The sequence below is a fragment of the Schistocerca piceifrons genome, chromosome 1, assembly GCF_021461385.2.
Source record: "Schistocerca piceifrons isolate TAMUIC-IGC-003096 chromosome 1, iqSchPice1.1, whole genome shotgun sequence".
Lineage (NCBI taxonomy): Eukaryota > Metazoa > Arthropoda > Insecta > Orthoptera > Acrididae > Schistocerca > Schistocerca piceifrons.
In genome coordinates this window covers 323950620-324022708 of record NC_060138.1, presented here as the reverse complement: position 1 = coordinate 324022708, position 72089 = coordinate 323950620, and the positions used below count along the sequence as shown (strand labels likewise).

General features: G+C 42.6%; 1 protein-coding gene across 1 annotated transcript; it reads left to right on the top strand.

The window, feature by feature from the left end:
* Positions 1 to 27046: 27046 nt before the first annotated feature.
* LOC124717602 lies at positions 27047 to 53126 on the top strand. Its single transcript, XM_047244251.1, has 2 exons — positions 27047 to 27122; positions 51982 to 53126. The coding sequence occupies exons 1-2, from the start codon at positions 27047 to 27049 to the stop codon at positions 53124 to 53126; spliced, it is 1221 nt and encodes a 406-aa protein (XP_047100207.1).
* The last annotated feature ends 18963 nt before the right edge of the window (positions 53127 to 72089 follow it).

Below are 72089 nucleotides of genomic sequence, written 5' to 3'. Positions count from 1 at the left end.
CACGTCGCCTCCCCAAAACTGGCGTTTCTTCGGCGGTTGGTTACAGAGAACCTCCTGCACTGATTCCTGCCATATTGCCCAGTAAATTGGTGCCTTGGGCACGCTCTTCGCACAGGGACAATAGAAGGCAGTGTTGCTATTAAGTTTCCTGATAACGTCGATTTTGCTTGAGATCTGAGACTGATAATACATGTAATCTGTCTTCAGGACTGAATATGAACTTAATGTCCTCGCTCTCAATTCCTACCCCAAGAAGCCGTCGTCGTGCAATTTTTCTCCTCCCCCCCACTCCCGACCACAACCAACAGCCAAATGTCGCCAAATGTGCACCATGCTGCTCCTGTATCATCTTCTCACTTACCTCACTGGCAATACGTATTCAGGGTGTGACAGGTATAAGTGCAGATATTTCTATTGGTAAGTGAGGACGGTGTACTAAACAATATTACATCGGTATTTACGTCATCTGTAGGCTAAGAGTTACTGCTATTACAAGTCGTACTTACCTAGGTTGGATACTACCTCCAAGTGCATGTGGCAAGGGCAAGCCATTAATGCTTATTCTCGCTGGGGCAGCAGGTCAGAGTTGTATGTGTGGACGCAAAACCGTTAGTCTATACTCACAGGCGTCGTCGACTTACTATGCAGTAACGAACTTTCAGGGAACATAAGGTCGTAGACTTAGCGACATGTCTCCGGGACGGGTGTTTGGTGTAGAGAAAAAGCACCCAATACAAAGGTATTACATATAAAAAATATTTGCACTTACATCGTTAGACCCTGTATATAAAGAGTAAGAGTATAAGTGCAGACATTGTAATCATTGCTACCTTAACATGTACCCACTGCAGTTTCCTCTATGTCTAAACGATCTTCCTGCACACACTTCACATAATTTACTACCTGACATTTTCTGCATGGTCGTAACTGTACAACTAAGTGGGCTACACCTGTCAGTATAGACCATTTTGCGTCGATGCATCCACACTTTAACACCTGACTTGCTGCCCAGGGGAATAAGCATTAAGGGCTTGCTCTTGCCACATGTACTTGAAGATACTAACCAACCTAAAAACATATGACTCCTAATAGCTGTAATTATTACACTACAAATGAAGGAAATACTGAGATGATGTTGTTCAGTACACTGTCCTCCATCACCAATTACAATATCTGCACTTATATACCTCATTGCCTCAATATTGCACATCCAGCTTCTTGGGGACGCATCAGAATATTCTTATCACTGGAGTCACTAGTTCATTTTGCAGAATATGGCGGAACAAGCCAACATGACATATATCAGAAATCATAGAAGCATTCGACTTATTTGATTTAGTAAAATCACGGCACGCTGCATGTTGACTGACTGTTTGAAATCGCCACAAAGGCTCACGGTCCCGTCGGCCTTCTGAATCACCACCAAAGGAGTGGCAGCCCACTAAATGGAAGAAACAGGAGAAACAATCCTGCCAATGCTCAAACTCAGCCCTTAACCTTTTGTACATGGCGAAGGGGACAGGGCATGACGGTAATATTTAGGTACCGTCGACGGCTTAAGAGAAACAGAGGCATCGAAATTTTCTGCTCAGCCCAAGGCATTTTCAAACAGCAGGCTGTGGGACCACAGTAACGAATCCGGATTGTGAAAACGGATTGAGACACTAAATGCACTTCGTCAAGGATCTGAAACCAAAAATAGAAACCGTTCCGAGCTCAAAGACACTTTGTGCCAACGGTGTAGTGACTACTAACAAGGTAAGTTGCCGTTCCACGTTCTTACAGACATGGAGAATTGCATCCGGAAAGGAATGCGCTCTTTTCTATGACAAACAACCTGATGAAGCGGCAATTGCAGCTCCAGCCACCACAAGAGCGTAATGTGTCTAAGTAACTAGGCTGACCATCACTCCTGAGTCTGCATGAAAGTCGACGGGCTGCCCATCCACAACCAACGTCAGCAAAATACGCTGGGGCGATAAGTGCGGGGCGCTGGAGACAGCCCCAGAGTGCAGTGAAAATTCTGGGGTGTCTAATGACTAGGGCCCGCATTTTAATGACCAGTCATATTTTTTCTGAACTATAGGGTGAATTTTAGAACAATTTATACACAAATCTAGGCATTTTAGTGTCGAAAAATGTATTTTGATTGTGCTATAAAGTCATATTTCAACAAATTTTAGTAATAGGTCATACTGCGGCTAACTTTTAATGTAATAGGTCACATGTCCGCCAACTTTTACCAAAAATGCATATACCGTTTTTCTCGTATTTTACGGGACACACGAATAAGAAAATGAATATGTTGCTCACGAGACAATATTTAAAGTGTTATTATGAAAGATAAACAGATAAATTAGTACACAGCTTTATTTCTCAGGACTGTAGCAGAAAATCGGTACCACAGGAGTCGTTTCGCGAATAGAGTCGACAATACGCTCTCAGAGTCAATAAAGGCGGCTTCTGCCGTAATAATCATAGCAGTCGCACAGGTGCTCCCAGTAACCAGTTTGAATACAGCCTTTGCCTTGTTCAACACGCCTAAAGTAAAGTGCTCCGACAGCGCGAAATTGCGAGAATATGTTCGAGAATTTGGAGAGAAGTTCTTTAGTACTGATGGGAAAATATTATTTTGTAAACTGTGTGAAGTTAGTGCAGAAAAGCGCTTTAATGTGCAACAACACTGTAATACCGCTAAACACAGCAGCTGTGTGAAACGAAGTGCTGAAAATAACAGCAGGCAAACGTTGTTATTTGAACAGACAGGGCCGGCCGGAGTAGCCGTACGGTTCTAGGCGCTACAGTGTGGAGCCGAGCGGCCGCTACGGTCGCAGGTTCGAATCCTGCCTCGGGCATGGATGTGAGTGATGTCTTTAGGTAAGTTAGGTTTAATTAGTTCTAAGTTCTAGGCGACTGATGATCTCAGAAATTAAGTCGCATAGTGCTCAGAGCCATTTGAACCATTTTTTCAACAGACAGGTCAATTGTCAACCGTGCAATCATTCTGCAAAGATCTGTGTGAGATGACGGTGTCCTGCAACATCCCATTGGAAAAGCAGAAGAATCCACGCTTCAGACGGTACTTGGAGAAGTACACAACACATCCAGTTCCAGATGAATCTACACTGAGAAAGAATTATTTATCCGTATGCTACAATGATGTGCTCAACAAAATACGAATTACTACTGCTGAGCAAATGATCTGGTTGTCGATAGATGAAACTACGGATATTAGTGGGCAATATACTGCAAATGTTGTTGTTGTTGTTCTAAAAGTTGATAGCCCTGGAGATATGTTCCTATTAACGTGTGAAGCTCTCGATAGAGTAAACAATTCGACGATTGCTATTTTATTTGACAACTCTCTGAAGCTACCATGGCCGGGTGGTGTGGAAAGACACAACGTTTTGCTGCTTGTAACAGACGGTGCTTCATATATGGCTAAAGCAGCCAAAGGGCTTCAGATTCTCTACCTCAGTGTGATGTACGCCACTTGCCTTGCACATGCGTTGCACAGAGTTGCCGAAGAGGTGCAATCAAATTACCCTGACGTGGACAAATTAATTTCCTGTGGCAAGAAAATCTATGTGAAGGCTCCGTTACGGGTGCAGAAATTCAAGGAACAAGCACCTTCAACGCCCCTCCCACCTAAACTTGTTCTTACACGATGGGGTTCTTGGCTTAATGCTGCTGAATATTACTGCACCAACTACACCCAAATAAAGACAATCTTCTTTGAGCTTGATAGCGATGAATCAAGTGTTATCAAAATTGTGAAAGACGTTTTTACAGATACATTGTCTCGAAACTTGGCATACATCAACGCCAGTTTTTCAGTGATATCAAAAGCCACCAAACGACAGGAAGCTGTTGGCACTCAGCTACGTGAGGCCCTGAGCATTGTGCAACATGTGCAGAGTGAGTTGGGTCGAGTTCGAGATCATGTGGCTGACAAAGTGAAAACCAAATTGCAAAGTGTTCTCCAACGGAATCCTGGATATTCTACACTGTGCAAAATTAGTGACAGTCTTTCAGGGAATGCCGCAACATTTGAAGATACTGAAACAAAGCTGAACTCCAGTGACCTGGCTGGCTTCAAATACGCTCCAGTGACGTCTTGTGAAGTGGAGAGGAGATTTTCCAGGTACAAAACTATCCTCAGCGAGAACCGTAGATCTTTGACGATGGAAAACCTGAAAATGCACCTTTTAATCCAGTATAACTTTGCAGATACTGAAGATTGACATGAGGTATTGAATAATGTGAAACGCTTTAAATGCTATGTAGAAATAAATACATTGTTTTACTGTTTAGATAGATGATCTTTTCACTGTACTTTGTGTTTAGAAAATAAAACATCCAGACATTCAAAAAATAGATGCAAATTAGCCACAAACCCTACAGAAAGAAAGAACTATATTTACAATAATTTGAGAAGTGAATTTTGTATTACTTTATGGTGAATAAAAAATTAAATTAAAAGAACAAGAATGCTTTAAGTAAACTTCTATTAAGTCATGTTTTATTTTTTAAGGTCATATTTATGTAAGTTTTAGGTCATAAATGCTTGCATATTTCACTGCTTTTTAGGTAATTAAAATCCAGGCCCTACTAATGACTGACTAATAGCTCGTCGACTGCCACGAAAAGTTGGCAAATTCCGTTATCGCTGGCATACCCCACACATGGAGTCCACATGTAGGCAGTCACCGCAAACAAATGACAGTGGGGGCAGGACCGCTGGTTCGCCCAAAGAACGGAAGCAGATCGACGCCAAGTACCCGAAAAACGCCACTGGTTGGAATTACGACAGCGCGAGACTGCCGAGCTTGTCACAGGCGAGGATGTACAGCACTGCGGCGCTACTGCACCAGAGTCGACAACAGCGGCAATACATGGCGATTCTGCGGAGGCGAAGCCGTCTTGGGTATCCACCACCAGGGGCTGTTTACCACGCACATCCATCATTTAAAGGATTCCCTTGCCACAGCCCTGAGCTCATGCGATTTTGGCAAGGTTAAAAAAGGGTTGGACAAGATCAACGCCTATCCTGAATCTCGTGATCAGGAACTAACCTGATAATCACGTTCCAAATTAGCAAGTCTGTGTAAGAGGTTGCACATTTGGGACATTCAAAACGACACTTTCACGAGAGGCCCTACAAATAAGCTATCCAGGCCACATACGACTGCCTAGGGCCGCTGTGGTATTGGTTAAACAGCACCTGCATCAACACCACATGGATTTGGTATGCAAGGTACTGTGTAAGCAACTGACAAAGCTCATCAAATGGGAGTTTCTTGGCCTCAATGGATGGATTCAAATTTTGGACAACTTTCTATAACCCTTCGCTGCTGGACAACAACAAGGCAGCTTTATCAATGGATCATGATACGCTTTACTTTGCAGTGCATCAAGAATCGGCGCATGTAATTCTTCCACTTTTCTGTCGACTAACCTAACCAGCAATTGGCGTCCGGGGTAGGGCTGGGGGTAGGAAAACGGACCAGCAGATGCCTGCGAAGCAAGTCCCCATTCTGGATTATCAGCACTTGCATCTACTCAGTTGCTACTCCTGCAGCTGTTGCTGATCCTTCTGGGCCCAACTGCTCCTGCCATCACTACAGATATGCCAGATCCATAGTGGCCTAAGTGAACACTAGGAAAAGATCAAAGAAAAAGAGTGTAAGCCATTTCAGTATCTGCACAGGAGTGACAATGTCGCTTCACTACACGGTCGGCGCGAATACTTTAGGGACCGACGACGGCTCGATGATAATTGGGGAGCAGAGGCCCTTGAGAGTCATCCAAACTCCCCACATGAGTCAATCTAGGCAGGCAGATAGTCTAAACCCACGTAACGACGAGTACGGAATGAGCTCAGCACATGGTTGGCATGGACAGCTAACGGCCAAATACTCGGCACGACACAGGCCAGGATTAACCAGGTGAGGTTCGCGTTCTTGCCCAAACAACCTGCATTTCTGTGAAATTGAGGAAAGTAGAGTTTGAATCCTGAGAAGGAGACAATAGGTAATCAACCCAAAAAGGCTGACAGAGTATTGTGGTGTAAACCAAAACTGATGGTTGTCCTGATAGTAGACGAGTCGTCAGCGTGAAAGCTTGACTGTACTCGAGAGGCACAAGATGATCCCTGACAGCTTGCAGAGCACTTGCCAGCATTCAACTGTAAAGCCCTTAAAGCTGCAGACAAAAATAGTGCCGTCTACATAGCTGTGACAACACTGACGCTTTACTATTCAGACTTTTACAAAATGGCGTTACGTCATTGGTTGATGTCCACCAAACTGCTGTGCCCAACTCACTGCATTTGTCAGGGATCAATTTCGTTGACACAGCTATGGGTATAAGATTTCTTACATAAGATAGAAATTACAATGGGAGTACGTGAGCCCCCAACACCGCAAGGGGTTGCAAACTGTTATGGGTTGTGTTGTTAATATTTCCTGGTGATTATTACTACTCCACTGATACGGTTTGTTGTCGCTGGTGGCTATGTAATACGTTTATTGAGAATATTGTTCTGTCAGTAGACAGATCTTCGGAAGTGATTCTGTATCTGCTGCAGTTCAGCAGTATTAATTTAACACATATAATTCAATATTTAAATAAGGTACTTAACAGTAAATGTGGATCAATTTTTACATCAAAGTGCATGAAAATATCTATATAGTATTGTTTCTAGTTTTTCCATATCCCCACTGGAAATGAAGTTACTGTTGGTTCCTTACTAGCGTTATATATTGCTGTTTAGACAGTTCGTTTGCTGTAAAGTTAACTTTAGTGAGAGTTTTTTGGCGCTTGGGAAACAGCTGCACTAACTGGGAACTTCTTGAGTGGGAAAACCTTTTTGGTTTGCCAGTATGCCGTATCCATCGTTGCCATGAATACAACGCTTTTGCACAGCATGTTGCGTCACAGCGGGCTTTGCTAAGCTCTTCCACTAAAGCTTCTGTGCAAAAGCTTGAGGTCGGTCACTTGCGATATTTCAATATTACAGTGATGTTTAAAAATTTATACTAAAGCGTTGACATATAGATAATTGAAATACTAGTTCGCTGAATTCACACAACATTCTTTTTTTTTTTTAATTTTGCACAGTTCTGTACCGAATTAGGAAAGACCATGTTTAATTTACAGCTTCAGAAACTTTTAAGATTAAAATAACCAGAGTAGCTTATTTATTACCCCTGTCAGTGGATAACTTAAGGAAGAAACCAAATATTTTGCTGTTACTGATAAATACACTTCTGGAAATGGAAAAAAGAACACATTGACTCCGGTGTGTCAGACCCACCATACTTGCTCCGGACACTGCGAGAGGGCTGTACAAGCAATGATCACACGCACGGCACAGCGGACACACCAGGAACCGCGGTGTTGGCCGTCGAATGGCGCTAGCTGCGCAGCATTTGTGCACCGCCGCCGTCAGTGTCAGCCAGTTTGCCGTGGCATACGGAGCTCCATCGCAGTCTTTAACACTGGTAGCATGCCGCGACAGCGTGGACGTGAACCGTATGTGCAGTTGACGGACTTTGAGCGAGGGCGTATAGTGGGCATGCGGGAGGCCGGGTGGACGTACCGCCGAATTGCTCAACACGTGGGGCGTGCGGTCTCCACAGTACATCGATGTTGTCGCCAGTGGTCGGCGGAAGGTGCACGTGCCCGTCGACCTGGGACCGGACCGCAGCGACGCACGGATGCACGCCAAGACCGTAGGATCCTACGCAGTGCCGTAGGGGACCGCACTGCCACTTCCCAGCAAATTAGGGACACTGTTGCTCCTGGGGTATCGGCGAGGACCATTCGCAACTGTCTCCATGAAGCTGGGCTACGGTCCCGCACACCGTTAGGCCGTCTTCCGCTCACGCCCCAACATCGTGCAGCCCGCCTCCAGTGGTGTCGCGACAGGCGTGAATGGAGGGACGAATGGAGACGTGTCGTCTTCAGCGATGAGAGTCGCTTCTGCCTTGGTGCCAATGATGGTCGTATGCGTGTTTGGCGCCGTGCAGGTGAGCGCCACAATCAGGACTGCATACGGCCGAGGCACACAGGGCCAACACCCGGCATCATGGTGTGGGGAGCGATCTCCTACACTGGCCGTACACCACTGGTGATCGTCGAGGGGACACTGAATAGTGCACGGTACATCCAAACCGTCATCGAACCCATCGTTCTACCATTCCTAGACCGGCAAGGGAACTTGCTGTTCCAACAGGACAATGCACGTCCGCATGTATCCCGTGCCACCCAACGTGCTCTAGAAGGTGTAAGTCAACTACCCTGGCCAGCAAGATCTCCGGATCTGTCCCCCATTGAGCATGTTTGGGACTGGATGAAGCGTCGTCTCACGCGGTCTGCACGTCCAGCACGAACGCTGGTCCAACTGAGGCGCCAGGTGGAAATGGCATGGCAAGCCGTTCCACAGGACTACATCCAGCATCTCTACGATCGTCTCCATGGGAGAATAGCAGCCAGCATTGCTGGGAAAGGTGGATATACACTGTACTAGTGCCGACATTGTGCATGCTCTGTTGCCTGTGTCTATGTGCCTGTGGTTCTGTCAGTGTGATCATGTGATGTATCTGACCCCAGGAATGTGTCAATAAAGTTTCCCCTTCCTGGGACAATGAATTCACGGTGTTCTTATTTCAATTTCCAGGAGTGTAGTAGTGACTTAAATGTGGGTTTTGTTGAAAAATTCTTGTCAGCGTGGACGTAGTAAAGTGCAATACTGCAGATAAAGTATTCCATTCTTCTAGCAACAAGTAGCTCATAAAAAATTACTATACTTAGACCGTCTTTTGATAACTGAGTTCCCTCTCACTAAAGAGTGCTGTGTAAGGCCTTCGTACCCGCAACCACCTTAGTCTCGTCCATTAACGATGGGCCACAGTTTGAATGTTGGAGGGCTTAACGCCCCGTTGAAGAGGACAGATGCAGCAGCAGACGCACACACACACACACACACACACACACACACACACACACACACACACACAGGCACACACACACGTACTCTTTATACTCTCTAGGAATGTATCGAATAGAGCGACAATTGAAAGTTTCCACCTACATTTAGCACAAATAAACTTTTCATCTAAACGACTAGATACGTCGATTTTCTCTTGGACCACAGCATAGGCCATATGTCTGTTGGCTAAATATACAATTCGAAAGAAATACAGATCTGCCAGCCGACCGAAGTAGCCGAGCGGTTAAAGGCGCTACAGACTGGAACCGCACGACCGCTACGGTCGCAGGTTCGAATCCTGCCTCGGGCATGGATGTGTGTGATGTCCTTAGGTTAGTTAGGTTTAAGTAGTTCTAAGTTCTAGGGGACTTATGACCACAGCAGTTGAGTCCCATAGTGCTCAGAGCCATTTGAACCATTTGAACATATCTGCCTAATACAAACTCAGGTTGTTTGGAAGTGATGCTTAAATGACTAAACGAGCATAAGTGCCGCAACTTAATGCTTTTGCAAACTATAGTTTCGAAAAAAAAGTGACAGCTGAATGTGCTTACCGGAAGGGCACTAACCAGTGAGTTGCTTACGTCTACATTTAGTAAGTCTTCAGTTATCAGATACACGTCATACGCATTAGTTTGTGGGAAAATATAGATATATGGAACGGTAGCTATAAGAATGTAAGCAGTGAGACACCTTGAACTTTGGAAAGTTCTGATTGCTCAAAAGTGTGACACGCGACATTATTTGTAAACTCTAGTTCGTTCTGCTGTGTCGTCTCCAGCATTCAGTTTAACGCAAAGGAGGGAGAGGTCAGAGGCAACGACTAGACGCTAATCTACCATTTATACGAGGATAAGCGAACAGCAAGGAACACTCACCCATCCTGTTACAACGCAAAGAACCGCTGCTGTCCATGCGTTACATAGTAATAGAATAACGAGCAGTAAATTACGCATATGTAGTTGAATCTTACACAAAGCAAAACATCACCGATGTGTTGTATACGAACTATATGTGGCAGTGATTCCTTCTGGATTTCATTTCGAATGAGATGTCGGATTATCCGGTAGCAGTACATCGCTTCAGTGTTATCTCAGACAAGTATCCACTTGCTAACAACTAGGGTCATTAACTTCTAGAAAAGAGAAAAGGAAATATACAAACACGTAGTCTGAGTTATAAGCAACAAAGGGGACATTGAAGATATTTACAGCTATTATTTCCCTCATTATTTATTCTTATGAAGTGTTAGTTCACCGCCGCGTGGGATTAGCCGAGCGGTCTCGGGCGCTGCAGTCATAGAGAGTGCGGCTGATCCCGGCGGAGGCTCGAGTCCTCCCTCGGGCATAGGTGTGTGTGATTGTCCTTAGGATATGTTAGGTTATGTAGTGTGTAAGCTTAGGGACTGATGACCTTAGCAGTTAAGTCCCATAAGATTTCACACACATTTGAACATTTTTTTGTTAGTTCACATTCTAAACAGTCCAGCTCCTTCGTGTCATTAACATTCAGATAATGAAAACGAAAAATTTCAAGTATTTCATCATTTTTCTATCAGTATAACAGCATTTCAGAGGTAATGTCACTGTAAATATCCACTTTAAAATGGTTGTTATATGAAGTATAAAACAACGGAGATACTCTTCTAAATTTTCTCTTGAAATCAGTGGCTCAGGTGGTGTTCCAGTAATCTGCTGTAGGTTGATGTATAAGAGGCCCAGGTCCGATAAGTGTCCATGAAGACAGTGTGTTGATAAGAAATCGGTTTTCTGAATGTAGTCGATCACTTTGGAAATGAACACTGGCTTTCAGACTGAAATATTTACATTCTCTTTTGTAACTGTTGAATTACAAAAAATAACATTTGGATTTTAAACTTATTTGACAATATTCACTTCACTGGACGAAACTTACTCTCTATCTAACTTAGAGGCATGTCACAGCCACGCCGAACCACGTCTGTCCTCTGGTGCAGTGAGTCAGAAATGAATATTTACAGAAAGCTAAGCTCACATTGATCGAAAAAAGATAATATTCAAGACATAAACAATTTTTATATTAATAATTAAAGAAAATAATCTTGGGTATAATTTAGCAATGTATTTTTGGGTGTCAAACTAATGTTAAATGCTTAAATGTCTGCCAGTTACTGAAGAAAGAGGTAGATAAAATTTCATAAGCTAACCAACGTTTTCATGAGCAACACGAAAATGAAATCAACTGATTTTGCAAACATAATGGAAAAAATATAAAAAATAAGTCATATTTCAAATAATAGTCGCGAAACAACATATGATGCCAAAAACTCTCATAACGAAATATGCAATTTTCAAAGACAACGACAATGAACAGCTCCTTGGAAAGAGATGTATCGTCAACTACTATTGATCAGGTGACACAACGGTACACGATAGTTTCAACATTTAGTAGCAAGACAGAAAGTATCTTTCTACATCTTACGTTTTTTTCTTTTTAGCAGTTTTTGGGACCATGATGAACTTGTGTAACTATTGTGGAAGTAACCATTATGTCAGGTTAATATATGTATCGCATAGGATATAGATAACTTTTCAAACGATTGTTCGGTATGACGTGGAAATAATAATTATTATATTTATCTCGGAACATAGTTCAAACGAGACAGGACATGGAAATAATGACTATTACATGTGTCTTGGCGCGTAGTTCAAAGAAAGCAACGCTTTGCTTCCCTAAGGCGGATATATAAGCCTAAATTCCTCACTACGGGGAAAAAAATCTGAGGTTGTCAGTCGCACATGCGGCTGCTAGGTGCGTGTTCTGGTGCTATAGCAGGAAAACGGTAGCATTTTGATCATTCAGTTTCAACATTGTTTGCCGCGGATTATCCCAACAATAGTATCTGTAGATTATCACGTTATATCAGCGGTCATTGTATTTCATATTATACGGATAGCACACGACAGGTGACAAAGGTTTTATCTACATCAGTTTTCATCATACCGAATTACGACGGGAATCCTTTACGTGTGTTTTTGAGGATATAAAAAAGAAAAAAAAATTGACACTTAAACATGGTGCGGTAACGTGATATCATCAGACACATCTGTTTCACTTCTTGCCACTGCAATAACAGGTGACATCTTACCGACGCAGCTCTCCACATGTCAAATCATTATAGTGCGTACGTTATGCAAGAGACCTTTAGCTATGGAATGAAAGTAGGCAGTTACCACGAAGCGCTTACCCTGTAAATCGTACTCTGTTCTCGAACTGAACAAACCGCTAGAATTTTGTGCCACATGTTCTCCTAAGCGTTCTATGACTCTATTCCATCTACTAGGCTATCTACTGTGTTCTCTGCAAGCCCTGTGAAGTGCGTCGTAGAAGGTACTTCCCTTTGTACCGGTTATAAGGGCTTCTTCCCGTACCATTCACGTATGGAACGACTGAAGAATGACTGCTTAAACAGCTCTGTGCGCTGTAACTGATCTAACCTTGTCTTGTTTTCGCGATTCCTATGAAAAGGATGCATATGGGTCACGGCATATTTCTAGGTTCCTTCTGTAAACTTTCCTTCCATTAAACTTTGTGAACATTCAAGGGAGTGAGCCACCCATCATGCGTCTGTCAGCGCATTTGCATAAGCATCTCAGTGACTCTCTATAATGGGTCAAAGAAACATGTGATCCTTCCTGCTGTCCTCCTTTGTATCCGGTCAATATCTCCTTTACGCCCTACACTGAGTTGACAAAACTCATGGGACAGCGATGTGCACATAAACAATTGACGACAGTTTCGCGTACATAAGGTATAAGAGGGCGGTGCACTGGCGGGTATGTCATTTCCACTCAGGCAATTGAGGTGAAGAAAGCTTCCGACGTGATTATCAAGCACGACTGGAATTAGGAGACTTAGAACTCCGAATCATAGTTGGAGCTAGACGCATGGAACATTCCATTTCGGAATTCGTTAGGGAATTCATAATTCCGAAAGGGTCAAGAGTGTGCCGAGAATATCAAATGTCAGGCATTGCCTCTCATCACGGACAACGCAGTGGCCGACGGCAAAAGTTTACGACCGCGAGAGCAGCGGCGTTTGCGGCGTTTTCCGTGCTAACAGACAAGCAACACTGCGTGAAATAACCGCAGAAAGCAGTATGGGACGTACGGCAAACGTATTGTTACGACAGTGCGGTAAAATGTGAAGTTAATTTGCTATGGTAGCAGACGGCCGACGCGAGTGCCTTTGCGAACTGTACGACATGGCTTGCAGCGCTCCCCTGGGGACGTGACCATATCGACTGGACGCTACGAACGGTGGCTTTTAGAAATTTCGGGAAGGACTCGACCAGGAGTTTACTGGCCTTCATTCACCTTTTCATCATTCCGTTTTATGGAGCATTAAATTTAACAATTCAATCAGTGGTTAAATATCTTCTGCAAAATGGTCTCCAAACAATTTTTCAATATTAATCAATATGAAGCGAGATACTGCGTGCCGTAAGGTAAGAAACAATCAATTAACATAATAGACACTTAAATCCCAATGAAAATAAACCAAGTTAGTTAACTATCATTATAGTACTAATTTAATCTTCGGTAAGAGTCTGGAACAAAATATTATCTGAAAAAAATAGGTCTTAAGGCTACAATACAATTACAGAACAAAGCAAGATGTAAAATTACGATAGCATAAGCAGCAATACAGAACACTCTCCAGTATAGAAACACTCATCAGTACATGAATATTACATCGCCATTAATAATCAATGTGTACACCTCTCCCACAAAGTGAATTTTAACATACAGGACGACAAGATAAATAGTAGCCGCAAAATATGTATACAAAGTAATGGCCAAGTTGATCCCTCGAGAGGACTAGGGGACTATTTTGGGTGCTAGGACTGGTGGCTGATGCCAAAATATCTGAAAAAGATCCGGTGAGTAACTTAACTCCAACCTCGCAACTGTAGGACGATGTGGCGTGGCTTCATCCCAAGTTCTGCGACAGACACAGGAGAACAGAAGCTAGAGCGTGGGCGCAGCTCTTGCGCGCAGCAGTCAAACTCCGTTCAGTCGGCCACGAAAGATCAAACGGGAAAGGCAGTACTTACAGGGTGTTTCAAAAATGACCGGTATATTTGAAACGGCAATAAAAACTAAACGAGCAGCGATAGAAATACACCGTTTGTTGCAATATGCTTGGGACAACAGTACATTTTCAGGCGAACAAACTTTCGAAATTACAGTAGTTACAATTTTCAACAACAGATGGCGCTGCAAGTGATGTGAAAGATATAGAAGACAACGCAGTCTGTGGGTGCGCCATTCTGTACGTCGTCTTTCTGCTGTAAGCGTGTGCTGTTCACAACGTGCAAGTGTGCTGTAGACAACATGGTTTATTCCTTAGAACAGAGGATTTTTCTGGTGTTGGAATTCCACCGCCTAGAACACAGTGTTGTTGCAACAAGACGAAGTTTTCAACGGAGGTTTAATGTAACCAAAGGACCGAAAAGCGATACAATAAAGGATCTGTTTGAAAAATTTCAACGGACTGGGAACGTGACGGATGAACGTGCTGGAAAGGTAGGGCTACCGCGTACGGCAACCACAGAGGGCAACGCGCAGCTAGTGCAGCAGGTGATCCAACAGCGGCCTCGGGTTTCCGTTCGCCGTGTTGCAGCTGCGGTCCAAATGACGCCAACGACCACGTATCGTCTCATGCGCCAGAGTTTACACCTCTGTCCATACAAAATTCAAACGCGGCAACCCCTCAGCGTCGCTACCATTGCTGCACGAGAGACATTCGCTAACGATATAGTGCACAGGATTGATGACGGCGATATGCATGTGGGCAGCATTTGGTTTACTGACGAAGCTTATTTTTACCTGGACGGCTTCGTCAATAAACAGAACTGGCGCATATGGGGAACCGAAAAGCCCCATGTTGCAGTCCCATCGTCCCTGCATCCTCAAAAAGTACTGGTCTGGGCCGCCATTTCTTCCAAAGGAATCATTGGCCCATTTTTCAGATCCGAAACGATTACTGCATCACGCTATCTGGACATTCTTCGTGAATTTGTGGCGGTACAAACGGCCTTAGACAACACTGCGAACACCTCGTGGTTTATGCAAGATGGTGCCCGGCCACATCGCACGGCCGACGTCTTTAATTTCCTGAATGAATATTTCGATGATCGTGTGATTGCTTTGGGCTATCCGAAACATACAGGAGGCGGCGTGGATTGGCCTCCCTATTCGCCAGACATGAACCCCTGTGACTTCTTTCTGTGGGGACACTTGAAAGACCAGGTGTACCGCCAGAATCCAGAAACAATTGAACAGCTGAAGCAGTACATCTCATCCGCATGTGAAGCCATTCCGCCTGACACGTTGTCAAAGGTTTCGGGTAATTTCATTCAGAGACTACGCCATATTATTGCTACGCATGGTGGATATGTGGAAATTATCGTACTATAGAGTTTCCCAGACCGCAGCGCCATCTGTTGTTGAAAATTGTAACTACTGTAATTTCGACAGTTTGTCTGCCTGAAAATGTACTGTTGTCCCAAGCATATTGCAACAAACGGTGTATTTCTATCGCTGCTCGTTTAGTTTTAATTGCCGTTTCAAATATACCGGTCATTTTTGAAACACCCTGTAAGTACAACCAGTCCAGGCTAGAACTAAAGTAATCGTGTGATGGCTACATGGTATACAAACCAGACACCGGTACATTGAAGTAACAAGCTTAAAGATAGCATGCAAAGGTCAGATGTAGCAGACAAGGACCCACTAGACAATTTATCATAGGATTCAGCACTTTCGGACACCCTGACCCACTGCCTTACCACCCATCATAAATTCAAAGCGATATCTGAGAAGCAATATGTGCTTACACGTGAACACACAAGAACCGTACTATAATTAATAGCAAGGCCTACTTTCGAAGCTAAGGCGAACGGAATAAAATACTAAATATAAAGCAATGTGGGATTACTCGACCTAATACAGTACAAATTAGCAACCATTTAAAAATATAAACATAAATTTAAAACCAAACTTTAAAAGACTTAAAATACCAGATTAGGTTATGATCATAGCTCACTGTAACAATGCCAAGTTCTATGAACAAGAAGTAATTGGATGCATACCGCACTTAAACCGCCAAACTAAATGTTACATACGGTAATTGTCCTCAAGGGGAGAGAACATCGTCAAATATTTTAAGGGGGGTAGGATGTCAAACAGGCCGACTTGGAGCAGGACAGGCATCACAGTGTCTATAATTTTACAAATAAATTTATAAAACTTTGTCAGCAACACCAGGAAGGATTCAGGATTCACACTCATTGCAGTGGAAGTTCGAAAACGTAGCAAAATAAATTTTTTTACGTGCGAAATTTCATCTTTTTTCACTTACTAATGGCTGCATTTGTTGCTATAGGTACACTTTTCTTCATAAGTTAGAGAGATTCTTCGATGAATTTTGCCCAGCACACATACCATACTCACAGGTGTATGAAACTCTAGAATTTAATTAATTTATGAAAAAAAGAATGAACTGTTATATTTTAAACTTCGTCTTTAGAAAAAGACACAAATTTTATAGTTAATTACCTCAATTTTTATCACAGTTTTTAATAGATTTGGAAAATTCTAGAGTTTCATACACCTTTAAGTATGGTTTGTATGCTGTGCAAAATTCATCGAAGAATCTCTCTTACCTATGAAGAAAAGTGTACCTATAGCAACAAATATTGCCATTATTAAGTCAAAAAAATGATGAAATTTCATATGCAAAAAAAAAAAAAAAAAATCATTTCGTTATGTTTCCGAACTTCCACTCCTATGAATGTGAATTCTAAATCCTTCCTGGTCATGCTGACAAAGTTTTATGAATTTATTTGCAAAAGTATAGACAGTGGAAATTAAAATGTCCTGTGGTGCCTCTCCTGCTCCAATCCGGCCCGTTTGACGTCCTACCCCCCTTAAGCTTCTGAGCAAGAGAAAGACAATAACAAATATATCATCTGCTTCTCAGCACACAAGCCTGCAACAGCTTAAATCAAGACTTCATAAAAGAACGCTTTAACTAACAAATTCTTAAAATATAACATGTCAGTGGCAGCATACAACAAACAAATTTAGTAGCGTGACGAATCACTTGACGTCACTGGTCGGGAACAGGTTAACGGACCAATCACTTGCTTTTCCCGTCGCAAGGTTCAACTAACGGTCTATTCAATCCGTTGCGATTGTGTTAGAGAAAAGTCCAGTGCGGTTGTAAGTTCGGGGGCGAGAACATATATCACCAGAAACAGAGATGATCGCCATCACCTAAACGTGTGGCTTCGGCTCGATGTGTGGCAATTTCATTGAAATCAACAGCAGTCCTTCAGTGACGTAAGGTGCCAACCGCACAAGCTGCCATACTGGACACCCAGCAAACAAGCAGCTCCGCTTCGTCTCTCTTCTCTCTTTCAAACACGCAGTGATCCGCTTCCCTTCTGTGCCCACTACCAACTCTCGTCTTCATCGCGACGGGGCCTAACTCATAGCTTCTCCCCAATCGCCGCCAGAGCGCGCCAACACCCGTCTACGACGCCCTCGTGGACAAACCACCCACTTACGTAAAGAATCGATAACCAGAGAGCCGCAACGGCTCACCCTAGCAGACTGGAAAACCGTGGTCTGATGAGGTGAGCCCCGATTTCAAATGGTAAGAACCGTTGGTAGTATTCGAGTGTGGCGCAGACCACACGAAGCCACGGACCCAAGTTGTCAAAAAGGCACTCTTCAAGATGGTGGTGGCTCCATAATGGTGTGGGCTGTGTTTACACGGAATGGACTGGGTCACCAGGTTCAAGTGAACGATTATTGAATGGTAATGGTTATGTTCGGCTACTTGGAGAGCATTTTGAGCCATTCATTGACTTCTTATTCCCAAATAGCAATGAAATTTTTACGGATGACAATGCGCCATGTCATCGAGCCGCAGCTGTTCGCGATTGGTTCGAAGAACATTCTGGACAGTTCGAACAATTTCATTTGGCCACCTTAATCTCCTGGAAAGAGTCCTATCGAAGATTCACGAGACATAATCGAGAGGTCAGTTCGTGCACAATATCCTGCACCGGAAATACTTTCGCAATTATCGACGGCTATAGAGGCAACATGGCTCATTATTTCTGCAGGGTAATTCCAACGTCTTGTTGAGTCCATGCCACGTCGAGTTGCCGCAATACGTCGGGAAAAAGAAAGTCCGACACGATATCAGGAGGTATCCAAAGATTACCTCAGTCTATTTGGTACAGGTTCCATACACTTCAGCAACCTTCTAGAAGGCATTGCAAGAGCCTTTTGCGAGGAAACTCCTTTAAATATTGAGTTGGTTGTCCTAGTGATCTATCAATGATCTTAATATCTGAGGACTTACATTAATACCGCTTTCCGAACCGATTCTCAGCGAAATTTTGGTGTTTTTAAATCAACTGTTACTATGCAACGAAATATGTTTTTCAGTACAGTAGATCCTTAGCGTTGCTTTACAATTACAATTAAGTCTGCTGAAAACACTACTATTACGTCTACTCCGTAAGCCGCCGGTAACCAGTATCCTCCAGCAGCTGATCGAGATATTCGTTTCAGTATAACGCCGTATGTTGCCTATCTCATCTATGGTCGAAGATCAAAAACATTTCGATAATTTACCAAGTGATCCGTACATTCTGTTCGTACAGCCACTCACATAACATTAGAAACATTAGTCGGCGCATCTTCCAAGTGTAGAACGGGATTAACAACATAGGACCATCTTGTAAAGGTAAAGTTAAGCGCGGACCTACCCTAAATCGACGTTTAGGAGGGCGTTATGTATAATACGCCTTCATGATATTTCTGAACTAAGCAACTGGCAAAGTAAAGCACATTATTGCCGACTTTCTGAGGTAGTAGCTCAATGTACCGAAAACGGTTCATAATTATAGTATTACCAACAGAAATACGGGAAATCAGGAGACTAACTGCATGTAGCTATTCTGTAATACAGACTTACAGTTTTTTACAATAAATGTTTACAATATCGATCGAAAAGTAAATATAAGCTTGGCCGTAATTTACGGCCCTTCACGTGTATACGCGCTGCACATTCGATAGTGATAGACCTATCATAACTTCAGGTAAGTGAACCCAGATTTTATCTTTTTACAATTACTCTATGACGTTTGTCTTTAATTTTGGTAGGCTTGCAGTTATTTTATGCATTCAGTTATGGTGAGTAGGTACACCAACCGACATTAGCAATGGTTTCTGTCTCAGTGCCTTCTTTTAGTTTTAGTAGCACAAAACAAATAAATACTTAATTGTAATAATTTGTTTTTACTGATGACGTTTAAGAATTCTGCATTACAAAAATAGAAAAGCGACCCTCCTAGTGCATCATCATCCACCTGTCTCTCATATTTAGAGCAACTAATAATGTTATCGACTTGAAATGTAGAATAGTTTTAAGAAACAATCATAACAAAAGAATTCGAAATGGCGGTCGAAATTTTAAAGTAAGGCTGCTTGATTAAGTGAAGCATATGTAATTCCTTATATTTATGACACATGTCGTTCAGAAATACAATATCAGTTACCTAAAACAGCTGAATACTAGCTCTGTGGTACGAAGCTAGTCTCCCATGTGGAGGGCTACGGTTCGATGCACAGATGGGGTGTATTTTTTTAGAAAAGGTGCATAGTTGGTATATATTTTTAAACGTAGTCGCATGCTGTAAAAGCATTTCCGTGAAAGGGGAAAGACATAAACGTCGGAAAAAAAAGAACAACACTGCTCTCGAGACTGGTAATTGTTGGATTGCTGATTATAGTCTAGTTTCGGTCATTACTTTTTTTAGTTTTTCTCGTTCACTTGGAATACCTATGTCGCATAAATATTTAATAATTAACACACATTTAATTGCAATTTTTGTGGAAAATGAATGTCTTCTTATTCCTATTTACATATCACACACAAAAATCCAACTTTCAATACAGATATAAATACCTAGTCACCGATTCTTCATATATATGGATGTTCTAAAAAAAAAAAAAAAAGCACTTCAGATTTTTTTCCATCTTCATGTACCCCACGCTTCACGGTAGTGAACCTTTATTTAAAAATTTACCACAACTGGGAATCGAAGGCCACCTGCGTTGCAGACGACCATCCTACCACACAGACACACAGCCATCAAAACAGTCAACTTGCTTTACGGTGTCAATAACTTCAGGGAACTTTAAAGTAGATATTGAAGGGAATTTTGGAGGTAACTGATGTTTGGTTCTGAACTTAACGTACCATATATAAATAAAATTACAAAAATCAGGTTACCGTGTTGTCTCCCTTTTTAGTTTCTGACTTATGATAAAAAATGTCTGTTTCAAATAAAGACGTAAACTTGATATGGCGTCATCTAGTAAACAAATAGGACCCAAGAAGAGGAAAGTTGCAGAGAAGTTGAGAACTTTTCAAGACAAGTGGATTGCAAATTACTTTTTTGTGGAATATAAAAACAAGACCCATATGACTGATATGCAATGAATCTGTCTCGGTTTCAAAAGAATATAATACCAAACTGCATTACGAGGCTAAACATGCAGTTATATTTGGTAAGTGCAAGGGACAATGTCGAAAAGAACAGCTAAACTACTTAAAAAGTAAACTTTCTGCTCAACAGAAGATATTTAGAAGGGAGAATTCAGAGTCAACATGCTACGTGAAAGCGAACAATGCAGTAACTCTAATATTGGAAAAAAAATCAAAGCCATATTCAGATGGCGAATTGGTTAAGGAATGCTTAGAGACCGTCGTTGAAATTGTGTGTCCAAAAAAGGAAAAAGACTTCTGAAAAACAAGCCTATGTCGTCAGACTATTACCACACGTGAAGACGACATTGGAAGACAAATTAATGATAATTTTAAAAATCGTGCATCTGAGTTTATGTATTATTCCCTAACTTTGGATGAATGCACAGATATGGAGGATACCGCCCAAATCGAGATTTATGTCAGAGGTGTTGATGCCCATTTTAATAAAACAGAAGAATTAGCGACATTGTATCCACTTAAGGATACCATGAGGTCACGAGATTTATTGGAAAATGTTATATCGACATTAAGTCGCTTTACGTTAAAACTTAACAACCTACCGGGGCTAATAACAGATGGTGCTCCAGCAATGGTTGGAAAACACGAAGGTATAGTTCCGTTGATTGAAAACGAGACTCGCAAAGTTGGCAATACGTCGATGCTAAACCTTCATTGCAATATCCATCAAGGGAATTTATGTGCCAAGTCCCTCAGAACGGACCATGGTATGAAGGTAGTTGTCAAAACAGTTAACTTTATTAAGACGAATGAACTTAATCACTGTCAGTTCCAAGAATTTCTGAAATCATTGGATTCAGAGCGTGATAACATTTTGTATTATGCATAAGTAAGATGGCTAACAAGAGCGAAAATATTGGAAAGATGTTTGATTTGAAGCAAGAAATACATTCTTTGAAATCACATCAAAGAGACTTCCGGAGCTCGAAGAAAAAATGGCTTTCCAACTTTGCGTTTTTGGTCGATATAAGTAGCCACCTACATGATGTTAATCGGACGTCACACAGGCGACAGCGATTAAATATGCTTCTTTGTAATCTGATTTGAAATACGAATTCTAAAACAGATTTCGAGATTTCAGGAAACATCGACTGCTTTTTTACATATTTGCTACGCCATTCTCCATAGACATGAGCTCACTACCGAGACTTTTCAAATGGAATGCTGCAAAATGTAGTGTGATGCACCGTTAAAAGAGAAATTTACTCAAGGTCGTTTGGAAGAGTTCGGTAAAACATATTTGGACAAGAAGAAACATCCAGCCATTTACAAACAGGATCTAGAAATGATTTCACTATTTGGAAACACGTGAGTGAACAGCTTTTTTAGTAGGATGAATTACACCAAATCACCAATGAGAATACGATTTACTGACGTTCATCTGGAAAATTCTATGCGTGTAGCAACAGCGTCAATTGACATCAACACTGACTCACTCAGTTCAGTCAAACAAATCCAGACATCTCATTAACATTGTATTTCATTAAATTGTGTAATAAACGTTCTCTCCTCAGACTTTTCTTCTTGTCTTTAAAAATCAATTAATATTCCTTGCTTGTTTTGGTTCACAAAACAAAAATTGGCAATGCGGCCGGAGGGAAAATTGCCTCCCAATAGTTTGGTCATATTTAACAAAAACGGATTGGTAGGTGCATTTTATGTATATTGTTTCAAGTTCACGTACAGTATTCGATGGTTGTGTCAGTCTCTTCTCAGATGCTATATATTTACCTTTAAACTTCAAAAACTTCTGTACTGATTCAAGTTTCCGGAAGAGAAGATGTTAAGAAAGATTATATTGACTTTGAAATTTTAGAAAGAGAGATTAGTGTTACGTACACTAACAAAACATTTGATTGAGCCACTACGTGGAAAGGACCAATCCGTAGCCTTCGGCAAGGAACCATGCACATAATTGCCTCAAGTACACACAGTGCCATATCCCTTGGTCACCCTCACACAGTGTTTAAATATTTATATAAAGAAAGACGTGGAATATTGTAAATAATTTCTTTGCAGTTTACCAATATTCCATTATCGTGAAAATCCACACGAATAGTCTCAAACCCTTTCTTCGTCCAATAAGTTGTGCGAAAAGCAGAGGATGTTAGTGAAATCTCAAGGTGAAATTACAGTGTGGATTTTCAAGGTTCCAAAAGGCAAGAAGAGGTAACATATTTAAGAAAAGTGCCAGGCAAGACTCCTGTGACTATATAATCCAATGAAGCTATAGCGACCGTCGACCTTCAACAGCGACTGTTTGGGTCTGTACTGTGTTGTTATAGATGGCAAGGATCCGCAAAGTATAATGCCTATAGAATCGCAGACGGTGAAAAATTTGGTGCTTTCCACGATACCACTGACAACGTACCAAGACATATGCCGAGTGGGCGAGGCAATGGATCTGCATTCATATGGAGCAGATCCCACATCCCTATGCGACAAACCGGATTTACGTGTTCCACGCTGTCCCTAACACATTTAATGGGTATACAAGGGCGGTGGCCGTTACTACTTCCGTCCAAAAACCCCGTTCGCCTGTTCTACGATCTTAAATTACCCGGCATCTGAGGTGTAAGGTGCAAAGGTGCGAAGTTGTCGCAGGCAGCTGCCGCAGTTCCACAGCACTGAACTCTCCGCGACCCCTGTAAATCGCTTTACAGACTATCTTTTACGAAAATCATTTTAAAAAATCTGATATTCACTTATGGCACAAGTTTCTGTAGAGTTTCTACGGCTGTCGAAAAATTACTCTTGATTTTTCTTAGCTAGAGGTTTTTTTTTAGGGTGGAAACGAAACCTTGATGTGGCCACTTTGCGTCCATTTGTCAATCTGTCCGACTGTTAAGATCCCATTTTCTCAGATACAGGTATAGGTATCTAGATAAAATTTATGTCAGGTACTAAGGTCTACGTTCCCTTGGCGTTGTGAATATATCTAACCGTTTAGGTGATTGCGATCAAAAGATACGGCTATATATAGATTCTCACAGACTCCAATCAAAATCTGTAGATGAACTATCTACATAAACATCGTGCGTGGTGGATTAGCGGTAAAGCGTATGCCTGGCAGCCTAGAGCTCTTGGGATCGAATGTCGACCGGACCGCGTATTTTTCAGTGTTCTTTTCAACCTAGGCTTCAATTTTCGCCAATGTAAGGAGTCGCCAAAGTCAACACGCGGTTACGATTCCACGCTAAATTACAGGTACTCTTTTCCCGGTTGGATAACTGGTAAGTCGCGCGCACCAGGCCGTTGGGTCAGACGAAATTATTGTCTGTATACATAATCAAGTTTTTACGGAACCGTCAGGGTACGAGCCGTACTCGCACTTGTAAGGTTTTCGTTTGACAAGTGTACCTTACCCCACGCCCTATTTCAAAAATTATAGCACTCACAGAAATACACTGAAGGAAAAAAATGACGATACCAAAAAACAATTAATGCAGAATAATTAAATTTCGGGAATATATTTTCTTACGTAACATATTTAACGTTGCAAGATCACAGGTCAATGTAAACGCGAGATAAGTCATAGCAAATGTAAAATGCTGGTACATTAACAACATAACCGGTATAACTACCAGTATGTGAATGGGAGCATGAAAACGTGCATGCATAGCGCCGTACAGGTGCCAGATGTCAGTTGGTGGGGTGGAGCTGCATGCCTATTGCTCTTGGTCTGTCAGTACAGAGCGGATGACACTGGAGCTGTTGTCCGATGCTGTTCCATATGTGCTCCATTGGAGACAGACATAGTCATCCAGCACGCCAAGGCAGCATGTCGAAACTCGGTAGAGCATGTTAAGTTACAATAACGGTATGTGGGCGGGTGTTATTCTGCTGGAAAACGTCCCTTAAACTCTGTTCATGAATGGCAACACAAAAGGTCGAATCACCAGACGTACGTAAAAGTTTGCAGTCAGAGTGTGTGAGATAACCACGAAAGTGCTCCTGCTGTCATACAAAATCGCAACTCCAGGTGTAGGTCCTGTGTGTTTGGCATGCAGACATTTTGGTTGCTGTCCGTCTGCTGGTATCCTCCTAACGAACACACGGCCATCATTGGCACTGAGGCAGAACTACTGTCATCAGGAAACACAAGAGATCTTCTTCCTGACCTCGAATGAACTCTTGCTTGATACCAAAGACGTCGCAAATGGCGGTGGTTTGGGGGCAGCGGACTGCATGCTCGGAACTGTCCTTGAAGAAAGCGATTTGTATCAGTTCGCTGTGTCACTGTGGTGCCAACTGCCGCTCAAATTGGTGCTGCAAATCGTGCACGATGCGCCAAATCAATATGCAGATCAGGACGGTCTTCCTTCTCGGCACTGCCACGTGGCCGTTCGAAGCCCCGTCTTCTTGAGACCGTTGATTCTCATGGCAGCCGCCGCCAGTAATCATGTGCAATGGCTACATTCCTGACAAGTCTTTCCGCGACATCGCAGAAGGAATATCGAGCATGTAGTAGCCCTATAACACGACCTCGTTCATACTCAATGACGTGTTGATAATACCGCCTTAAAGATATTCTTGACTAACATTAACTAACAAAGTCCAATCTCAAAGCCCGCATCTCGTGGTCGTGCGGTAGCGTTCTCGCTTCCCACGCCCGGGTTCCCGGGTTCGATTCCCGGCGGGGTCAGGGATTTTCTCTGCCTCGTGATGGCTGGGTGTTGTGTGCTGTCCTTAGGTTAGTTAGGTTTAAGTAGTTCTAAGTTCTAGGGGACTGATGACCATAGATGTTAAGTCCCATAGTGCTCAGAGCCATTTGAACCATTTTTTGAACCAATCTCAAAGGTAACTACCGCTCACGACCGTTACAGCGTGTATTGAAAACAAACCCAATTTTGCCTCCTCATAGTGGCTCTAATAGCGCCACTCTTATGCCATTGGCACGAAATTTGAATAGACATGATCCTTCAGATGTAGTAACGCAGACTTTTGTTTATGTCCCACAACTAATCCTTGGCTCTGCGATTTCTTTCCTATCAGTGTGAAACATCGCCTTAGAAAAATTTATGAATTACTGTGGTGATAAACCTCCACGTTATTTGATTTTCAAACAGCTGAGCAAAACTGAACGTACTCAGACATTTCTCTGCTTACTTATTCTGATCAACCCTAAACTGGCACACAATATTTTTTAGCGCAACGCAGTCTGATTTTCAATAATCCCTACAAAAGAATGGCCCTGACTATCAATAACCTATACCTTTCATGAATCACTTACCTCACAAAAATCTTCGTTACTCGAACTACTGCAATACAGCGAGCGCCAATACTGCCAGCTAAGTGAAAGATTCTAGCTACTGAAGGCATAGTTAGCAAATGAAAGATGTTGATGGAGAACCAACAATGTATTTACCTTAATAGTGTTCAAAAGTCATATATATATATATATATATATATATATATATATATATATATATATATATATATATATATCAGTTCATGACACACAGTCTTATAAATTTCCTTTTTCTGACGGACACACGTCCAGATCGTCCGCTCTCAAAACTCCGCCATCTCTCTCCCCACATCCACCACTGCTGGCGGCTCACCTCCAACTGCGCAACGCTACGCGCTGTTCACATCCAACTTCTCAACACTACAAAAATGCCAACCAGCCACAGACTGCACACATCACAGTCAGTGATTTTCATACAGAGCGCTACGTGACGTTACCAACATAAAACCTAAACCGCCTACTTACAAGTGTACTTTTTATTCTTGATTGCAAAAATACCATATTTGGCAATGTGTCTTTTCAAAGTAGTGGATCGCATTGCATTTAATATGTATGAACGTCTACGATGGTGCTTTTGTGCAATTTTGTCAATATAACAAGTATTAAGTGCAAAGTCTGTATCTCATAGATCGCTGCAGTGTCTCTTTTTTGCCCCTCTTTCATCTATTTTTATTGTAGATTGTGAGGGACGCGAAACCAAACGTTCCACGAATATCCTTCTGCAACGGCTCCCTGAGAAGCGGCAAGCACAATGCATTACGCACGGGAATTGGCAGCTCAGTGGTGGCCGACAAGGCGCTTGAGATCCCACACAGGTGAGTTGGTGGCGAGAGCAGGCCAGCCCGTCAGTGGCAGAATGCCAGCTATCGGACTATAGAAGCCCGCCTTCAGTCAACCGAAGTCTACGTCGCTGAGACGATAAATTCTAAATCGTGTATTTGAAAACCCCACCACAGCGCCTGACGTTATGATGTAAGAGCTTTTACCTAAGTGACATACACGTTACAGGTAGTTGAACCTATCGCCCCACGTTGTCCTACCTCGGTGCTCCTCAAGACACGTGACGCTACTAACGAGCTTCCATTGGCTGGCAGATAAGAGTGACAGTATCGGCGCACGCAATATAAGCGGGCGGCGACCGCAGATCCGTCAGTGCGAACTCCACGATGGCCCCCCTGCCGACTCTGCTGTTGGTACTGCTGTTCGCCGCAGCTGGCCACGCCTCCTCGCTGCCTCGTGCAGGTACGGTGCCTCCCCTACACGTAACACAAATCACACATTTCTATTTTCTATTAGATGTCCACGTATCTTTGCCGTAAGTGCAAACTGATAGCACACGCTCATTGTACACTTGCATTTGAATGCCCGGCTTGGCTTAATCGATTTTTTTTTTCACTTGTAGCTCCACTCTTTTTCTACATCTAAATTTGCATCTGTACCCCACAAGCGAACGTATGGTTTACGGCGGATGGTACTTTATGTACCACTGTCCTTTAATCCTTTCCTACTGCAGTCGCAAATAGTAAGCGGGAAGAACAATTATTATTGGTAAGCCTCTAATTTTATCTTCCTGGCCTTTTCGTGTGATATATGTAGGAAATGCCGTGCGGCTAGGACCTCCCGTCGCGTAGACCGTTCACATGGTGCAAGTCTTTCGCGTTGACGCCACTTGAACGACTTGTGTGTCGATGGGGATGAAATGATGATGATAAGGACAACACAATACCCAGTCCCTGAGAGGAGAAAATCTCCGACCCAGCCGGGAATCGAACCAGGGCCTCTAGGTATGACATTCCGTCGCGCTAACCGCTCAGCTACCAGGAGCGGACATATGAGTAGGAAGAAGCAATACGTTTGCTGACTCTTCCAGCAAAGTGCGCTCTCCAAATTTTAACAGTAAGCCGCACTGTGTTTGGCAAGCATTTGTTGTAGCCATATCCGCTGGAGATGAATACCTCCGCTAAACTTTGGCGATTGTTATACTAACCTGTGACGAAACACACTGCTCTTCTGTGGATATCCTCTATTTCCACTATCAGTCCTCTACAATATTTAAGTGTCACCTCAGAAAGGATTTCGTAAGTTGCCTCCTACCTGGCGGGACTACACTTACTCAGATTTATCCCAATAAGGCTATAGTATCTGTCTTTCCTAGGATTAGTTTCATGTAGTTGTTCAACTTTGAATTGCTTTGTGTACACACTTTCAGATACCGACCGGATGTGACTGCTTTCACTGGGTTTCAGCAATCTTGTAACTATATAATTGCGGTCATTGTGCCTATTTGTGCACAGTAGGTTACATTTGATTATATTGAAGCTCAACTGCCAATCCTATGCAAGGCTTCTTGCATTTCGCTACAGTGTCCTAAGCTTGCCTCCATCTACATCTACATCTACATGGATACTCTGCAAATCACATTCAAGTGCCTGGCATAGAGTTCATCGAACCACCTTCACAATTCTCTATTATTCCAATCTCGTATAGCGCGTGGAAAGAATGAACACCTATACCTTTCCGTACGAGCTCTGATTTCCCTTGTTTTATCGTGGTGATCGTTCCGCCCTATGTAGGTCGGTGTCAACAAAATATTTCCGCATTCGGAGGAGAGGGTTGGTAATTGGAATTTCGTGAGAAGATGCCGTAGCCACGAAAAACGCTTTTCTTTTAATGATTTCCAGCCCAAATCCTGTATCATTTCTGTGACACTCTCTCCCAAATTTCGCGATAAGACAAAACGAGCTCCCTTTCTTTGAATTTTTTCGATGTACTGCGTCAGTCCTACCTGGTAAGGACCCCACACCGCGCAGCAGTATTCTAAAAGAGGTCGGATAAGCGTACTGTAGGCAGTCTATTTAGTAGGTCTGTTACATTTTCTAAGTGTCCTGCCAATAAATTGCAGTCTTTGGTTAGTCTTCCCCAGAACATTTTCTATGTGTTCCTTCCAATTTAAGTTGTTCGTAATTGTAATAAATGCCTCTGAGCACTATGGGACTCAACTTCTGAGGTCATTAGTCCCCTAGAACTTAGAACTAGTTAAACCCAACTATCCTAAGGACATCACACACATCCATGCCCGAGGCAGGATTCGAACCTGCGACCGTAGCGGTCTCGCCGTTCCAGACTGCAGCGCCTATAACCGCACGGCCACTACGGCCGGCCGTAATTGTAATACCCAAGTATTTAGTTGAATTTACGGCTTTTAGATTAGACTGATTTTCGTGTAACCGAAGTTTAACCACTTCCTTTTAGCACTCATGTGGATGACCTCACACTTTTCATTATTTAGGGTAAATTGCCAATTTTCGCCACATTCAGATATCCGTTCTAAATCGTTTTGCAGTTTTTTTTTATCTTCTGATGATTCTATTAGTCGATAAACGTCAGCGTCATCTGCAAACAATCGAAGACGGCTGTTCAGATTGTCTCCAAAATCGTTTATATAGATAAGATATACCTTCCTTGTATAGAACAGCACCATATAAGTCTTAATCTGAGTGATTTGATGCTGTTTAACAATTTTGTTTTAATCTTATCCCCGTCATCATCGTCATTATTATCATTAGCTATTTCGTAACCACAGATGGTAAAAGACCTCACGATCTTCTCGGATGTTGCTTCTGTAACTTTTGTGATGTCATCTTCTCACTTCACACGAGACCGCTGTCTCTCTCTCTTTTCTTGTTATCTACTGGAATATAGCAAAGAAAGTCGTAGATGCACAATTATCTCTTCCATTCAGACTTTTCGGTAGTGTGTTTGTTTGTTTCTCGTTTTTCCTGTAATTCATAACTGGTAGCTCTCCACTGGTGGGTGTGGTGGAGGGTACGTTTTTACCGCTAACTGGGCCCTCGAATCATGTTCCACTCACCAGTAGCGCATGGGAAGAATTATTGACGGTAAGGCTCCGTATCGGCTCTAATTTCTCGGATTTTCTCCCCACAGTCATCACGCGAGACGTATGTGGAGGAAAGTAATATGTTGTCCAACTCTTCCCGGACAGTGCTCTCTCGAAATAGCAATAGAAAATCTCTCCGTGGTGCATAACGCCTCTCTTGTAACGTCTGCCAATGGAGTTTGTTGAGCATCTCTGCAACGCTCTTGTACCTACTAAACAATCCCGTGACGAAACGTGCCGCTCTTCGTTGGATCTTCTCTCTCTCTCTCTCTTTCTCCTATCACTCCTGTCTGGTAGGTATTCCAAGATGCAAAATAATCAAGAATCTTTTCAACAAGCGCCTTATAAGCCACTTCCTTCGTGGATGAGTTACATTTCCTTAATATTCTTCCTATGAATCTGAGTCTGGCATCTGGTTTTCCCCCTGTTTGTTTTATGTGGTCGTTCCACTTACGGTCGCTGTGGGTAGTTACTCCTAGATATTTTACGATAGATACTGTTTCCAGCGGTTTGTCATCAATAGTGTAGCTATACAGTAGTGGATTTCTTTTCCTGTGTATGCACAATATGTAACATTTATTTGCGCTCAGGGTCAACTTATATTACAAATATAACGGTCCTAACACGCTTCCTTGGTTTACTCCGAAAATTACCTTTACATCTGTCAATTTTGTTCCGTTAACAGCGACGTGTTGAGTTCTGTCTGCAAAGAAGTCTTGAATCCACTCGCAAATCCGCTCCGATACGCGGTAAGGTCGTATTTTTTTTTTTCTTTCTTCACTAAACGCCAATGTGGTACGGCATCAACCTGAGCGCCATTGTGTACGCCACTGTGGATCTCATGGAGGAACAGACCTCTGTTTGCGGAATCCAGCTCGTTCTTATAGATGAGATTTTCCTTCTCCAAGAATGTCATAATTCTTGAGGAAAAAAATGTTCCATAATTCTACAACATTTTAGGCCTCCCGCTTAACACTTATTGGAATTTTAGTCACAAAAAAATTATTTTTTCACCGAAATTTTTCGTACATCCACTGTTTCCAACTACCGTAAATACAAAATCTTATACACTGGTTCTATGACAACATTTTCAATTTCTACTATTTTCTCTTCCATGTAGTGGTTATACATAACCTTTCCCGCTTATGTAACGGATGGCGACACCTTATTGTTATATCTTGCCTGTTTCCTGTCTTGATAGACAGAATATTGTTCTCACTGTAGCGGAATATCTACCCGCGCAGAAACTCAGTATCTATTTTTGCATGTTCTTTCTGCATCAGTTGCCTTCAGCTATGAACATTTTTGTTCAAATACTGTTATTTCTCACTGCCTTCCTTTCCTTCATAGACTGAACGCCTTTATACACATCATCTGCCGCTACTTCCGGAATGTCATTATACTCATTTATATTTAGTTATATATGTAATTCATCTCTTGGAGGAGGAGGAGGAAATTAGTGTTTAACGTCCTGTCGTCATCTCTTGGACGTCGGAAGCGTTTAAAGCACTATTGTAATACTCTTTCCATGTTATCTAAAATGATGAAACGCGGGGTCTTATTTTATTCATATCGTATTTCGCACTGTCTTCATGCTTCATATTGTTTTCAATTACACACATCAAAAAAAGTTTTGCATCACCTCCGTTCCGAGAGTTCCGGAATCTGTACAGAAAATTGGAATATAGATAAACATAAATAACATTTCCGCACTTTTTATTACTCATGAAAACCAGACATTGCATATTGTACCACCATACAGCGAGACCTCCAGAGGTCCACATTGCTGTACACACTGGTACCTCTAATACCCAGTAGCACGTCCACTTGCGTGGATGCATGCCTGTATTTGTCGTGGCATGCTATCCACAAGATTCTCAAAGCACTGTTGGTCCACATTGTCCCACTTCTCAACGGCGATTCGGCGTAGATCCCTCAGAGCGGTTGGTAGGTCACGTCGTCCATAAACAGTCCTTTTAAGTCTATCCCAGGCATTTACGATAGGGTTCATGTCTGGAGAACATGCTGGCGACTCTAGTAGAGCGATGTCGTTATCCTGAAGGAAGTCATTCACAAGTTGTGCACGATGGGGGCTGCCGATATGGTTGCACTAACGGACGGAGGATGGCATTCATGTATCGTACAGCCTCCCATGACCACCAGCGGCGTACGTCGGCCCCACATAATGCCACCCTAAAACAGCAGGAAACCTCCACCTTACTGGTCTCGTTAAACAGCGTGTCTAAGGCGGATTGACCGTGTAAGCATGGTTGAACTACAGACAATACGAGCTGTGTACGTCCTTCCTGGTGGAATGACTGGAACTGATCGGCTCTCCGTCTAATAGGCGCTGCACATGCATGCTTGTTTACATCTTTGGGTGGGTTTAGTGACATCTCTGAACAGACAAATGGACTGATACAATATCCACAGTCAACATCTATGTTCAGGAGTTCTGGGAACCGGGGTGATGCAAAACTTTCTCTGTCTGACGGAGACGTTTCTGAGAAATTCTGTTTAATTCGGTACATGGCATGGAGTTCCTATTATTGTATTCTCGCTCTATTCTCTCCTCCTCCTTTAATAGCTACTCGTCATTCCATTTAAGGATGGTAGGATCTCAAATGGTCCGACTTGAAGCAGGAGAGGCATCACAGGACATTTTAATTTCCACTGTCTATAGTTTCACAAATAAATTCATAAAACTTTGTCAGCATGACCAGGAAGATTGAGGGTTCACACTTATAGCAGTGGAAAGTAAAAAACACAGCAAAAAATTATTTGTTTTAAAGTACTTATTAACTACATAATTTGTACACTGATAACATTCGTGACTTCTGCGGTAGTCCATTATCTTTTCCCGTCGGAAAAGTTATCTTTTCTAAACGAATGTACCTACGGGAACGAAAAAAACATATTTGTCATTGCCGCCTTGAGTTGTGATTCACTTATTGCTACTAGGGCCTAATGTCTTACATAAAGAATGAAGCACAATTAAAATCCTAGGATACAGTTAGAAGTGATGGACCAAGTAAGAAGCGAGCGCGATATTATACACTATACACTTCGCGGTTACTACAGTTGTGACACTGTACTGTACGACGAAAGAACTGACAACCAGATGTATCTTGAAGAATTTGTGTAGTCATTAGGTCCGTCGGGGTTACCGTCCCATAAGGTTATTTTAAAAGAAAACACTGTTGTCATGTTGAATGCCACTGATAAACTGATCTGTGCCATCGTTTTGAATTGACAAGAAGACAGTTGCCTATTGAAATTGCATTTGCGATCACTGTAAACGAGTCGCAGGGACAAACGCTCCAAAGAGGCCTGATGTATTTACCAAATCCCATCTATACTTACAGACAACTGTACATAGTCTTTTCAAGGATACATGAATCACCTAACAATTCTATACTCCGTAAAAAAACGAAGAAGAACAGGTACACGAAGACTGCATGTCATTTAGACCATGATACTGCAAGGCTCTGTTAGGAGCTTTGTTGAAAATTATGTACATGGAAATGTATAATTATGCGAGGATGTATCATAAATTCATGATTATCACTTCACATTGTTCGGTTCATTTTTTAAAATGTTTTCTGCTCATTCCCACAGCTACCGTTACGCCAACGCCTAAACTTATTCCAAATATTGTTGTTCTTTAAAACTACAATAGTGAGAAAGTTTCACACGGGTCATCCAATTGACAGTTATCGAACATTGCCTGGCGAAAGGAATTGCTGAGCTTAGGGCTGACGGTGAACACACTCAAACACTTACCAAGCATTAAAGTTATATGTATTATTGCTAGTTACAGATCCCAACAAATTTTTGTTACTCCGTTTAAAGTGCACGATCTCCACGCGTGTCACGCTTACATACAAATTAAGACACTTGAATTCTTCCTTCCCTGCGCCTTTTGCATACTCCGTCAAGAACAGCGTGCTTTCCACGCAAAATAATCCTCACTAAATACCAAAATTTCGCACTGTGACTCCAACAAGATAGAGTTGTATCCTGTATACCGAATATTAGCTCCAAAAACTAAAAACTAATAACACAGCATTCATAGGTAACGTTCGCTACCTCATGTTGGCTTCTGTTCCCTCTAGTATAAACGATTCTATCCATATAAAAGGGAATGTTAGTGAATTTTTGGCAAAGCTCATTCGCATGTGTTCGCTTCCATTCACTCCATTGTGAACTAGGCCCTACGTGCTTAAAACTGCTGCCTGTGTGAGTGGTTCGAGTCGCGCGCTTGGCGGGCTGGTCTGTACAAACCGCTGTTACAAGCTGTTCTTCGGGCGACAAAAAATTCTAACTTAACATTTTTATAAAATACTTGCAGTGCCTCTTAGCAGCCAAAATTCTGGCAGTGAATTTCTTTCGTTGACTTCTTCCTGTGTAAAAATTTTCGGTGTGGGTTTCGATATGTCTTATAGGACCATTCCATTGTAAGTGCTCACTGATCTCACTCAATAAGATTGTATCCCAATGGCATGATTTCGTATGACATGATTTCACCGTAATTGTATTTATTCTAACAGTAAAATGAATATCGTTTATTTATTGCTTTTTAGCTTTCCTTCAGGCAAGACTGAAATTTTAGTTCGCATTAAATAAACTACCTAGATATAACAGAAATTGTGAAACTTGTCTTGCAAAGGAGGCCGATATCTTCACATAATAATTAGAGTAGATGATAGATACCTACTTCCTCACTTATTATGTACTAATATACACTCCTGGAAATGGAAAAAAGAACACATTGACACCGGTGTGTCAGACCCACCATACTTGCTCCGGACACTGCGAGAGGGCTGTACAAGCAATGATCACACGCACGGCACAGCGGACACACCAGGAACCGCGGTGTTGGCCGTCGAATGGCGCTAGCTGCGCAGCATTTGTGCACCGCCGCCGTCAGTGTCAGCCAGTTTGCCGTGGCATACAGAGCTCCATCGCAGTCTTTAACACTGGTAGCATGCCGCGACAGCGTGGACGTGAACAGTATGTGCAGTTGACGGAGTTTGAGCGAGGGCGTATAGTGGGCATGCGGGAGGCCGGGTGGACGTACCGCCGAATTGCTCAACACGTGGGGCGTGAGGTCTCCACAGTACATCGATGTTGTCGCCAGTGGTCGGCGGAAGGTGCACGTGCCCGTCGACCTGGGACCGGACCGCAGCGACGCACGGATGCATGCCAAGGCCGTAGGATCCTACGCAGTGCCGTAGGGGACCGCACCGCCACTTCCCAGCAAATTAGGGACACTGTTGCTCCTGGGGTATCGGCGAGGACCATTCGCAACCGTCTCCATGAAGCTGGGCTACGGTCCCGCACACCGTTAGGCCGTCTTCCGCTCACGCCCCAACATCGTGCAGCCCGCCTCCAGTGGTGTCGCGACAGGCGTGAATGGAGGGACGAATGGAGACGTGTCGTCCTCAGCGATGAGAGTCGCTTCTGCCTTGGTGCCAATGACGGTCGTATGCGTGTTTGGCGCCGTGCAGGTGAGCGCCACAATCAGGACTGCATACGACCGAGGCACACAGGGCCAACACCCGGCATCATGGTGTGGGGAGCGATCTCATTCACTGGCCGTACACCACTGGCGATCGTCGAGGGGACACTGAATAGTGCTCGGTACATCCAAACCGTCATCGAACCCATCGTTCTACCATTCCTAGACCGGCAAGGGAACTTGCTGTTCCAACAGGACAGTGCACGTCCGCATGTATCCCGTGCCACCCAACGTGCTCTAGAAGGTGTAAGTCAACTACCCTGGCCAGCAAGATCTCCGGATCTGTCCCCCATTGAGCATGTTTGGGACTGGATGAAGCGTCGTCTCACGCGGTCTGCACGTCCAGCACGAACGCTGGTCCAACTGAGGCGCCAGGTGGAAATGGCATGGCAAGCCGTTCCACAGGACTACATCCAGCATCTCTACGATCGTCTCCATGGGAGAATAGCAGCCTGCATTGCTGCGAAAGGAGGATATACACTGTACTAGTGCCGACATTGTGCATGCTCTGTTGCCTGTGTCTATGTGCCTGTGGTTCTGTCAGTGTGATCATGTGATGTATCTGACCCCAGGAATGTGTCAATACAGTTTCCCCTTCCTGGGACAATGAATTCACGGTGTTCTTATTTCAATTTCCAGGAGTGTAGATCAAAAGTAGTGACACACATTCGTTGTAGACTTTACATTTCAACTTATCGGAAGCTTAGTTTTGAAGACATCGTTTATTTTGACCACTACTTTCAACAATCCGAAATGGAAAATTATTATAAACTGGTTGTATGACTACCTTTTTAATTTGTACTGTTTTATCTTCTATGTAGTGACTACACATATTCTTTCCCAATTACGTAACGGATGCAGCTATCTTACTTCTTGCCTCTCTCCTCCCTTGAGAGATAGAAGAATAGTGTTCACGCTGCAAGGAAATGTCTTACTCCGTAGATATCCACCAAGTCTTGCATGTTATTTCGGTGTCAATTTTCTGCTCAGCTTTAATCATTTCTGTGCAAGCACTATGATTTCACACTATTTTCCTTCCCTTCATAGACTTCTTCTTCTTCCTCTTCCTGAAACGATTCTGCTTATGCAGGTCGTTCACAGAGCCTCTTCCGAGCTTCTCTTTTCTCCCACAGTTCATGATTCAGCATTTCCTCGCTCTGCACTGCTCTCCGATTCACCTCATTCCTCACCTTGTCTCTCCATGTTGTTCGTGGTCTTCCAATTGGGCTTCGTCCAGATTCTGTCCGTTCTAGGGCTCTCCTGGAAGTCTTTCTTGACCCACTCCTTTCTCATGGCCAAACTACAGAGGGGTCCAAAAAATGTATCCACTGTTTAAAAGTCCATAACTGGCAAACTAATTGACGGAGTTGTCTCATCTTTGGCAGTGTAATACTTTGTAGTTCCAGCAATCGCCACACAAGCGTTGTATTGCGTTGTTTTGTTTTGTCAGATGACAGTCACCACATAGTTAGTGTTTTGTTCTTAGTTGCACCTAGTTACTCGAGTAAACATGGCTGGCGCAAGGCTCACATTCGATGAAAGGTAGTCAGTTTTGAAGTGGTATTTTAAGTACGAAAACATTAATGAGGTTCAACGGCAATGGCGAAATGAGTATCAAACAGAGCCACCGACACGCTTAACGATTCGTCGCATTCGAGGAAAATCTGAAGCCGAAGGCTGCGTTAAAGATGTACACAAAAAACGATCTGGACGACCTGTAACAGTAACAAGTCCAGCTAACTCCCGTCGCCGGCCGCGGTGGTCTAGCGGTTCTAGGCGCGCAGTCCGGAACCGCGCGACTGCTACGGTCGCAGTTTCGAATCCTGCCTCGGGCATGGATGTGTGTGATGTCCTTAGGTTAGTTAGGTTTAAGTAGTTCTAAGTTCTAAGGGACTGATGACCACAGATGTTAAGTCTCATAGTGCCCAGAGCCATTTGAACCATTTTTAACTCCCGTCGTGTGTTACAACTATTCACTTGCTCACCACAGATGTCTGTTAGAAAGTGTGCCCTTGAAACTGGAGTGACTCGCTCAAGTGTTCGGCGAATTTTGAAGACAGCAAAGTGGAAGTGCTACATCCCACGATTGCTACACGTAATGAACGAGGACGACACAGATTGTAGAATGGAGTACTGGGAGTGGTTTACTAACATGGTGCGCAATGATGAAGAGTTTGCAGTGATAATTGTGTGGTCTGATGAGGCACAGTTCAAATTCAATGGTACAGTAAATCGCCACAATTGCATCTATTGGGCCGCCGAACATCCGAACGTCCATGTAGACAAAGCCGTGAATTTGCCAGGAGTAAATGTGTGGTGTGGGTTGTCTTACCGGGGCTTGATTGGGCCATTCTTCTTTGACGGCCGATGAGGTGTACCTTCAGAAGCTTCAGACATCCATTTTACCTGCCATCCGAGACTTGTATGGAGACGAGTTTACTTTCAATAAGATGGTGCCCCAGCCCACTACCAAAATCGTGTTAGGGTGCATCTCGACGAAAATCTACCAGGAAGATGGATAGGCCGTAGGGGTGCTGTGGAGTATCCACCACGTTCCCCAGACTTAACTCCTCTGGACTTTTACCTGTGGGGTACACTAAAGGACGGCGTTTATCGACAGAAGCCACACACATTGGATGAACTTCGAGCATCCATCGAATATTCATGTGCAAATATCCAACTGAACACGTTGCAGTCAGTAGTTCGTGCTGTAGTTCGGCGGCATCGTTTGTGTGAGAATATTAATGGTGACCATTTCGAACACCTACAGTGATATCTTTAGGTTGGACTTTAAGCTACACTGTCACCAAAAATGAGATACCTCCGTAAATTAGTTTGCAAATTATGGACTTTTAAACAGTGGATACATTTTTTTGGACTCCTCTGTATTTATGCCTATATATCCCCGTACTTTCTTTTAGGGGATTGATCTGAAGGATGTTTCGTATCTTCTCATTTCTTATCCTGTCCCTTCTCGTCTTATCCAGAATTCCTCGTAGAAAACGCATCTATGTTGCTTGTTTTTTGCTCAGCTATGTATTTTTCCAAGTCCAACACTGTGATCCATACGTAAAACTGGTAGATAACATGACTTGTATATCATGATCTTTGCTCTGGCAGGTATTTTCCTATTTCTAATTATGTTCCAAACACAATAACCGAATTTTTATCAATTTTCTATACTTTCCAAAATTTAGTCGTTGATGTTTCCTTTCTTGGTTAATTTACTTTGTAGATACTCGGAAGCGTCTACCTTTTTAATAATTTTTCCATTGCAACTTAGATTTTTCATTTGTCCTGCTGACTTTCAGTACCTCATTTTTTGTTATACTTAATTCCATGGCTTATTTTTCAATTACTCTCTGCCAGATATTTAACTTTCCTTCCAATTTGTGCGCAGTTTCTTCCCAAATCATCACAACATCTATATATGCTACGACTCTCACATTATCTCCTGTTGACCTTTGGCGAACTTTCCTTATGATGCTGTCCGTGACAATGTCAAAGAGCACTGGTGAGAGCACACACCCTTGCCGAACCTCTCTGCCCGTTCTAAACCATTCTGATTTTTTGCCATTCATTATAACACATTTCAGGTCTTTATTGCATATGTTTCTGATTCTGAGTTGCATTCTTTTTTACCTTTCCAACTTGGTCTCACTTAGCCATATATCATCCCTTCTAACAGTATCATAAGCATTTTTTACATCTATAAATTCAGTTACCATGCCTTTCCCAAATCCCCATTTCTTTTCTGCAACTGCCTGGCTGTAAATATAACATCTACAGTTGATTTTCCGGTAGAATTCCTTGTTATTTTTCTCCTAATTGTGGTTCTATCTTATTCCTGATTTCGTGTAAAATTATCTTTTCGTAAATCTGCGTGCAGTGGTACACTAGTACTATTAATCTGTAATTCTCACAGGATCACCTTGTTACCCTTGTTTAAAGATACGTATATCAACTGCCTTTGTCCAATCGTCAGGATTCTTTCCATATGTCCAAACTATCCTCATTATTCTGTACAGCTACTGGATACCGCTTGCTCCTATATCTTTGTACATTTCTAGCGTGATGTCTCCTAACCTAGGAGCTTTGCATTTGCCATTTCTAATAGAGCTTTCTCTACATCCAACATCTGCAGACCTTCTCTTTTTAATTCCTCTATGATGGTGGTATTTCTTTCTTATCCTTCTATCTTATCACGTGTATTTGATTCATCATGAAACAAAATGGAAGTATTCTTTCCACACTTTCAAAAAGCTTCTTCTTCTTCCCGCATGGGGTCTCCTTTTATGTTGATATCTTTAGAAGTATTTTCTTTTTGGATCTTTCTGTTACCTAACATGCAGAGTAACATCTTGTTGTCATCTTTGAAATTCTCTTCTATTTCTTTTGTGAATTTCTTCCGAGGCATCTTCTTGGCCAGTGCCATCATTTTCCTTGCTGCTCTGCTTAGTCGTTCCCATTTATCACTATTATGTTCCGTTCTGTCTTTAAACCCTCCTATCCTTGCGTTACTCTCCTTCTTGACTGCTTCTGCAGTTGTTTCATTCCATCATAGAGTTCCCTTGTGTTTGATTTTTGTTGATGTCCTTTCTTGACTAAGGCCCATTCCGACTTCCTCCATTCTTCCGCGCCACATCCATCCTCTCATTTTTAGGAACCGGTGTCTTAGTCTTCTCCTCGTATATGTCTTGTATTTGTCTATATTTCAGTTCCAAAAACTTTACTTTAGCCTTTCTGTTTCCACCATATGTATGTTTTCTAAATTTCTTCAGTGTCCCTACCGACCGTCTGTGGTCACTGTCGAGATTAATGCTTAGAATCACTTTCATTTCTCTCTTCCTTCAGTTATTATTATATAGGGTACTATGGATTCCTGTTCCAAGCTCCAACTATATCCGGTAGACATATGACTTTCACATTTCTTATACCGTCCATTACCAATAATACATTAATTTCTCAGACATGCGTTTATCAATATCCACATTTCTGAGATCTTTTCCGTGACTGTCTCATACCTTCTTCTATCTTTGCCAAATAAGTCTTCTATAACCACAGTCCAGTTATATTTTAGAGAATCTTTCAGTTTAGTGAAAAACTCACCCTTCTCGTCTGTTTAACATCCTGTCAGAGGCGGATGAACCTGGTCTACATCAAGAACAATTCCTTCTATCATTATCGTAAGTTTAATTATTCTGTGCCTTCCACTTTAAGTGCCTTTTCTCTAGTTCTGGAGCTGCTATTATTGTGACATCATTTCTTCTTTTGTCTCTTCCTAATCACTTCTTTTTCTTACTTCACTTAGTACCATTATCAGTGCGTTCCCTTCTGTAATTATCTGTGTGATTTCCAGGAGTCTTGCATCCTTTCATAAGGATACGATATTGGCAGTCCCAATATTTCCATATTTTTTTGGACAAATCTATCTTTCATGGGAACCATGTTGGCCGTCATAGCTGGAAGATCTTGTCAAAGGCTTTGTCACTTGCGGTATTGGTTTTGATCCGAGGTTCGTTTGCTTGTTCAAAGCAAATGGATTGCACACTAATGAATGGCTGAGCCTACCGTAGATTCATCGTAGTCACAATGGCTCTATCTTTCTGTGCTCCTGTAGGATCTCCACAGCTACGGTCTCGGAACAAACGCAGACCCCGCAGCACTTTGACCCCACAGGCAATCCCCTGCTTCTTGCCGTTGTGCATCTCCCACGACTTGGACGATGGGTTGGACCTCTAGAAGACCTTCCTTCGTAGATCTATCGTTTTCATACAACTCATGAGCCACTACTTCTGGAATGTTATCGATTTCATTAGTAGTTACCCGAGTGTCAAACTCGTATCTTAATTTTATGAACAATTAAGCGTTAACTGGTGAAATGTTCTATCTCTAAGAACTAGCTTAAGGTTCTGGTACATTTCTTCACACTTCATGTTGCCTTAAATTATTTCTCTTTATAACTTTTCATTTTATGTTCTCTTATTCATGGGGTCATTTAATTTTAAGCATATGATATCTTTATTAATATATTCCTTTACATTCTTAGTATCTGCTACGTATTTGATGTTATAGATTAGATAATTACCCCATTCCGCTATGTTCGTATTTCCTTCATTTTCTAATACACTCAACTTGTCGCTTAGTTTAACCTCGTACACTTCCCAGTTCTTAACAAATTGTCATATTTTATCTACTATGTCATGAGACCCCCCATGAACCATGGACCTTGCCGTTGGTGGGGAGGCTTGCGTGCCTCAGCGATACAGATGGCCGTACCGTAGGTGCAACCACAACGGAGGGGTATCTGTTGAGAGGCCAGACAAACGTGTGGTTCCTGAAGAGGGGCAGCAGCCTTTTCAGTAATTGCAGGGGCAACAGTCTGGATGATTGACTGATATAGCGTTGTAACACTAACCAAAACGGTCTTGCTGTGCTGGTACTGCGAACGGCTGAAAGCAAGGGGAAACTACAGCCGTTATTTTTCCCGGGGGCATGCAGCTTTACTGTATGGTTAAATGATGATGGCGTCCTCTTGGGTAACATATTCCGCAGGTAAAATAGTCCCCCATTCGGATCTCCGGGCGGGGACTACTCAAGAGGATGTCGTTATCAGGAGAAAGAAAACTGGCGTTCTACGGATCGGACCGTGGAATGTCAGATCTCTTAATCGGGCAGGTAGGTTAGAAAATTTAAAAAGGGAAATGGATAGCTTAAAGTTAGATATAGTGGGAATTAGTGAAGTTCGGTGGGAGGAGGAACAAGACTTCTGGTCAGGTGACTACAGGGTTATAAACACAAAACCAAATAGGGGTAATGCAGGAGTAGTTTTAATAATCAATCGGAAAATAGGAATGCGGGTAAGCTACTACAAACAGCATAGTGAACGGATTATTGTGGCCAAGATAGATACGAAGCCCACGCCTACCACAGTAGGAGGAGGAGGAGGAGATTAGTGTTTAACGTCCCGTCGACAACGAGGTCATTAGAGACGGAGCGCAAGCTCGGGTGAGGGAAGGATGGGGAAGGAAATCGGCCGTGCCCTTTCAAAGGAACCATCCCGGCATTTGCCTGACGCGATTTAGGGAAATCACGGAAAACCTAAATCAGGATGGCCGGAGACGGGATTGAACCGTCGTCCTCCCGAATGCGAGTCCAGTGTGCTAACCACTGCGCCACCTCGCTCGGTCTACGACAGTAGTACAAGTTTATATGCCAACTAGCTCTGCAAATGACGAAGAAATTGAAGAAATGTATGATGAAATAAAAGAAATTATTCAGATAGTGAAGGGAGACGAAAATTTAATAGTCATGGGCGACTGGAATTCGTCAGTAGGAAAAGGGAGAGAAGGAAACGTAGTAGGTGAATACAGATTGGGGGTAAGAAACGAAAGAGGATGCCGCCTGGTAGAATTTTGCGCAGAGCACAACTTAATCATAGCTAACACTTGGTTCAAGAATCATAAATGAAGACTGTATACATGGAAGAAGCCTGGAGATATTGACAGGTTTCAGATAGATTACATAATGGTAAGACAGAGATTTAGGAACCAGGTTTTAAATTGTAAGACATTTGCAGGGGCAGATGTGGATTCTGACCACAATCTATTGGTTATGAACTGTAGATTTAAACTGAAGAAACTGCAAAAAGATGGAAATTTAAGGAGATGGGACCTGGATATACTAAAAGAACCAGAGGTTGTAGAGAGTTTCAAGGAGAGCATAAGGGAACAATTGACAAGAATGGGGGAAAGAAATACAGTAGAAGAAGAATAGGTAGCTTTGAGGGATGAAGTAGTGAAGGCAGCAGAGGATCCAGTAGGAAAAAAGACGAGGGCTAGTAGAAATCCTTGGGTAACAGAGGGCTAGTAGAAATCCTTGGGTAACAGAATAAATATTGAATTTCATTGATGAAAGTAGAAAATATAAAATGCAGTAAATGAAGCAGGCAAAAAGGAATACAAACGTCTCAAAAATGAGATCGACAGGAAGTGCAAAATGGCTAAGCAGGGATGGCTAGAGGACAAATATAAGGATGTAGAGGCTTATCTCACTATTGGTCAGATAGATACTGCCTACAAGAAAATTAAAGAAACCATGGGAGGAAAGAGAAACACTTGTATGAATATCAAGAGCTCAGATGGAAACCCAGTTCTAAGCAAAGAAGGGAAAGCAGAAATTTGGAAGGAGTATATAGAGGATCTATATTTTGGAAATTGAAGAGGATGTAGATGAAGATGAAATGGGAGATATGATAGTGCGTGAAGAGTTCGAAAGAGCACTGGAAGACCTGAGTCGAAACAAAGCCCCGGGAGTGGACAACATTCCATTAGAACTACTGACAGCCTTGGGAGAGCTGTATGAGACTGGCGAAATACCCTCAGACTCCAAGAAGAATATAATAATTCCAATCCCAAAGAAAGCAGGTGTTGACAGATGTGAAAATTACCGAACTATCAGTTTAATAAGTCACGGCTGCAAAATACCAACGCGAATTCTTTACAGACGAATGGAAAAACTAGTAGAAGCCGACCTCGGGGAAGATCAGTTTGGATTCCGCAGAAATATCGGAACACGTGAGGCAATACTGACCCTACGATTTATCTTAGAAACTAGATTAAGGAAAGGCAAACCTACGTTTCTAGCATTTGTAGACTTAGAGAAAGCTTTTGACAATGTTGACTGGGATACTCTCTTACAAATTCTAAAGGTGGCAAAGGTAAAATACAGGGAGCGAAAGGCTATTTACAATTTGTACAGAAACCAGATGGCAGTTATAAGAGTCGAGGGGCATGAAAGGGAAGCAGTGGTTGGGAAGGGAGTGAGACAGGGTTGTAGCCTCTCCCCGATGTTATTCAATCTGCATATTGAGCAAGCAGTGAAGGAAACAAAAGAAAAATTCGGAGTAGGTATTAAAATCCATGGAGAAGAAATAAAATCTTTGAGGTTCGCCGATGACATTGTAATTCTGTCAGAGACAGCAAAGGACTTGGAAGAGCAGTTGAACGGAATGGATAGTGTCTTGAAAGGAGGATATAAGATGAACATCAACAAAAGCAAAACGAGGATAATGGAATGTAGTCGCATAAAGTCAGGTGATGCTGAGGCAATTAGATTAGGAAATGAGACACTTAAAGTAGTAAAGGAGTTTTGCTATTTGGGGAGCAAAATAACTGATGATGTCGAAGAAGAGTGGATATAAAATGTAGACTGGCAATGGCAAGGAATGCATTTCTGAAGAAGAGAAATCTGTCATCATCGAGTATAGATTTAAATGTCAGGAAGTCGTTTCTGAAAGTATTTGTATGGATTGTAGCCATTTATGGAAGTGAAACATGGACGATAACTAGTTTGGACAAGAAGAGATTAGAAGCTTTCGAAATGTGGTGCTACAGAAGAATGATGAAGATTCGATGGGTAGATCACATAACAAATGAGGAAGTGTTGAATAGGATTGGGGAGAAGAGACGTTTGTTGCACAACTTGATTAGAAGAAGGGATCGGTTGCTAGGACATGTTCTGAGGCATCAAGGGATCACCAGTTTAGTATTGGAGGGAAGTGTGGAGGGTAAAAATCATAGAGGGAGACCAAGAGACGAATACACTAAGTAGATTCAGAAGGATGTAGTTTGCAGTAGGTACTGGGAGATGAAGAAGCTTGCACGGGATAGAGTAACATGGAGAGCTGCATCAAACCAGTCTCAGGACTGAAGACCACAACAACAACATGTCATGAGTCTGTTTCTTTCCACGCTTATCTATACATACACTGTCCAATAATTGGCTATAATCAGTTTCCGTTATAAAGTGACCACAGAACGTCACATCCTACAGAATCCCTATTATTCGATTATTTTTACATGCTTTTTTATTATTTTGGAACAGAAACCATGTCTCACTTCATACATTTAATTATTGACGCTGGCCTTAAAAGTGGCAGTTTTGTAGAAATATCGACTAGGGTGTTAGACTTAACGTATATCCATGACGATTTGTCTACTAGTCTTCCAGGTGATGCTTGCTCTCTATAACTGTTCGCATCATTGAAGTTCTTACTCAGACTGATTTATAATGAATGGTAGCAGGAACGAGGGGAGTCAAAGCAACACCATAAAATCAGATGTCACATTTGAACAGACGTAAATGTTTTTGTACGACTGTTTGATGGAGTACTCGTTCAGAATTAATGTATACTCGTTCAGTATAATGTAAACAAGTCACGGGACACCTCCTAACCTCGTGTCGGACTCCCGTTTGCCCGCCTTAGTGCAGCAACTCGTTGACGTGGACTCAAGAAGTCGCCGGAAGTCCCCTGCAGAAATACTGATCCATGCTTCCTCTATAGCCGGCAAAAATTGCGAAAGTGTTACCGCTACAGAATTTTGTGCACGAACTAAACTCTCGATTATGTCCCATAAATTTTCGATGGGATTCATTTCGAGAGGTATGGGTAGCCAAATCATTCGCTCGAATTGTCCAGAATGTTATTCAAACAAGTCGCGAATAATAGTGGCACGTGATATAGGGCCTTGTCATCGATAAAAATTGCATAGTTCTTTGGGAACGTGAAGTCTATGAATGGCTGTAAATGGTCTCCAAGTAGTCTCTAGAATTTAGAGTCAATGATCAGTTCAGTTGGACCAGAGGACCCAGTGTATTCCATGCGAACGCAGCCCACACCATCATGGACCCACCACCTGCTTGTACAGTGCGTTCTTGAAAACTTGGGTCCATGGATTAGTGGGGTCTACGGTACAGTCAAACCCAACCATCAGCCTTACCAACTGAAATCTGGGCTCATCTGATCAGATCACGGTTTCCATTGGTCTAGGGTCCAACCGATATAGTCACGAACAAGGAGAGGTGATGCAGAAGATGTCGTGCTGTTAGCAAAAGCACTCGCGTCGGTCGTCTGCTGCCACAACCTATTACCGCCAAATGCTGCCACACAGTCCTAGCGGTTACGTTCTTCTGACGTTCCACATTGATCTATGCGGTTATTTCAGACAGTGTTGCTTGTCTTTTAGCACTGACAACTCTCTGCAAACGCCGCTGCTCTCGGTTACTAAGTGAAGGCCGTCGGCTATTGCGTTGTCCATGATGAGAGGTAATGCCTGAAGTCTGGTTTCTCGGCACACTCTTGACACTGTGGATCTCGTAATATTTAATTCCTTAACGATTTCCGAAATGGGACATTTCCCGTGCATCTAGCTCCAACTACCATCCGACGATCGGTGTCTGTTAATTCCCGCTGTAAAGCCATACTCACGTCGGAACCCTTTTCACGTGAATCATGTGTGTACGTGTGAAACTCGCCGAATACACTGTTCTTTTATTCCTCGTGTAAGTGATACTACAGTCTTCTGCATATGTTCGTATCGCAACTCGAGGACATTGTCCCCTCAGTGTATATGTAACAGTACTTAAATCACTGGTTTATGTGGAGGATTTTGTGAGAGTCGCGATCAGTTGTGCATGTCCTTAATTACTCTCCAAACAATGTAGTTTACTCATCCAGTTCAGTAATAAACAAGTGAATGGTGTCCGTGAAGCTTCTGCTTCCTCACGTGCTGTCCAGGATACTGTGTAAATAAGACGAGTAGCACCGGCATCCCTACTTCAAACCGATTATGGACGTGACTGGACGCTCTTTAATTCATACCATTGTCTAACTGACATTTCTTTACGAAAGTTCCTCTCGTAATTCCAGTCATTATACACAGATGTTTATCCTTCGGATGTGTCCAGTGCAATTGTAACTTGTAAAATTTTACTTCAAATATTTCTAAATTTAAAATTTATGAAGAGACAGCTCTGGCAGCAGCGGTGTCCACAGAAAATCGCTGCTAAACGGTGGGGACTGAGTGATGTACTCATCGTGGAAGTCGGTGTTGATTACAGTCTGAGTGTCCGCGAAGTACATGTTGATGTTTACCCCATCCTATGAATGCTGTGCGCAACTCTGTCCACAATACTACAACGGCCTGCCGATTGGTCCTGGTCGGCCACTGTACAACGTGGTCCTTTCCTATCGGTTACAGAATTCAGTAATCTGAACAGAATTCTGAAATATTAGTGCCAAAATTTACAATCGGGCTTGGTAATTACGAGTTCGCTATGAAAAAGGCTTGTCATTCCTGTAATGAAGATGAAATTCATTGTCAACACAACATTGCCATGGAAGCTAGAATGTGTGTAAATGATTTGCTACTCAGTTATGGTAACAATTCTGATATTCATAGTTACGAAACACGCCAAGCATAACGTATTTAGTGGATGGGTCGAAATGTTTCCTTAGTCGATTGCGATAACGTTCAAAAGTTTTTCATGTATAGTGCTTGGATTTCTGTATCTCTGGATCTATATTGCTGTTGCTTGTGGATTTGGGACCTATATGGGAGTGTTCGGTGTTTAATGATTCTGACTCTCACATACATAAAACTAAGTAAGGAAATTACTAGGTCTCTGTGTAGCACAACGCAAAATTCACATAAAATAACATGAAAACAATGCTCCCAGTAGCAATGTTTCAAGTGATGTTTACGCATGTGTAGCAACGCTACAAAGATGCGTTCACTGATCGTTGCTTTTACACGATGGCCAATAACAACAGCTGATCGCTGAAGGTTTCTTAACGATTGTGAACAAATCGTTTACAAAATAAAACAAAGTACGTTACTGATCATTTAACTATTGGAAGTGTTGAAAGTACGTGTTTATGAAATCGTAGCAGCACTTTACTTATCTATTAGGTTGAAACCGATTTTTTGGAACTTGAATGTCATAAACTGCTGAATAAATTTAATGGGTGTTCATTATACACAGAAGGATATCAAATATTAGTCACTGTTTTATAGTGCTTCTAAGTCTCGCTTATCTCTGTAGGCCACATAAACCAGGCCACTTCCAATAACGCGGTCTTGCAACTGGTATGTAAATAGTCAGAATCTCAGCTCAATTACAGAAAGTAGACATTAGGTACGCAACTACACTCTTTATAAAATTAAAATATTAGACAGTGGGTTTCTCAGTCAGAACTCGCGTTTGAATGCTGTTTACTTTAGTGAGGTCGCGTTATGCCTCACGTAAAGAGACGTATGTACTAGCAGTTATGAGAACTGCACTGTGGCACGGAAGTCACCTTTCATGTATGAGGTTTTATTGTTCTGCGATATCGCTGCTCGCACTGATCAGGATCCAGCGACTGCCATACGAGTAGGGAATCAATGTATTCAAGAGTGCCGCAGTCAATACCATGCATAATCTATGGTCCCGTGCGACTAGAGCCAGAGAGGACAGACCAATAACTTTTGCCCGGCTGTGCAGTATCGTACTGCCACGTCACGTGTCTTGTCCAGCGACGGTAATCATCACAGAAGTAGCTCAACTCATCTCCGGTTCTACGTACCGTATCACCAAGGATGTATTCGTTTGTAGGTGCTCCCAGAAGAACCAATGTTACCAGATAACATTTCTTATCATCTTACTATTTTAACTCCTGGCGTAACGGTATTGGGGTTCCATTACGAGCACATCACGGTCACCTCTGGTCCGCATAACCAGTCATATGAATAGCAGGTATTACATTTCTGACGTATTAAAGATTATGGCTCTACTCTAATTCCGAGGTCTCCGTGACATTATCTTTCAACAAGATAATGCAAGACCATAAGTTGCCTGTGCTATACTGACCTCCATAGGTACTGACGGTAATCGACCGTTCGCCTCGGCAGTACATACTTCAGATTTCATACGCGCTGAAGAAATGATACCAGGTGCTGGAACCGCATGTGCGAGACATGGATGTCAAGTGCTGTCAGCGTCAGGAAGCTAGGAGCTAAGCAGAGGAGACTCTGGCCCCCACTCCCGCCTGACGTCAGTGCCAGCCACTGGGATACAATATGCAGAGAAGCGTGGCAAAATGATTCAGCGCACTAGATTATAAAAAAAAAATATGAATACAAAGAGCATAATTGTTTATATAATGACAACAATATGTTAGTGCTGTATAAAGTACACTACTGGCCATATAAAAATTGCTACACGAAGAAGAAATGCAGATGATAACCGGGTATTCATTGGACAAATATATTATATTAGAACTGACATGTGATTACATTTACACGCAATTTGGGTGCATCGATTCTGAGAAATCAGTACCCAGTAACGGCCTTGATACGCCTGGGCATTGAGTCAAACAGAGAGAGCTTGGATGGGGTGTACAGGTACAGCTGCCTATGTAGCTTCAACACGATACCACAGTTCATCAAGAGTAGTGACTGGCGTATTGTGACGAGCCAGGTGGTCGGCCACCTTTGACCAGACGTTTTCAATTGGTGAGAGATCTGGAGAATGTGCTGACCAAGGCAGCAGTCGAACATTTTCTGTATCCAAAAGGCCCGTACAGGACCTGCAAGATGCGGTCGTGCACTATCCTGCTGAAATGTAGGGATTCGCAGGGATCGAATGAAGGGTAGAGCCACTGGTCGTAACACTTCTGAAATGTAGCGTCCACTGTTTAAAGTGCCGTCAATGCGAACAAGAGGTGACCGAGACGTGTAACCAATGGCACCCCATACCATCACGCTGAGTGATATGCAAGAATGGCGATGACGAATACACGCTTCCAATGTGCGTTCACCGCGATGTCGCCAAACACGGATGCGACCATCATGATGCTCTAAACAGAACCTGGATTCATCCGTTTTGCCATTCGTGCACCCAGATTAGTAGTTCAGTACACCATCACATGCGCTCCTGTCTCTGATGCAGCGTCAAGGGTAACCACAGCCATGGTCTCCGAGCTGATAGTCATTGCTGCTGCAGACGTCGTCGAACTTTTCGTGCAGATGGTTATTGTCTTGCAGACGTCCCCATCTGTTGACTCAGGGATCGAGACGTGGCTGCACGATGCGTTACAGCCATGCCGATAACATGCCTGTTATCTCGACTGCTAGTGATACGAGGCCGTTGGATCCAACACGGCGTTCCGTATTACCCTGCTGAACCCACCGATTCCATATTCTGCTAACATTGGATCTCGACCAACGCGAGCAGCAATGTCGCGATACGATAAACCGCAATCGCGATAGGCTACAATCCGACCTTTATCAAAGTCGGAAACGTGATGGTACGCATTTCTCCTCCGTACACGAGGCATCACAACAACGTTTCACCAGGCAACGTCGGTCAACTGCTGTTTGTGTATGAGAAATCGGTTGAAACTTTCCTCATGTCAGCACGTTGTAGGTGTCGTCACCGGCGCCAACCTTGTGTGAATGCTCTGAAAAGCTAATCATTTGCATATCAAAGCATCTTCTTCCTGTCGGTTAAATTTCGCGTCTGTAGCACGTCGTCTTCGTGGTCTAGAAATTTTAACGGCCAGTGGTGTAGTACAGGCAGACTTGTATTTTCGGCTGAACCCTTGTAGGCCAGAGAGGTCGCTCTTCGTGTGGTGACGTCGGCAGCAGATGCGGTGTGTCGTCCCGGCGCGTCGCCTCGTAGCGGCAGTGGCGTCGTCGTGTCGGCTGCCCACGCTTGGGTACGGTATCCGCGTTGTCGCTGTGTGTTGCCGTAGCCGGAGCACAGGTTCGCGGTGACGGGAGGCAGATCTAAAACAATGGGTGGGGGAGCACCACGTCATCTTGCTTCCCCGCGCTGCCACCGATATTGTCCTTTACCCTTCTCATCACTCTCTAAGCTCACCGACACCTTGAATTTTTCTTCCTCTCATTGGAAGACTAAATCTCTACTGCCTCCCAATGGCTAAACGCTGTTCCATAACCACGCTTCCAATGCAGGTTCGGAATTTTGTATCCGATGTGAAGTGATGTGTGACACAGGAATTGAAATCAATCTCACTTTTTCACTGTCAGACTGTTCCCAGCGTTGGTCACACGTTGTTCCGATGTTTGTCTCTATTCCTTAGTTGCCACACAACACTTCTTTGTAACGGCTATATCTGCATGAGGTCTGGATAGCCTCATGTTCGTGCTTCGTCTAAGAATCTGCTGTTCTTTAATTTCACACGCCTCCATCTGCGAATCCTTAGCGCTTTGTATCTGCGCTCCATCCGAGTGTCTGCAGGATCCTCTCAATTATCAGCGCGTTTTGCATTTTCTGCCAGGTTCTTCACAATGCGCCCTTTCTTAAGCGAGGCTAGGGCATCCACCGAGCTATCCCCTGCGTGTGTGCAGAAGGCGCCTCTGGCGCTTACTCTATGGGGTTCGAATTTCCCTCATACTAGACTGCTGGCGCTGTGAGTCGGTGAACGTGGCCACCAGCGTGCGTCTCACAAGTGACTGAACGTCGCTGCAATTTCGAATTACGATTACGAAACTAACAAAGCAGTTTTATCGTATAGTCGTCCTACTAAAATACAACTTCGATATTTGATATCCATACTGGTTTACAACTTTGGTGGCCAGCTGTGTCTTACATTCTTTTTGACATCTTAGTGTACTTGATTCTCTCTTGCGTAGGTTAACCTGTTTTGTGATTTTAGATGAAACAACAGCAAACACTTGCTCTGACTTTGGTACAAATCTGAAGTAAACGAATTTGAAACAGTGAATTAGAGTGTGCAAATACTTTCACAGTATTCAGTATTGTAATCTTTTTGCAGCGTGTTGTGAATCTAAGTTATCAGTGCAGTTAGAATGACATTTCTATTCAAATTTCAGGCTGCTCGGTGGACGTGAACAGATCCAAGATGCCCTCCCCACAGCCGCTGCTGCTGAAGCCCGGCGGAAGCAAAGACGTGCACGGCTTCGTCACGCCGGACGCCTCGGGGGTGATCTCGCTCAGCCAGAACCAGCAGATCATCGTCGCGTGTCCCGGCAACATCGTCCAGGCCACGAAACAGCCGCAAGCGACAGCCGCCTGTGTCTCCGGCTCCACTTTTTCCATCAATGGGAAATCGTACAACTTCGCTGATCTCGCGTGCAAGTCCAAGCCGAAGCCGTCGGAGCGGATTCCTGCCCAATCGTGCGGGAGGAGAGGACAGTACCAGGTGGTCCAGCTGGGCTTCCAGGTCGGCTCCGACTTCTACACCCTCATCGACGCCTGCTTCGACAATCGCTCCTACAGCACGGTGTACGACCACTTCACGATGGTCGCCGAAATAGGGGGCAAACAGAACTATTCCAGCAGGCCGAAAAAATGGTTACGTGGCACCTTCTTCAGCAACATTGACATGGAGTATTATTACAATAAAACCACCCAAGTCAACACGGTCGGCAGGCTGCTGGGGGACCCTAAGCTCGGGTCAAATTACATTTCTCAAAACACCGACTACTTCCTTTCCAGAGGACACCTCACTGCTAACGCTGATTTCAGTCTCATCGCGCAGAGGTACGTCACGTTCTTGTACATGAACTCTGCGCCGCAGTGGCAAACCTTCAACGGTGGCAACTGGCAAACCATGGAGAACAATATACGTTCCTATGCTGCGAGTAACGGAACCAAGCTTGAAATCTACACGGGTACACACGGCATCACAACGCTGCCCAGCAAGACGAATTACCAGACGGAGTTGTTTCTTTGTATTGACGGCGGCAACTACATCCCAGTGCCGAAGCTCTTCTGGAAGATTGTGTATAAAGCGGTTACTAAGGCAGCCGTAGTGTTCCTGGGTATAAACAACCCGCACATCGAGAAACCTGGCTCTGACTACTACATCTGCGAAAACGTATGCCCCAATATCACCTGGATAGAATGGGAGGCCAATAACCGAACGATGGGCTACTCTTACTGCTGCAAGTATGAAGACTTCACGAAATCTGTGGCCGACGCACCCAGCCTCAACGTTACTTCTCTGCTTACGTAATGGTCTCAACTGGAAGGCAGTTCGAATTATCTTCAGAAACCGCATGGAAGTCACACCATACGAAAATCACATTCAAAACGTCTACGGGATCCTACAAGGAATGTAAATACATCTGTAACTCTTTATTTCCATTAGTTCACAGCCTTTGAACTTTGGAGATATACATATTTTAACTGAAACTTCTTTGAGCCTTTTTTCAACACATAAGCCTAAAATTAAGAGATTATGGTGGCTTTTGATTTACACATTCCGCCTCTCTCTCTGAAATTTATTTCTACCAGTTTCAGTAAACCTGTCCAGGACGAATTATTTTGTTTCATTTATGACACGTTTATTTTAGAGTAAGTTTTATTTTTAGATGACAGCATGGGAATGCTAGACTTTATATGATATATGAAACACAGCAAATTCCACAGTTTTATCCGATTTTACGTCTTAGTTGCATAATTACGGGACAAGCCTAGAGTGGAAAAAACAAGATGAATGTAAATAACAGCAAAATCTATGTAACGTATTTCTTAACCTAAACGTAATCTGTATGTATGCATTTCAGAAAAATAAAAGAAAAAATCCACTGAGGATGCCACAATTGTCGTAAAACATATTTTTGTGTAAAAAACCATATTTTGTGTACTTTCAGAAAGGCGTATCCATCTTTAATTCATTATTACTTCCCGCAAGTACGGAAATTGAGCCCAAAACTACAATATGAATGAAAATATATGCATATTTTAAATTTTAATTTTACATCATCGTGTTACACAAAGTACTTTTATTAGATGTCAGTCCTTGAGATTAAGTGTTTCTCGTGCGTGTTGAAGTAATTGTAGAGCGACTGGATAAGAGAAAATTCAGTGACATTTGAGTCTGAATTTTCCATTTACTGCCTCTCTTATGGTAAACTGTTGCCAGAAGACAGATTACGCGAGGATGTGCTGTAGATGGAACAGGGAACAAATGGTGTGATTTTATCCCTGGAATTATTAAGACCTCTTGAGTAGGAGGGTTGTCACAGTATTGTGAGATGTTGCTGCATTCGTATTTCTCCGAATTTTGTGTATTTTACTCTTAAGAAGCCGAAACACGTGTACATGTTACCGGTGGAAGTCATCCGGAAAGTCAACATCGGTTACATACCGTGTATCATCCTGTATGTCGAATTTAGTCAATGGGCCGTCGACCATTTCTTTCTACTGACTTAGGTGTCATACTCCTCAATAGTCCGCTAGTACTCTCTCCCATATAGTCACGTCTATGACACGAAACGTCGACCTGGCGTATTCAATAGTATCTCTCTCTCTCTGTCTGTCTGTGTGTGTGTGTGTGTGTGTGTGTGTGTGTGTTTAAGTGGTAAAAGTATTGAAGCAGCACATCGAAAGCGAATGTTTCATTGTATTTTACAATAACATTTAGACAAAGATTTGAAAACCTGTTTAATATTCGTTCATATATTGTTCAGGAACATTTCAGGAGTTACTATAATTGAACAGTTAACGTATTCCTGGTAATATAAATGTTTTCGTTTTACTGAAGGCTATACCTTGTCACTGTCACTATTCACATCTCTTTCTGTACTTTTTTCGTAACTTCAGTTCCCCATGCCGAACATCAGTTCATGTTTCATATTCTTTTTTGGTTTTCTTCTTCCTTTCTTTCCAAGAATCTTATCATCGAAAATATTTAAATTTGCTGCTATGCCTTAGAATGTGCCCAAAAAAGGACAATTTTCTCCCTCCGGTGATTTGGAGGTGAAGTTTTGGTTATCCTCCTCCATAAACAAATTTTCTTGACTTCCAGACGTTTTACATCATCTGTTAACAGTTTTCAGCTTTGGTAGCTGCACAGTATCCTACTCTAGATTTAGGTTTCCAAAAATTCTTTCTTTGGATCAAATCTTCAATTTCTACCCCGTCTTAAGATATTATTCAAGACCAGTCTCGCTTTCTGTTATAAAAGGGGAGTTTTCTTGCGAGTTGTCTTAATAAACGGGACTATTGGGTGAATATTTTCGGGCTACTATTAAAAGTCCTTTGGCAATAGACAGATAACGATACAGGTGTGCAAGAGAGGGGGAATGTTATCAAAATACCAAATACACGGCGTCCTCCTACTATTGCGCATTCCCCACGTACCGTTTCCGCGTATTTCCTTCCTTGTTGGCGGGAAACAACGAAATTGCCAGCCTATTGCTGTCTTCTCTATTAACAATTGATTACTAAATCGCCGTAAATTTAAGCCTATCTCATCTTTATTGAAATTACATTTGTTCTGATAACTCTCTACCTGTTCTCGGACTTTCTATCTATAAATGTTGCGTTCCTTGGCCAGCATACATACGTTTTTGAAATCTATATCTTGGCAGCAATTCTCGTGAAATTCCTCAACCGCGGATTTTTTAACAGTACGTGGCGTTGGCCCTGTTAAATGTATGCTTTTACTCTCATTCCAGTTGCGCCTATGCATTCATTATATGTTTTGATGGAGCTGTTTTAAATAGAAAGGAGAGTTTGTCAGTGTTGCTATGGGTTTACCTCTGTCGCCAAGAGCAGCTGACATTTTTATAGAACATTCTGAAAAACACGCAGTTTACAGTGTGCCACCAACACCTTATTAGCTCTGCTACGTGAATAACACGTTTGCTTGTTATACGGTTACACAGTAAACAGGAGTTTCATGAATTCCACCCTTTCTTACATAACGTTAATCTGAAAATCATTTTCACCTCTGTACTATACGAAGCAAAGATGTATGGAAAGCCAACAAACGCCAACTTCCAGCTCCAGAAGCAAGTAGCGCTGAACACTCTGCCTACGCGTGCCTTTCGTAACTATGACAGTGACAGATTGGAATCAGAGGTAAATTTCTTAAGGATGCACTGTAGATTGGTTATATTTACCCTTCTTCGTGATTCAGAGGTTTGTATTGCACTTAAAATAAATGAATCTGAAAATGTACGGCGATCAAGAACAACCTTACCGTTCGCCTCTCCTGATTTTTACTTCGCTTATGCTTGCATAACTTTCAATCGTTGTTGTTTGATGCATGTATAAGTTTAATAGCACTTTCCTTTTCTTCGAATCTCAGCGTATATTCTTCACATCTTAGAAGAGTTTTTCCCACTGAATGTTATCATATGTTTTATCGAGATCAACACTTCTGTTTTATTGTATTTCACATTCTACTTCATCTCTTACGTAATCATAATTTACGTTCTTCCACGATGACTGCAAGCCAAAGCCTTCCAGGCACAGCATTTCTTTTGTCTGTGCACCAAAAGACTGCAAATGTTGTAGAGTGTTGAAACGTTTCTGTCCCTTGGCATTGCTCATGGACCGCATGTACATAGCTAGTTGATATTTACTCTCACTGATCTACCGGCACCAACATCAGCCAATTTCTCCAGGCAACGTAAACACGCTAATCAAAAATACATCAGCCATTTACACTAATTTAAAAATGTAGCTCCAAAGAAGTACACTACTGGCAATTAAAATTGCTACACCAAGAAGAAATGCAGATGAAAACGGGTTTTCATTGGACAAATATATTATGTTAGAAGTGATATGTGATTACATTTTCACGCAGTTTGGGTGCATAGATCCTGAGAAATCAGTACCAAAGGACAACCACCTCTGGCAGTAATAACGGCCTTGATACGCCTGGGCATTGACTCAAACAGAACTTGGACGGCGTGTACAGGTACAGCTGCCCATGCAGCTTCAACACGATACCACAGTTCATCAAGAGTAGTGACTGGCGTATTGTGACGAGCCAGTTGCCCGGCCACCATTGACCAGACGTATCCAATTGGTGAGAGATCTGGAGAATGTGCTGGCCAGGGCAGCAGTCGAACATTTTCTGTATCCAGAAAGGCCCGTACAGGACCTGCGACATGCTGTCGTACATTATCCTGCTGAAATGTAGGATTTCGCAGGGATCGAATGAAGGGTAGAGCCTCGGGTCGTATCACATCTGAAATGTGACGTCCACTGTTCAAAGTGCCGTCAATGCGAACAAGAGGTGACCGAGACGTGTAACCAATGGCACCCCATACCATCACGCCGGGTGATACGCCAGTATGCCGATGACGAATACACGCTTCCAATGTGCGTTCACCGCGATGTCGCTAAACACGGATGGGACTATCACGATGCTGGAAACAGAACCTAGATTCATCCGAAAAAACGACGTTTTGCCATTCGTGCACCCAGGTTCGCCGTTGAGTACACCATCGCAGGCGCTCTTGTCTGTGATGAAGCGTCAAGGGTAACCGCAGCCATGGTCTACGAGCTGATAGTACATGCTGCTGCAAACATCGTCGAACTGTTCTTGCAGACGGTTGTTGTCTTTCAGACGTCCCCATCTGTTGCCAACGGGATCGAGACGTGGTTGACACGATCCGTTACAGCCGTGCGGATAAGATGCCTGTCATCTCGACTGCTAGTGATACGAGGCCGTTGGGATCCAGCACGGCGTTCCGTATTACCCTCCTGAACCCACCGATTCCATATTCTGCTAACAGTCATTGGATCTCGACCATCTCGAGCAGCAGTGTCGCGATACTGTAAACCGCAATCGCGATAGGCTACAGTCCGACCTTTATCAAAGTTGGAAACGTGATGGGACGCATTTCTCCTCCTTACACGATGCATCACAACAACGTTTCACCAGGCAACGCCGGTCAACTGCAGTTTGTGTATGAGAAATAGGTTGGAAACTTTCCTCATGTCAGCACGTTGTAGGTGTCGCCACCGGCGCCAACCTTGTGTGAATGCTCTGAAAAGCTAATCATTTGCATATCACAACATCTTCTTCATGTCGGTTAAATTTCGCGTCTGCAGCACGTCATTTCGTGGTGTAGCAGTATTAATGGCCAGTAGTGTAGTTTGTTTGCGAGTCAACGACTGTGAGTGTCAAATCATAGTTGTGGTAATAGACTGACCTTTAGCGTGGCCTAAAGTTTACGTTCGTATCATATTTAAACTGTTGGCCCATAGGAACGGCATTTGTACTGTAATTTTGGTTGCTTGTAGCCTAGTACACAAGCAGCGTGTCTGTTGGTGAAAGATAGAAAAGTGATATATCGCATTCGAAAAACTGTCTCTAAGGCCGTTGCCAATTGCGCCACTAACTTCTTGGGGCAAGACGTGGAAACCCGTTTTACGAGGAGGCACACACCACCATTAGCGGCTTCAGGCGCACACTCTGTGGTGTTCTGTGATCTATATAAGGCTGATGTCTCAGGCGTCCCAGCAGTCGAGTGTCGCATCTGAGGATGTTGATGGTATGAAGCTGCGAAGTATTGAGTAAAATTGGTTTTGGGATGCAGCTGCAAAACCTTCAAACATATCACGAGGCGGTGTATGTAAAAAACCCGCGTTAGAAGGTCTGTCTTGCAGCAAAATATATCTTACGCTTACCATATGTCATACGGATAGGCTGCGTCGTACTGTCATGAATATTTCAGAGATTTTAAATGCAGTGGTTTCTGCGACAATTTCACTAAACTATGCCGGCCAGGGTGGCCGAGCGGTTCTAGGGGCTACAGTCTGGAACCGCGTAGGTTCGAATCCGTCCTCAGGCATGGATGAGTGTGATGTCCTTAGGTTAGTTAGGTTTAAGTAGTTCTAAGTTCTAGAGGACTGATGACCTTAGAAGTTAAGTCCCATAGTGCTCAGAGCCATTTGAACTACTAAACTATTTTCTCTCCACAAATTAAATTAATTTAGGAAATAATTTACATCGTGAATTTGGGGATACGTAAGAGATATTCTTTCAATTCTCTTCAACTTTTCGCCGTTATAAAGCTCATTCTAAATCCAGACCGACGTAATGAAATTGAAGTAACGTTCATGGAAAACGACATTCAGTGCCAAATAATAATTATAAAAGAGAATGCCGCAACAGCTATAGCGATGAAGGGCGAAGTAAAGCAAAGCTGGTACAGAATACTCAAAATATATTTATTATGCTGTTCTTGACGCAAGTGTGGTGACTCACGGTTTGGAAATGGACGGCTAATATCCTACTGGTACGGAACATTTGGCCGGAAAGTGAAGAGAAGGTGTTGTGTAACGTTCCTGACTCTCAGACTTTATTTCAATATGCAAAGCCAAATTTTAAACCGTTTTGTAGAGCCATAAATGCGATCACTTACGAAACGGTGTATGGTTATGACAACATGGCTGTATCGTAAGGGTGAGGAGGTTTTCCACAGAAAAAGAGCAGCACATGGAAAATGCTGACAACAAAAAGGAACACGGTGATGACGGCATCAGGGAATAATTTCTATGGTACTAGAGGGAGCTTTAGAGGGTAAGAACTGTAGGGTAAGATAGCGGCTGGAATATATCCAACAAATAATTGTGGACTGAGGCTGCAAGTGCTGCTCTGAGATGCAGAGAGAAATACATGGCGGATCTCATCAACCATTCAGGGGACTGATGACTCCCAAAACGAAACTGGTGATCCATTCGGTGGATGGAATGATAAGTTTGGGAACTGCATAGAGCTCTTCGAAGGCAAGGTTTAATGTGACGGCATCAGGTTTCATCTTCTCTCGACATTATCAGCAACATAATACTGAAAGCTACACTCCTGGAAATTGAAATAAGAACACCGTGAATTCATTGTCCCAGGAAGGGGAAACTTTATTGACACATTCCTGGGGTCAGATACATCACATTATCACACTGACAGAACCACAGGCACATAGACACAGGCAACAGAGCATGCACAATGTCGGCACTAGTACAGTGTATATCCACCTTTCGCAGCAATGCAGGCTGCTATTCTCCCATGGAGACGATCGTAGAGATGCTGGATGTAGTTCTGTGGAACGGCTTGCCATGCCATTTCCACCTGGCGCCTCAGTTGGACCAGCGTTCGTGCTGGACGTGCAGACCGCGTGAGACGACGCTTCATCCAGTCCCAAACATGCTCAATGGGGGACAGATCCGGAGATCTTGCTGGCCAGGGTAGTTGACTTACACCTTCTAGAGCACGTTGGGTGGCACGGGATACATGCGGACGTGCATTGTCCTGTTGGAACAGCAAGTTCCCTTGCCGGTCTAGGAATGGTAGAACAATGGGTTCGATGACGGTTTGGATGTACCGTGCACTATTCAGTGTCCCCTCGACGATCACCAGTGGTGTACGGCCAGTGTAGGAGATCGCTCCCCACACCATGATGCCGGGTGTTGGCCCTGTGTGCCTCGGTCGTATGCAGTCCTGATTGTGGCGCTCACCTGCACGGCGCCAAACACGCATACGACCATCATTGGCACCAAGGCAGAAGCGACTCTCATCGCTGAAGACGACACGTCTCCATTCGTCCCTCCATTCACGCCCGTCGCGACACCACTGGAGGCGGGCTGCACGATGTTGGGGCGTGAGCGGAAGACGGCCTAACGGTGTGCGGGACCGTAGCCCAGCTTCATGGAGACGGTTGCAAATGGTCCTCGCCGATACCCCAGGAGCAACAGTGTCCCTAATTTGCTGGGAAGTGGCGGTGTGGTCCCCTACGGCACTGCGTAGGATCCTACGGTCTTGGCGTGCATCCGTGCGTCGCTGCGGTCCGGTCCCAGGTCGACGGGCACGTGCACCTTCCACCGACCACTGGCGACAACATCGATGTACTGTGGAGACCTCACGCCCCACGTGTTGAGCAATTCGGCGGTACGTCCACCCGGCCTCCCGCATGCCCACTATACGCCCTCGCTCAAAGTCCGTCAACTGCACATACGGTTCACGTCCACGCTGTCGCGGCATGCTACCAGTGTTAAAGACTGCGATGGAGCTCCGTATGCCACGGCAAACTGGCTGACACTGACGGCGGTGGTGCACAAATGCTGCGCAGCTAGCGCCATTCGACGGCCAACACCGCGGTTCCTGGTGTGTCCGCTGTGCCGTGCGTGTGATCATTGCTTGTACAGCCCTCTCGCAGTGTCCGGAGCAAATATGGTGGGTCTGACACACCGGTGTCAATGTGTTCTTTTTTCCATTTCCAGGAGTGTATATGCACCCGTCAATATTACACCACTGGCCATTAAAATTGCTACACGACGTAGATGACGTGCTACAGACGCGAAATTTAACAGACATGAAGAAGATACTGTGATACGCAAATGATTAGCTTTTCAGAGCATTCACACAAGGTTGGCGCCGGTGGTGACACTTAGAATGTGCTGACAGGAGGAAAGTTTCCGACCGATTTCTCATACACAAACAGCTGTTGACCGGCGTTGCCTGGTGAAACGTTGTTGTGATGCCTCGTGTAAGGAGGAGAAATGCGTACCATCACGTTTCCGACTTTGATGAAGGTCGGATTGTAGCCTATCGCGATTGCGGTTTATCGTATCGCGACATTGCTGCTCGCATCGGTCGAGATCCAATGACTGTTGGCAGAATATGGAATCGGTGTGTTCAGGAGGGTAATCACTGCAGGCGATCACTATTCTATAAACTGATGTCAAATGCCCCCTGCACCCTCTGCCACCAGCCACTTCCGCCAGCCTCCTGGCTGCTTTCTTAGCTTCTCAGCTCTCAAAGGTAGTAAATAAATAGTAATTCATGTGTGTATTACATGCATTTCAGAACACAAATATCAGTACAGAACACCAGCTTTCACGCAATCTATTTGCATCCCAGGAAAGAAAATAGTCGTTTTTTCTTACACCTGAAGGCAAGTTACAATTCGCATTCCCGACCCGTTCTCGTTTTTTGGTAACATCCAACTGAGTAGAACTACAAACTCAGTCTGTGATACAGGGCTCCTATGTTGTTTTGGAAACAGTTTCACACGTTTCTCTTTTTTTTTCTTTTATACTCTAACACATTGATGCGATGTATGACTACAGCTTTGTACACCACCGTTCATCCTCTTTTCATACTACGACTTTGAGGTCTATGTCAGGCGTTAAACTGACATTAACACATTTCAGTCCATTGCCCATCACAGAAAGCTGGACATCCCAGGATGTGCTGCTCCAACAATGCACACAATGTCGGAAATAAAAGAGGGGGTGCTTCTTATTGATCGCAGTATATGGAAACTGGAAGAGTTTGCACCATTGTGAAGCGTTTTAAACTGCTGTCTGACGGTGTTGGCCTCTACATTTAATCTCATGTTACCCAGCGACAGGGTATCAGATGTCTTAGTGCTCCATTTTTGAAGGGACCAAGAGCATTGATTCCTCGTGTTGCACCCAGGTACATGATCACTATCTCGGTATCCTAGGTGTTGGTCATCCTGACCTCTTTACCTTTGGACACTGCACCTTTCATTTTTATGGCTTATAATACCTAACCACATGTGGAACATGGTATATTCTCCAGGACTTAAACCCATAGAGCACAGATAGTATGTAGCATCAGTTGCCAGTCACACCAGTAGAGCAATGGAATGATTTCACGCACCCAGCTTGGCTTGTAAGTACCCTCTTTTTTGGAATTTTTTCTATAATTTACACATTTCCGTCAGTTTTCTCCATTTTACCAGGTTTTCCGTAATTTCGACCCCTTTTACTAGAATTTTTATGGCTGAAAATGCGTAACCACATGTAGAATAAGGACGGTATTCTGCAATACTTAACCCCATAGAGCATGGATGGTATCCATAATCAGTTGCCAGTCACGTCAGTGGAGGAATGGAAATATTTTCGCACACCAAGGCGAACATGTAAGTACGCTCATTTTTGTTGTATTTTCCTCATTTTTACGTATTTTTGTCAATTTCGGCAGCTTTTTCCATAATTTGAACGCATTTTACCGAATTACTCAAGTTCTAAAGCACCACATTCGACAACTTGTCACTTCAAGAAAACGTCTCATCACCTCGATCCTGTGACGCTCTCAGCCAATCGCATGGTAGCAAGGTTCTCAAGTTCTTTATCACTGCTAAACACCCCTCCGTCATTAATGTGTGTCTGTGGCGCGCGCGCGCGCGCGCGCGTGTGTGTGTGTGTGTGTGTGTGTGTGTGTGTAACATTGACTGACTAATACAACAGGCAATATCTCTCAGGCAAACTGCTATATGTCGAAACATTATGTATGCATGTGTTACTGAAGGTGTATGTATACCGGAAAATCAGACCTCATCCTAAACGTGCTTATGCTTGCAAACGTGTAGCGGCGACTTCAGTGGCGCTCCTGGAAGGATCTGGCACTTAAATGTCACGCAGGACAATCATAAGTTGAGTGTTTTGACCTCAGAATCTTTGGACCCAGTCAGTATATTGCAGCACTCTGAGTCTTCCAAGGCGCATTCATTTCTGTAGCTTATAATGGATTACTGCATGTAGGGCGAGCACTTGGAGTCACAGCAGTCATGGCCTGATGTTAGGTAGTAGTGCTCATGCATAGGGGGATATGGTAGTTTCAATTTGGCACGACATCGTTACACTGCACTCTCCTTCCACTATGAAGATGTATATGCATACTCAGTCCATTCTCCCTCCCAGAACATGTACTTGTATTGATTTTGACCAATATTCTAACACACGCCCAGTTTCCATTACTGCTTACTGTAAATGATAGTAGTCTCCCGTCGTAGCCAGATTTCCCGATACACGATGTTTAAAACCACTGTAAAACCAGCTTCCTCATCTGCAATTGGTTCTTCTTTCTCCAGTCAGAGCTGTCTTCGCCATACACCCTAGTTCTCGTTTCATGACTTTGATGTCATGTAGTTCCAGTTTTCTTGTTGTACACATATGAAATTAATTGTACTTGTAGGAGTAATTTCCTTAATAGGGAACGGTTACTCTCTTTAATAATGGTGGGGAAAAATAATTGTTTGCGAAAACGAGCCCCAATTCGCTAATATCTATATCCAATACTATGTTGGAGAACACTGTCTTCGGTTGGGGAAAACATCGTTTGCCTGCTTTAATAAAGGGCTAATGAGTAATAATTACATCGTCTTTGTTGGAGTCGGTATTTCGAATCCTCACGTAGTTTACAGGTGGATAATTGAAACTCAATGCAGACAGAGCATAATTTATAAGCTTTTCTCAGTTTTGAGTGTGTGGGAGGTTGACATTGTGTCAAAACGCTCCAAAAACGCTTCAGAATTTCTATCAAAATACATCCAATCTGCAATAAATTGTTTTGAAAACACAGCATCTGTCATTACAACTCTCAGCTCCTCCGCCACTACAAGGGCCCCTGTACTGACTTGAATTTTCTCCATTACAGATGACAAAACTTTACACAGATCTTTGATGGGTCTATGGAAACGACTTTGTTCACAGACCTACACATGCAGCACTACTGGTAAAATTTAAAACAGTTATTCTGTAAACTGAGGCATTTCCTGTTAGTATAAATGCAGCAAGAACATGTCACAACAGAGTTTTACTGGTTTTGTGATGATTCGCCATACTTTCAATATACATCCATAAGTGTATACACTTATTGCTTACCAGATGTGGCTTGCTATTTCTGTTTATACCATCCAACAGTTACACATAGCCACTGAGCTCAGTCATTGTATCTAGAAACTATCCAAATATCACACATGCAAATAAATGAATTACTGCGGTGTGGCAGGGTGTTGATGTTATACTGCTGTAAACTCGCTCATAGCACTGAGGGAGCTTGTGTTTTCAAACCTTGGTGGATACAAAACTGGGTATATTTAGCGCTATTGGTAGATTTTTTTTTCGAAATTTAATGACATGATTTGCAAAATTTATGTGTGCTTCTCATGTGTGTGTTGGATTATGATGTCTGTGAGTGGTAGTTCTTTTTGTGACAACCATGTCGATGTATAATTAGAGCAGTGATGCATTTTATATCACTTTTGTTTGTGTGTATTGAACCATGACCTGTGTGTGTTTGAGGCATGAGGGCTGCGGGGTAATTGTTAGTTTGGGTTTGAGTGGTAAGTGACTTTTTTCCATTGATACTCTTCAACATCTTCCTGTGAAATGGATGAGGGAGGAACGCTGTGTTCCCGCCAGTTTCAAACCTCTCCCAGAGAGCAGTGGTGGTACACAGAGCCAAGGGGTGATGGGTAAGAGTCTGTGGGCCTCTCTCAGCCAGCAGCCGGCCGCAGTGGCCGAGCGGTTCTAGGCGCTGCAGTCTGGAACCGCGCGACCGCTACGTTCGCAGATTCGAATCCTGCCTCGGGCATCGGTGTGTGTGATGTTCTTAGGTTAGTTAGGTTTAAGTAGTTCTAAGTTCTAGGGGACTGATGACCTCAGATGTTAAGTCCCATAGTGCTCAGAGCCATTTGAACCATTTTTCTCAGCCAGCATGGCTGCTGTTCCTGTCGTCCCTGCAGTCAGCAGACAGTGCACGCACCGACGCAAGTATGTTTTTTGTTTTTTCGACACATAGTTTTAGTGGTGGTGAGTGTCTTAAGCAAGCTTTTTTCGCTGCGAAATAGTCATTCAGTTTCATAAGATGTTTCCTATAAAAATGCGAATGAGCTATAGCAATCAATCCAGTTGAGTCTATCAATCAGAAGTGTGCCAGTATAACAAAAGAGGAAGCGAACCGAGGGGTAGTGGGATCAAGGCACTAAAGTATTTTGACCTAACTGAACCAGTACCCGCCAAAAGTTAAGAGTGGAGGTACCACAATTTAGCTATTTTCCCACCAAGTTTTTTGATATCAAAAGTAATACAGGGGTCCTGGAAGGGGAGGGGGAGGCACAAACAAAATGCAGCAGTGGCCCCATTCCTCCGCTAATAATGCAGCATGTAAGTCACAGGGCTTACACTGCGTTAGTGGTGTTTCCTGTCCTGAACTTGGAAACTCTTCGCGAGGAGAAACTTCGTAGATCACCTGGATAGTTTTAATGTAATATAATTTGCAATTTAATGATCCATTTCACTGCAGATCCATTAGTTCCATCTGTAAATCCTCGGGTCTGCTTCCAACTGATGCAGTAAACGGTCTTGAAAACGTCTCAAAACCGGATGTGAGGGTGGCAGTGACCTAAAAGCGATTTGGAAATTATTCCTGTATTTCTTCCAACACTGAAACGGATTGCTCAAGGAGCTTAGGGAAATAAGTGGTATTCTCTATCAGACGTTTTCCCTTCTATAATGTGATTTTCATTTAAACGGCTTCTATCCTTTCCATTAAACCAGATTAATTGCTTCTCACCTTGCAATTTCTTATTGAGTGTGTTCAGGTGTGCAGTCAAGTAAACTAAAAATGTGAGGTCTGCAATCTATTCTGGATCTTCTAATGTTGGTTCCTGCTTTCCTTTTTCTTTCATAAATACTAAAATAGCAGATCATAACTTCAAAAATCGTTCCAGGTTTGTCTCTCGACTTCGTTTCGTAGTAGTAATCCACGGCTCCCGGCTCCATTCTCTTCCTGCAATACCATCAAAAAGTGTTGAAACTGCCGTTGTAATAGCCTGTGTGACTTTAGATAACTTTCTGTCTGGGCTACTAGTCTCATGAGGTGCCCCACCCACGCAAATTTACTACAAAGTGCTTCTTGACGCACGAAGCACTGAATTCTGTACAAATTGTCTGTTGATCGTTGCAGCTTTTTTCGTGCAACAAAGCTACAAGCCCATTTTGTGCCCATCGCATCCTTGGTGCTCCTTCGGCAATAACTGAGACCAACATGTTCGAATTCGGCCAACCGTTTCGATTGCCTCTTCAACAGTTTTCAGCAAGTCGGTCCCTCTCGTTCTGTCTTTCCTTAGCACCAAATCTAACAGTTCTTCCGTCACGTGAAAATTATTGTGTGTTTTCGTCCAAATGATTGGTTCAAATGGCTCTGAGCACTATGGAACTTAACATCTGAGGTCATCAGTCCCCTAGAACGTAGAACTACTTAAATCTAACTAACCTTAGGACATCACACACATCCATGCCCGAGGCAGGATTCGAACCTGCGACCGTAGCGGTCGCTCGGCTCCAGACTGTAGCGCCTAGAACCGCTCAGGCACACCGGCAGGCTGTGTTTTTGTAAGTTGCGCACGGCTCGAAATGTCGGCCGAATCGCCCAAGGCAATGAAAAATGCAGTGGACTTGCTGGCATTGTCAGTTAACTGCCTGTAGACGTCAGCTGACGTGGCATCTCTGCGGCGAGCTTTTTTTTTATCGAAAGACTAATTTCAGAAAACTTCTGTACCTCCAGTGGCGTCATGAGCACCACTGCCTCAACAATGTGCTCTTTAAACAAATCACCATCAGTGAGAAGTTTATTAAATCCGGCAATCTTGAGCCTAATTTTTTTGCTTGCTTCTAATGACGGGCCGCTATAGTTGGTTGCCCGATAAAAATAAGAACAAAAAGAAAGGATTGAAAACACATTAGACTGCTACAAGTAAACACTGTAATGTTGATGCATTAATTTGTTCTGACAGCGGTGCTGATATTCAAGACGATAAAAGCAGGTTAAAAGCTGTGAGCTATCTGGGGAAGTTAACCTTGCATTACTGAACAACTGTTTCACCAGGTATCCGATCTAGCTTACCAAATTCCAAACCAGACTAACATTAATTATAATCTTATATATATATATATATATATATATATATATATATATATATACAATTTAAATAAAAAGAAATAAATCAGTTTATATTTGGACATTAATTTTAATATTGATCATTGTTCCGTTAAAATTTCATATATATATATATATATATATATATATATATATATATATATATATATATGAAATTTTATGAATGCAGTGTTGTATGCAGTCTGCCAATCTTGGCTCCATATTTGATGTGTTCCATAAGATTACAAACTCACATTTTCACAATCCTAAATAAGGCAGCAGTTTAGTTATGAATCAAGTTTAATATGCTGAAATTTTAACGGAACAATGATCAATATTAAAATAAATGTCCAAATATAAACTGATTTATTTCTTTTTATTTAAATTGTACATATATATATATATATATATATATATATAGATAGATAGATACACTTACTTATTGCGAATGGACCCAGAAGTATCACGCAAAGCTTTCTGACGTCGTTTCTTACATACTTCTTTCATTCGTTCTCCATGTTTTCTTTTTCTTTCTTCTGTCCATTTTGTTCCTGGTCTCTTTAGTGCTTCCTTCTCCGACAATACAATCTACTTTTCCACCTTATTTCTAAAAGTTTTTCTATCTTTGACATCTTTAAGTTCAATATTTGCTTTTTGTAAATCTAATTGTACTTGGCTAATCCATGGTGTTGTTGATTTGACTTTTTCTATGTAAGTGAGAATTCTGTTGGTGAGTCGTGTGGGGGGAGGCCTAGTGACATGTCCATAAAATTTTAATCCTAGCCTTCTTATGTCTGCTGCCAGGTTTGATATAGTTTCTGTGGTTCTTCTTGATTGTATCCGGTATCCTTCTTCTGTTAATTTTGGACCTAAAATCTTTCTCATAATTTTGCGTTCTTCTTTTAGTATTTTTTCTAAATCACATTTTGTGTGGAGTGTGAGCGTTTCACTAGCATATAGTGCTGCTGGCTTAATTACTGCGCAGTAGTGTCTGATTTTTGTGTTCGAGGAGATGCATTTTTTATTGTATATTTCATGTGTCATACCATATGCTCTCTTCATTTTCTGTTGTCTGATCTTCTGTGCAACTTTCTCTCCTCTGGTTGGCTCCAAAATTTCACCTAGATATTTAAAATGTTTTACTCTATTTATTTTTCCATATTTTGTGTTCAAACTGTGTATATGGAATTTCGTACAGAAAAATTCTGTCTTTTGAAACGAAATTTGTAAACCTACTTTATCCGCGCATTCCTTAAGGATCTCTATTTGTTTGGTGGCGATTTCTTCATCATCTGCAAGTATGGCCAAGTCGTCCGCGAATGCTAAACAAGATATCTCCACGTTGTCTTTGGTTCTACCAAGATGGATTGGTTTCCAGTAGGATTGATTTTTTAATTCTTTTTCCCATTCCTTAATGACGTTATCCAGGACTATATTAAACAGAAGTGGAGGTAGCCTGTCACCTTGACGTACTCCAGTTTTTATGAGAAAAGGTTCAGAGATTTCTCCCCTGAATTTAACTTTAGATACAGTGTCTGTCAGTGATTCTTTGATAAGCCTTAGTGTTTTGGAGTCAAGTCCAAGTTCCTCTAAAATGTTAAACAAAGATTGCCGGTCAATTGAGTCATAGGCTTTCTTAAAATCTACAAATGTACAAATTATGGGGGCATTTCTAATTGCTTTGTGTTTTAATATTGTCTTTAAATTAAATATTTGTTCTATGCATGAGCGACCGGGGCGGAAGCCTGCTTGATTATCACCAATTTGGCGTTCCAGCTGCTCTTGTGTTCTTTTCAGCAGGCATGTTGAGAGAATTTTGTAGGTGACTTGTAAAAGTGAGATTCCCCTGTAGTTATTGACATTTATTCTGTCTCCTTTTTTATGTAACGGGTGAATAAGGGCACATTTCCAATCCTCTGGTAATTTTTCTGTTTCCCATATTTTTGTTGTTATTTTTGTGAGCTCTTGCAACGTCTTTGGTCCTAGGTTCTTTAATAGCTCTGCAACAATGCCATCTTCGCCAGATGTTCTATTATTTTTTAAGTTTTTAATGTGACATTTGATTTCTTCCTGTGTTGGTGGTAATGAATCCGATTGAGCGTTGGCACTGATTTCTTTGGGAAACCTTAAACTAGGTTCTGGGCAATTTAGTAGGTTAGAAAAATATTGAGCCAATACTTGACAGTTTTCCTGGTTTGTTAGGGCTAATTTACCATCTGGTTTTCTGAAACATAAATTTTGAGGGATATATCCTCGTATTTTATCTGCGAAAGTTCTGTAGAAGTCTCTTGTATTATAGTTTTGGAAATTTTCTTCTATGGCATCCAGTTGTGCCTTTGTGTACTTCTTTTTTGCTTGCCTAATAGATTTTGAAACCTGTTTTCTAACCTCGTTAAATAAATGTAGACTTTCTTGTGATTTTTTACTGTTATATTCTTGAAATGCCTTTTTTCTCCTTTCCAATGCATTTTCACAGTCTGAATCCCACCAAGGGTGTTTGAATATCTTTTTCAAGGGAATAGTTTCCTTAGCTATTCGCGTGATTTTAGAATGAAATTCTTCCCATGTGTTTGCCTTTTCCTTCTCCCATTCTTCTTTTACTTTAGATTCTTTAATCTTCTTGGTGTCATATTTCTGTATTTCTGTTTTCTTCTGATGACTTCTTCGTGCTGTAAACTTGATTTTAATTCTAGTTAGGTAATGGTCTGAATCAATGTTTGCTCCTCTGCGTACTTGGACGTCGTAAATTTCTTTTTGTACTGGGTATGAAATCGCCACATGATCTATTTGAAACTCGCCAATTTGTTGTATAGGAGATCTCCATGTCTTTTGTTTTCTTGGACATTTTCTTAGAGATGTTAACATTATCTTCAGGTTATTCTGATTACATAGTTCGACGAGCCTTGTACCATTTTTATTGGTAAATTTATGTGCAGGATATTTGCCTACGGTTTTTTGGTGGATTTTCTCTCTACCAATTTGGGCATTAAAATCGCCGAGTAGAACTTTTGTATCATCTTTTGGAATCTTGGCCATTATATTCTCCAAATTTTCCCAGAACTTTTCTGTTTCTATGGGGTTTTTCTTGTTGTCTCCGTTTGTGGGAGCATGAACATTAACCATTGTGTATGTTTTGTTGGCACATTGTAAGCGCATCGTCATTATCCTATTATTTACGGGAGTAACTTCCTTGATGGAGCTGAGCACGCTCTTGTGTATGATAAACGCCATCCCGAGATGGGGGGCTCCTCTTCCGATTCGTTTATCCGTCTTGCTCTTAAAGATGCGATAGTTGCCATAATCTGATGTTTCTTCATCTGTAAAAAGTGTCTCTTGTAAAGCTAGTATTACTATCTTTTGCTTTTCAAGTTCTGTTGTAAGGTTTAGAAGTTTTCCTGGTTGGATTAATGTATTTATGTTAAAGGTTCCAATGTATGTAGGTGTTTTAAGTGGAAGTTTGCCAGAGAGCTCCGACTTTCTCTGATGTAATTGCGTAAGTCCAGGTTCCCCAGAATCCAAATTCCTGGTTGCCATCTGTTAATGGGTGGATTGGTTACCACCTGGGGTAATGTTGTTATTACTTGCACGAGTCATACTTGCTTGTAATCAAGTTGGTCCAGTGTTTCCACTGGGTGTTTAGAACCAGGGATTGTTAGTTCCTGGCGCATTATGACCAGCCGCACATTGTGTGAACAGACGCTGACCAGGATGCCGATGGTTCCCACTTCAGACGCGTCCTGGATTTGGGTGTTGACAGTGCTTATTGTAATGGCGGCACTTACTCGCCATGACACAGCAACGTCTTCGGGTTCTGTGGTTTTTGAATGAGTGTGACCCTTGCCAAAAGTTACCCTCCCACACCCTCGTGATGCTGCCGCCTCGGTCCGGGACTGCTTATTTGGGTTTCCCCTTATTCGCAGCTGTCCACCATATCTGATGGATCGTTCGCTATCCGCCACCTGCGACCCGCCCTGTACCTGAGGCTCGGCTAGGGTATATATATATATATATATATATATATATATATATATATATATATATATATATATATATATCAGTTTATATTTGGACATTTATTTTAATATTGATCATTGTTCCGTTAAAATTTCAGCATATTAAACTTGATTCATAACTAAACTGGTGCCTTATTTAGGATTGTGAAAATGTGAGTTTGTAATCTTATGGAACACATCAAATATGGAGCCAAGATTGGCAGACTGCATAGAACACTGCATTCATAAAATAACACACGAAGAACATTGAAGTATATACAAGAGGAAATTAACCACAACCAACCGATTCAATTTTCACCCAATGAAGTTACGTTCATAGCGCAGTCCTGTCCGTCATGAAATTACAACATACTGGTATACTAAATTCATACTAACTCTCTGTGAAATCTTCCTGAAAAGAATAGCTGAGGGCTACTTTGACGATTACACTGCATGCTTCACATGGTCAACTTGGTTTACACAAAGAGTG

Excerpts from the sequence above, each read along its gene's own strand:
- LOC124717602 (XM_047244251.1), top strand. The coding sequence starts at position 27,047 with ATGGCCCCCCTGCCGACTCTGCTGTTGGTACTGCTGTTCGCCGCAGCT. Across the intron at positions 27,123-51,981 it reads CTCCTCGCTGCCTCGTGCAG|GCTGCTCGGTGGACGTGAAC; the intron begins GTACGGTGCCTC and ends TTCAAATTTCAG.